General features: G+C 46.8%; 3 protein-coding genes across 5 annotated transcripts in view; all 3 read left to right on the forward strand.

Moving 5' to 3' along the window:
- The first annotated feature begins 6,385 nt into the window (after positions 1-6,385).
- On the forward strand, positions 6,386-34,243 carry SERPINA12 (serpin family A member 12). Of its 3 annotated transcripts, none has more exons than XM_033191468.1 (5): positions 6,386-6,473; positions 22,107-22,773; positions 24,467-24,737; positions 31,216-31,363; positions 33,758-34,243. In XM_033191468.1, exons 2-5 carry the CDS (start codon positions 22,140-22,142, stop codon positions 33,947-33,949), a joined length of 1,245 nt encoding a protein of 414 aa, XP_033047359.1. In that variant the 5' UTR covers positions 6,386-6,473; positions 22,107-22,139; the 3' UTR covers positions 33,950-34,243. The 3 variants fall into 3 exon arrangements, with proteins under 3 accessions (XP_033047359.1, XP_033047360.1, XP_033047358.1); XM_033191469.1 differs by lacking the exon at positions 6,386-6,473 and adding an exon at positions 11,494-11,592; XM_033191467.1 differs by lacking the exon at positions 6,386-6,473 and adding an exon at positions 16,202-16,358.
- Positions 34,244-50,870: 16,627 nt separating this feature from the next.
- Positions 50,871-64,497, forward strand: SERPINA9 (serpin family A member 9). Its single transcript, XM_033191470.1, is given in 6 exon segments — positions 50,871-50,945; positions 57,223-57,522; positions 57,525-57,866; positions 59,684-59,957; positions 62,191-62,338; positions 63,922-64,497. Coding segments are annotated over 5 exon segments (1,251 nt in total). The 5' UTR covers positions 50,871-50,945; positions 57,223-57,239; the 3' UTR covers positions 64,126-64,497.
- Positions 64,498-68,044: 3,547 nt separating this feature from the next.
- The window catches only part of SERPINA11 (serpin family A member 11), a 12,442-nt gene continuing 9,322 nt past the window's right edge, over positions 68,045-71,164 (forward strand). Inside the window, 1 exon segment of the mRNA XM_033191472.1 lies at positions 68,045-68,164. The gene's annotated coding sequence lies outside the window, so the exon portion shown is untranslated.

The following is a 71,164-nucleotide window of genomic DNA, read 5'->3' on the forward strand; positions in this document are numbered from 1 at the left end:
GGCAGTCAGTAAGAACCTGTACATGGAGGAATGAATTAATGAATTGGAGAGGCAGGCCGAGAGAACAGATTACATCTAGAGCAGCCGTCTAGAGCAATTTTCTATTCCCTGTCAGAATGACCTGTTATCTCCTCCTGCTATATCTTTGTCTATCAAAGGTGACCTTCAAAGCCTTTTTTCTCACTCAGGAATAGAATAGACGACCAAGAAGAGTTCAAAGCTGGAAGTCCTGAAGGTTAAAATGTGTTTGAATTTTAAGAGGATGAAAGAGAATACAATAAAGAACTTTCTCTTTGGGGTCACACGAAAACTATGGTTCAAAAAAGAAATAATTTAATAATTATTTAATTATTAATTATTACTTAATATTATTAGGGTAAGGATTTGTTCAGTCTCTGCACCATCATCACAACCACCACCACCATCAACTCCATCATCACCACAACTATTATCACCACTGTCACCACCACCACCTCCATCGTCACCATCACCAGCACCACCATCACCAGCCTCTCCATTGTCACCACTGTCATCACCATAACTATAATCACCACCATCACTACTACCGCCCCAGTTATTATCAACACCGTCACCACCACCACCTCCATCACTGCCACCTCAATCACCACCATCATCTCCATCGTTACCATAACCATCACCACCTCCATCATCACCATCACTAGCACCTCCACACCACCATTACCACCACCTCGATCACCACCATCACTGCCATCTCCATCACCACAGCTATTATCACCATCATCACCACCACCACCACCTCCATCACTACCATCATCTCCATTATCACCACTTCCATCACCACCATCACTTCCATCACCACCATCATCTCCATGATCACCACCTCCAGCTCCATCATCACCATCACCAGCACCATCACCTCCCTCACCATCACAACTATTATCACCACTGTCACCACCACTACCTCCATCACCACCATCATCCTTTCCATCACCACCACTGTAACCACCATAACTATAATCACCACCATCACCACCACCACCACCACCACCACCACTCCCCCATTATTATCACCACCATCACCACCATCACTACCATCACCACCACCTCCATCAACACCACCATCACTATGACAACTATCACCATCATCATCACCACCACCCTTACCACCACCTGCATCACCACCTCCAGCTCCATCATCACATCACCATCACCACCACCATCACCACCACCATCACCACCAACTCCATCAACATCATCATCACCACAACAACTATTACTTCAATCACCATCATCACCTTCATCACCACCTCCACCACCATTCTCACCACCACCATTACCATCACAACTATTATCTCCACCATCACCACTACGAGCAGCACCATCACCACCACCTTCATTACCACCACAGTCAGCACCACCATCACCACCAAAACTATTATCACCATTGCAACTACCACCACTCTCACCACTACCACCACCACCATCACCACCAGAATTAATATCACCGTTATAACCACCACCACTCTCACCACCACCAACACCACCAGAACTAATATCACCTTTACAACCACCACCTCTCTCACTACCCCACACCATCACCACCAGAACTAATATTACCACCACTGCCAGCACCATCACCCTGTCCTCATGGAAAAAGTGACATGTAAACTAGACTTTGAAGCTGGGTCAGAATTTCCCAAGTGGACAAGAAGCAGGTATTACAAACCCAAGGCCCACAATGTGTAAAGACAAGAAGGGCTTGTCTGGGGTGGAAAAGGCTAAGAATGTTGGCCCTTCCCTAATGCAAAGGTAAGAGAGGCTGAACAGGTGGGTGGACTGAGGGTTTGGGGAGTGGTAGACATTCCATTATAATCACAACGTTTTTTCACTGTTGCTGTTTAGCAAACTTGCATTTTCTGTCACAGGCAAAGGAGTTTAGAGAGGGAAATAACACCTCTTCATTCATATGTTTATTTGTTAATTTGTTCAAGAGGCATTTATTGAGTGCCTTTTATGTGCAAGGTTCAAGGTTCAAGGGATATAGCTAAGAACAAAACCACAAAAATCTGTTTAAATGATCTCATTAACCCTCACGATAAACCTAGAATGTCTATTTTGGTATTGTTAGCAAATAAGGCTTCTAAGCCCTAACTTGAAGTTCATATTCTTCATGGTGGTCCCCGGTGGTCTCCGGTGGGGTGTACAAAGTCCATTTTACAGAAAAAAACTGAGGTGTGAAGAGGTTAAACATACTATCCAGACACATCCAACTAATCAGGAATATAGCCAGGATTCAAAGCCAAGCTGCTCTGACATCAAAACTCGTGACCTTTCCCTTTCAAAGTGCTGACTGTGATAAACGCATGAAGCTGTAACTTCAGACATCGGCCACTGGTGAGTTACGAGCATTGGGATATTTTTGACATTTAATTTGATATCCTTGCCAGAGACATGCTTTCATGCTGCTTTCTTTTCCCTCCTGCTTAAATGCAGGGAAAATGACAAAGTTCTCTCTTGCCAGTATTTTTCCATTTCCCTGTGAGAACACCACAGCCTCGCCGGGAAGTTTCCTGAGCACAACTGCCCTTGGCTTTCCCCAGCCAGAGGCCACAGAGGCTTTGAACACGTTCAAAGGGCCATTTCTTCCCCACACATTCCAATGCAGCCTTTCAGCCTGAACTATCTCTGGGAGACTGGAGGTGTCACAAGCTGGGAGGATCACTGGATAATTAGGGAGACTCCCAGGTGCCAGGCAGAGAGTCCTCACTAGCCCCCTGCCGGGTGTCTGGCTGGCATTTGAGGGGACCGAACATGGCAAGAAGCAAAACAGCAGCACCAGAAACCAGTTTCTTCATCTGAAACTGAGCAGGCTCCACTCCAGAACAGAACCCACAGATCCAGGCACCCAGGCCTTCTTCTTAAGTCTGGGAAATCATTCATCCCCAGGAGAAAAAACAGCAAAAGCTTCCAGTACTGGAAAAGGGGATGTGGGGAGAAGTTTTAAACAATATCAGCCCAATATGTGTGAAAGTATGGGGTGCAGGCATCCCCAGGTGTCAAGTGTCCAGATCCGCAGACACCCTGGAACGATGGTGATCAGTGTCACTCTCTCCAACTCCAGTGTCAGTCCTAAGGGAAGAGACCACGCTGGTGCACAGTCGGTGCCAAACCCATGTTTGCAAATGAATAAGGTGAGTGAAGTTATGGAGAGAGCTAACCAGAAATCTAGGAGGTACCTCTTACAGGGAAGAACCCAGGAAAGCCGCCATGCTTGCCTCGGGAGACAGAGGTGAGTAGCGAGAATATGATGCTCGCAAAAAGCCTCCAAAACACACATTTGAAACTCTCCACTGTGCTTCCTGCTGTGACAGGCACTGCCTGGGTGCAAGGCTGTGCTACACATGGTCCCACCCTCTGATACCTGTGATGGAGTGAGGAAGTGACACTCACACACATTTATGCTGAGAGCTGTGGAGTTATGTGTGGTCCTTGGCTTCTGGGACGCAGAGAGCCATGTGCTGTGCCCCCAAAGGGCAATTTCATTGACATTATGGTCAGCAAGTTCATTGCTCTTCCCCCAAGGCTTTTTCCTCCCCCGTGTTATCCCTATTTTACTAGTTTAATGCGTGTGTGTGCAATAGCTACGGTGACACATACAGTTTTTCCTTCCTGCCCTTCCTATAGAAACTGCCCCTCCCTAGGCGCCTGCCTGTGGGAGCTGTCATTTTCTCACCTGTTCTGCCCTGACCCCTGTGTCCTGAAGTGTTTGACCTAAACAGAGGCACCTGAACCAGGTGGGGATGGTCTGAGCCTTGGAATTAGGACCTGGGGTCAGAGAGTGCAAAGGCAATAGGTCTTAGGGACAGAAACTATAAGGTATAAGCTTTGGAAGATGTCGGGGGTGATCATTCCAGCCAGGCGTGTCAGCGTAGCTAAGAATTCTCACCCTCTGTGGTTCCAGATAACAGCTGGCTACAAGAGAAAGGTACTTCTGGTTTGGAAGGCAGAAGTCAAGCAGGAACGCTCTGAGGTTGGTGTGGGGTGCTAGCTGCTGCTCCCCTTCACCTGCTGGTGCACCTGGTGGTTGTGAAGAGCATCCATGCCAAAGGCTCCTCCAGCCCACATCAGGCCTCCTCCTCCAGTTCTCCAGGTCTCAGGTCAGGTGAGGAGCACTGGCTCCTTACTCGGGTCCCTGTGTCAGCCAGGCTGGAGTGAGAGATGTGGATTCAGGCTTTGACCAGGCCTCACTCTGCCCCATCTCATACCCAGGTTTTCTTCTCCCTGCCCACCTGGCTGACCTGCAGAGATTCTGGGCTGACCACCAGACCCAGGATGACAGCCTTCCACAGACCTCTTCCGAGCTCCTACCACTGGGGGACCTAATCCCTGCAGTAACCTCCATCTCCCATCACTCTTTGCAGTGTTGCTGCCCTGGTGGAAGCCCAGCTCATGGCGGAGGAAGCCAGCTTGCAGAGAGAGCGAGAACAGAGCCAGCACACACATTGGAGCAAAGGCAAGGGCAAATGGAAAGTTCTGGCGGCATCACGTCAAGGCTCCCATCCGAGGCCTCCCTGGACCCCACTCTCTCCAGGTGTAACCTGCTTGCTGAGCACCACCTTGGATGCTGCTGGCTGGTACATTCCCCACTTGCAAAACTCTGCGGGGCTGGGTTCATCTCTTTTCTTTCCAAATATCTCAGGAAGTGGATGGTTTTTTCCAAATTTTGCAGATGAGTAAAAAGAGTCTTCGGGAGGTGCAATAGCTTTCCAGGGATGAGGTAACTGGGAGCAGAGCTGGTGTGCAAACCCGGTCTGCTCAACTCAAAATCCACAGCATTTCCCTGCCCTGAAATGACCCACATCTGCACTCCTTGCCCACATCTGCACTGCTGGTCTTTAGCTTTTCGAGTATCAGCTCCCTGAGCACAGAACCTGGCTGTCCCTGCCGTCCCCAGCTCCTGGAGCAGGGCTCAAGTGTAGCAGCATTTGCTGTCTGTGCAGACGCAGACCCTGGGATATGGGAACGTGAACGAGGCTCTGTAAGGCAGGTGTCCCCATCCACAGCGATGCTGAGTGGGTGGCTCCCTGCTCCTTCACTGCCTCTAGACATGAGGGTGGGGGATGGGAGGACACAGGTGGATTTGATTGCCTCTCGCAGGGGAAGGTGATGTAGAAACTCTGGGTTCCTCCCGTTCTATGGCCACCTTCTCCAGGAAGCCTTCCTGACTACCCAGACAGCACTGAGTCTTCCTGACACTCTGACTCTTTTAAATCCTCACCATGCAGCATCCCCTTGTGATTCTGCTTCTCTTTCAGTCTATGGCTTGTCACTCCCAATCATCTGCCTCTCCCACAGAAACATGTCACATAGTTTCAGGATCCCCCAGGCATGTCACCTTCAGCCCAACATTGGTAACCTTGGCTGTGCTGGCCCTTGGGGACCATCACTCCAGCCTTAGCAGACCCTGACCCAGGTGTCCAACTCAGCCACTGAGTCAGGCCCAGCAGCAGGTGTGTGGCTGGTGGCTTTGGCCTTCTTTTCTGGCCAGAGTGCACCATGTCTCCAGCCACAGTGCGTTTCCTCGGTCCGTGGAAGCTGGCCTCTGCCTCGGGGCCCTGATTCATTGCGTGTTCTCCCACTGGGCTGCAATCCTGTCTTGACATCCAGCCTAATCTTTGCCCACATCCACACTCTCCCCAGCTCAACTGCACTCCAACCAGTGGCTGCAGAAGCCCTGAGTCAAATAACTACAGACTCAAAGCCCCACTACCTGCCACTCTGGCCACCAACTGCCACCACCTCAGAATTCCCTTGCCCTGCACTTCCTCTGAGCCCTTAGATCTGGGACATGGCCCAGACCAAGTCCCTGGAATAGAGCCACTGGCTCAGAGAGCATCTAGCCCCAACTGCCGGACACCTGCATGGACCCAATTGCACCCCACCCCCAATGCCCAAAACAAGCCCTTTCAAGCCACCTCCAAGGGCCCACCCAGGTCCCCACCCGACCCCAGCCCTGCTCAGTTTGCCCGCTTCTTGCATTGAGTTCTAAAGTTGTTCTCCCACCTCTGCCAGCCATAATTAGGAGGTGAGTCACAGCCACCAGGGGCTGGCACAGAGTACCCGCCCTGTAGCTGTGGCGTCCAGCTCTGTCACATGCCTGCAGCACACGAGTCCCATCTGGCCTGGCATGCCCAAGGCTGTCAGCGTGTGCCAGGAGGGAGACAGCTGTGGCTGGGAGAGGGGGTGGGTGTGGATATACTTGTGGAAATGCCTTGCCTGCCATGCCTGCAGCCCTTTGGGGTTGCCTCCAAAAACAACCATCTCTGTCATCAGAGCCATCACAAAATAATAATTAAAGTTATATAAGGATAAGAATAATAGTGATTGATGATAATAAAACAAGTCAACCACCACGGAGTGCCTAAGCTGCACAGTCCAGGCACAGTCCCAGAGCTTTGCACGAATTATCTCAGCCTCTCAAGAGTCGGGAGGTGAGTATTATTGCCCTCATTTCATAGGTGAGTAGGCTGAGGCACGGATGTGCTGAGATGTGGTGTGGCCTTGGGAGTCTAGGCCTGCACCATGCTGCCCTGCTCAAACCCATACCCTGTCTCAGGACTGTGAGTCCCCCAGGGAGCCACTGGAGCAACCTCCAGGCTGTTCATTCAAGAAGGGAAAGCATTTTTGGTCTTGAGAAGTAATGCAGAGGGCCTGACCAGGGTTGAAGTCCCACTGGTCAGGTTATTCTGGCATTTGGAAACACCACTGGAAGACAATAGCAGTTGTATGGTGTTTAGGTTTTCATCCCAGCGGCACAGATTTCAAGCTGAGCACCCAGTAATTTTTAAAAAATTCATCCCAGAGTGAGGGCAAATGAAAGCCATTGGTCTAGCCCTTGGGGACCTCTGCAAAATTCCAAAGTCACAGGGCAGCCTGTGCATGGGCGGTTACAGTTTACACCGCACCTTTTACAGTCACTACTTTAGTTTACCTTCCCAGTGGATTTCTCAAACATTTCCTCAGTTTTATGGGTGAGGAAATCAAGATCCTAAGAGATGAAGTAACTTGAGGAGGGTTACACGGCTGGGAAACAGTAGCCATGGAGCCCTGAATCCAGATTTTCTGTCTCTACATAGAATTCTCTATAGTCTTTTCCCGCTCTCAGGTCCTCCCTCCCTGCTTCAGATTCCTGAGTCTCTACTGCTTCTTGGTTTGCACTGCTTAAAGGTATCTGATATCAGCCACTTGCATCTTGGTATTCTCTCTCCGAAAGTAATTGTCCTTCATTTTGTCTTGGATTATAAAGGCAGTTCTCTGTAAGACGACTGTCTGGTATTAGCAAACAAGCTGTGGCAGCTCAGAGCATGCCCTTGCAAATAAGGGTGACCTGCTTACAAGCCCACACTTCGTTTCTATCAGCCTGCTTTCGCTTATCCTGGAAGGAGAGCTGAAAACCTGGATGACTGAAGGGAAACTTCCCTTCTTCCACCTGCATGGGGAGCCGTGGGATGGCTGCTTCCAGAGCTACACTCGGTATCACTCCTCATTCTCATGCTTGTGGCTTGAGCTGGTAATGGAACCCATTTGGGAATGCATGGAACATTCTTGGAGAATACACTTGTGGGCTTGTGTATTTCTTCACTATATCTTCTCTGTGACTTGGCCCTTTCCTCGGTCTTAAGAAGACAACCACTCTGTTTTCCCAAATTTCTGAAAGCTCAGAAACGAGCTTTTCCCATCCTTAACTGTATAAAAGCACACAAAATAGTCAGAAGTTAGATGTGAACAGATAACCCTATTTGGGTAACTACTGACTATCCATCCAAATTCCTTCTGAATTTCAAGGATCTCAGCCATCCTTAACATTTGATTTTTGCTGTCTGATCCATTGTTGATGGCACATGTTTCATCTGAGGGGAAAGAATGGCGCTCCTGGGCTCCATCAGTGTTAGGCCCCCAACACCCTCACTCCTGATGCTGGAGGATGAGAATGGTGAGCAGAGTGTGACTTGGATGAGCAGAATCAGCTCCCTGTCATCATGTTTATCATTAGTAATGATACATTAATAGTAATTAATTACTATCTTATTAACTACTCTTATAACTATCGCTATGATTACTACTAATTGGCTTTAATTGATCCTCTCCACACGGGCCATTACATTTGATAGCACTGCTAACAATCTGATGAAATGAACGAAGCAGGTACTTCGGTAGTCCCATTGGACAGATGGAAATAGTGAGGCACAGAGAAGTGAGGTGACCAGGGTGAGGTGGCCCAGCCTGCTATGGCTGTAGGACCTGTTCTCCACCTCAATGTCACAATGCCTCCCTGAGATGGGACCCAGTGGGGGATGGAGCTGCTGCTTTTTTTGTTTGGAGGCCTTAATTTGATTCAATATCTGCCCCTCATGGGTGCAAGTGATGTTGAACTCACCCCTCCACAGAATTCTTGTTTTGTTTTGTTTTTTTGAGATGGAGTATCACTGTCACCCAGGCTGGAGTGCAGTGGCGCAATCTCAGCTCACCGAAACCTCTGCCTCCTGGGCTCAAGCAATTCTAATGCCTCAGCCTCCCGAGTAGCTGGGACCACAGGTGCGAGCCACCACCCCCAGCTAATTTTTGTATTTTTAATACAGATGGGGTTTTACCATATTGGCCAGGCTGGTCTCAAACTCCTGACCTCAAGTGATCCACCTGCCTTGGCCTCCCAAAGTGCTAGGAGTACAGGCATGACCCTCCAGTGTCTGTCCCTTCCCTGGTCTGTGAGCTTATGAGGACTTGGGTTATTTCTCTCTCCCCTGCACCTGGCTTGCTGCCTGGTATATTATAGACACTCGATCCACTTTTCAACTCACGTTCTGCCTCTTTGGAAGGAAGTAGGAAAGGAGGATGAGGGAAAGGCAGGCGAGAGAGGTGGGTGGGACACCTTTCAAAGGAGAAGTCAAATGACTGAGAGATGGAAAACTGAAGGTGGTGTCGGCCCCTGTTCTGGGCTGCATGAACCATCCCGACAAATGCTAGAGTGAGCCATTCCAGGAGCCAGCATTTAACAGCCACAGCTTTATATAGGGGCATGCAGGCAGCCCCAGAATTTCCTTGATTTCTCCCAAATTTTCTCCACTAGTGGTATCCACATTTTTTTCCTGCTTTTATATTAAGAAATTCTTGTGAAGCTGCACATCCATTTAATAACTATGTGACATTTGACAGATGACACACTATCCCAAACCTCAGCTTTCTAATCTGTATAGTGAGGCAATGATCCCTCACAGACTTGTAAGAATTAAACGTGTGTGTGTGTGTATATATATAAATATATATATGTATATATGTGCATGTGTGTGTGTGTGTACATGAGGTATGCACAGAAGTACGCGTACTGCTGAAATCAAATTGGTGGGCTACCTGAAAGTGCAGAAAAACATTAAATTATGCACTTTTTTGCAGTTTGTGATTTTCCTTCCATAAATATTTTTCTGAAATGCTCTTTTTAAATTTCAATAGTTTTGGGGGTACAAGTGGTTTTTGGTTACACAGGTTAAGTTCTTCAGTGGTGATTTCTGAGTTTTAGTACACCCATCACCTGAGCAGTGTACACTGTACTCAATATGTAGTATTTTATCCCTCACCACTCCCTCCCAACCTCCCCTGAGTCCCCAAAGTCCATTATATCATTCTTATACCTGTGCTCACAGCTTAGCTCCCACTTACAAGCAAGAACATACAATATTTGGTTTTCCATTCCTGAGTTACTTTAGTTAGAATAATGGTCTCTACCTCTATCCAAATTGCTGCAAAGGACATTATTTCATTCCTTTTTATGGCTGAGCAGTATTCCATGGTGTATATATACCACATTTTCTTTATTGACTCATTGTTTGATGGGCACTTAGGTCGGTGTTCCTTATCTTCGGAATTACAAATTGTGCTGCTATAAACATGGGCATGCATGTGTCTTTTCCATAGAATGACTTCTTTTCCTCTGGGTAAATACCCAGTAGTTGGGCCGGGCGCGGTGGCGCAAGCCTGTAATCCCAGCACTTTGGGAGGCCGAGACGGGCGGATCACAAGGTCAGGAGATCGAGACCATCCTGGCTAACATGGTGAAACCCCATTTCTACTAAAAAATACAAAAAACTAGCTGGGCGAGGTGGCGGGCGCCTGTAGTCCCAGCTACTTGGGAGGCTGAGGCAGGAGAATGGCGTGAACCCGGGAGGCGGAGATTGCAGTGAGCTGAGATCTGGCCACTGCACTCCAGCCCGGGCGACAGAGTGAGACTCCGTCTCAAAAAAAAAAAAAAAAAAAAAAAAAATACCTAGTAGTTGGATTGCTGGATCAAATGGTAGCTCTACTTTTAGTTCTTTAAGGAATCTCCATACTGTTTTCCATAGTGGTTGTAGTAATTTACATTCCCATCAGCAGTGTAAAAGTGTTCCCTTTTCACCACATCCACGCCAACATCTTTTTTTTTTTTTTTTGACTTTTTAATTACGGCCATCTTGCAGGAGTAAGGTGGAATCTTACTGTGGTTTTCATTTACATTTCCCTGATGGTTAGTGATGTTGAGCAAATGCTCTTTTGTTTAACATCCTCTGTTGTTCTGCTCTTCTACCAGCATCTAGATCTGGCTAGAATGACATTTAGCACAGACTTGGGTCTATATTATTTTAAGTGAAATTGGTTGACAGCATGACTTCCAACAGTTTGGCTTTCTCAGGCAACCACAGATCCAGTGCAGCCTCCTGTTGCCCATTGTACAGGTGGGTACACTGAGAACCAGAGGAAGGGATGGCTTCTCCAGCCACCAGGTGCATTATGGGTCACCTATGTCTGTTACCCAGACCACAGGCCCAGGCCCTCAGACTTCCCAGAGCTTGGGAGTGGGGTGGGCTTGGATGGATAGGCTGCCTGCTCCCAGGCTGCACCTGGGAGGTGAGACAGGGCCATGTGAACATCTATGCCAGGTGGCTGGTATTCTACCAGCCAGTGGCATACTGCTGGTATTCTACCCAGCAGTGCCAGGGTGCCCACAGCCATTCCTGTCCTGCCCCAGGGAAGGAATCTGGGGTGGAAGATTCTGCTCAAAGATCACAGGGATCAGGGCCTGTGGAGCTTGGAGGGGATGGAGTGTGTCACTCTGGTTTCTGGTGCACTCACCTTTATGAGGTTTACTGGCTGCCAAACACTCAGGTCCTAGAAGGCCAGGCCCTCATCAGTGAATCTACAGAGCACCCTGGGTGTACCTAGCACAATGCCCCTTGCTATTTGGGATGGGAGAGAAAAAGTAGGCCTGAGCTTTCCCAAGGGGCGAGGAAGGGAACTCCCAGACGCTTTGCTCTCTGAGTGAGACACTTGGCAGGGCCAATTAGCCAGGCTGATCCTGGGAAAGGGGTGGAGGTGGCAGAGGCAGGCTCAGCAGGTCGTTGGGCAGAAGTCCACCCAGTTTGTAGACAAGGCTTGAGGGGCTGGGGAGCCTAGAGGAATGCACTTGGAACCTGGAGGCTGCAGGACCAGGATGGAAAGAGGACTAGGAGGTTGGGATCATCAACACCTGGGGAAGGCCAAGGAAGACTAACCTGAGGGGAAAGGAGGAACCGGGGAGGTGAGGTTAGTCCAAGGGGGAGAGTGTGTGTGTGTGTGTGTGTGCGTGTGTGTGTTGTCTGCCTGTTTCTCTGTCTTAGAGAAGAGAACCAAGGGCCAAGGTGATCACTCAGACAGACATTCTTCATCCTTCTCATGCCTAGCTCTAGGGATGAATTACCAGTCTTGCCAAGAGTTCCATGGGTCCGTGCTGGCTGCCAAGATACTGTGGCCGTGCTTTCATTTATCATCTACCAGAAAGCTATCCATGGAACAAGGGATTCAGAACCAGAAGATCTGATTTTTGAGTCCTGAATCTGCTAACTGTCCAGCTATAGGAAACTCAGTTTTCTCATGTGTAAAAATGGGTCTAGCGGCACCTAAACTTACAAAGTTGGTGTGAAAAATACATAATGTCTGTGAATAACCGTATCTATTAATATGTGTATAGAAGTACCCTGTTCTGCAGAGACAAAAACAAAGAAGAAAATAAGATGAGGAAAATCAAAGCTGGCCCCCACCCACAATGATTCAATGCATATTTACCCACATTTTTTTTACCTTTTTGCTAATTGAGAAACACATGTGGTTACTTATTGACATATAAGAACTCTTCATTGTTAAGAACATTAGCTCTCTATCTTGTACACGTGTTCCGATTTGTGATTCCAAATTTTACATATTCTGTAGAGTTTTAACACATTGCGTAAAGATGGTATATTCATATTTGCCATCTTTTCTTTTCTTTTTTTTCTTTCTTTTCTTTTTTTTTTTCTTTTTAGTCTCGCTCTGTCACCCAGGCTGGAGTGCAGTGGCACGATCTTGGCTCTCTGCAAGTTCCTTTTCCTGGGTTCACGCCATTCTCCTGCCTCAGACCTCCGAGTAGCTGGGACTACAGGCGCCCGCCACCACGCCTGGCTAATTTTTTGTATTTTTAGTAGAGACAGGGTTTCACCGGGTTAGCCAGGATGGTCTCGATCTCCTGACTTCAAGATCTGCAGGCCTTGGCCTCCAAAAGTGGTTGTTTCCACTTTAGGTCTGTTACATAAAGCTGCTATGGACATTGCAGTACACATCTTTGTAAACCCGGAAGCACTCATTTCTGTTGGGCATATACCCTGAGGTACAATGAATGGGTCAAAGGGTAAGCATATGTTTACCTTTTATAGATCCTGCCAAGCAATTTTCCAATCAACACGTTGGTGTCGGTTTGCACACCCACCCGCAGTATAAGAGAGTTCCACTTGCTCCACGTCTTGGTGTTGCTAGTCTTTTTAATCTGAGCTGTTCTAGTGAGTCTGTAGTGAGTTCTTCCTGTAGTTTTGTTTTGCATATTTCTGCTGATTAATGATGTTGAGCACCTTTTCAGATGCTTATTGGCCATTTGGATATCTTCTTTTGTGATCTATTTGTTCATGTCTTTGCTTAGTTTTTAAGTTGTTGTCTTTTTTCAGTCGATTTGTAGAAGTGCTTAAAAACAGGCGTGAGCCTTTTATCAGGCACAAGACATTACACATACCACTCCAAGCCTGTGACTTGCCTTTGTACTCTCTTAGGTACTTTTAGAGGAACAAGGCTCTTAATGTTAATGAACTTCCATTTATCAATTTTTAAAAATGGTTAATACTTTCTGCCTATCTCGTGGTCACGAAGATGCTCTACTATCATTTGATACAAATTCTAGAAGAAAATATATTATTATTTGTGGGTTTTGAGGTTGAAAAATATTAAAGACCAATAGTTTCATATAGCTCAATCTAATACCTTTCACATTTAGGTCTGTGACTTCTCAAATTAGTTTTTGTATGTTGAGTAAAATGGTCACTGTTTATTTTTTTCCTGTATAGACATCCACCGGTTTTTTCTTTGTTTTGTTTTGTTTTCACCACTCATTGAAAGGATCATCCTTTCCTTTGGATTGCAGCAATGCCCTTGTCACATATCAGGTGACTTCCTGTGTGGCTCTTTTGGATTCTCTAGTCCATTCCATTGGTCAACTTGTCTGTCTCTGTGCCAATAACTTAATGCTGTAGCTTTATAGCCATCTTGATACCTGGTGGCTGAATGCTTTAAAAGACCTGGGAATCATCAGGTGGGAATCACTTGCTTTGGAGTGGGATTCTCAACCTCTAGTACTTATTAAATTCCCTGGAGAGAAGTTCTTGAAAGTACCCTCACCCAGGATTTATCCCGCCTCAACTAACTCAAAATATCTAGAGGAATGTTCTGAAAATAGGTATTTTAAAAGCTCCTAGATGATTCTAATGCACTCCCAGGATGGAAACAAATGCTTTAGAAATAGGTTATTCTCATTTTACCATTAAAGAATCAGAAACCCAAAGTCACATTTACAATTTCTGAAGGCATTAGATTGTTCACTCACTTTCTCCAGGATGCAAAATCCTTGATATACTTCTCTTGCCCTCAGTTTTCTCCTAGAGAACACCTACTTACCCTTCAAAACCCAGCTTAACAGTGCCCCATCTACGACGCAGTCCAGAGCACCCCAGCTAGGATCAGGTGCCTCCTGCATGTTCTCACCTCCCCAAGTTACCTCTACCTTGGCCCTTACCTAGTGTGACTTGTATCTCTGTGTTCTCCTGTGTTCCCATCAGACCAGAGCTCTTGGAGTTAGAGCATGGCATGGTCATTAACATGTTTCTGGCATCTGGGAGATTCAAAGAGTAAGGGTGAGGACCAGAAATTCCTAGCTCCCCCCTCACCCCTACACAAGGCAATAATGTAAAAAATATTCAGGCCACCCCTCAGCCTCCAGCCAGTGTCTTCGGCCCATTAACTTATAACAATAATCTCCCCAGGCTGGACGATCCCCTTCATCCTCTTAGCCCCCGATGAACACCAGGCATAAATCCATGGGACCTGAATCTTAACTACAGGCAGGCAGGGCAGCCTCAAGTCTAGGCTGAGGTCCCTTAATGGGCGCGTGGAGGGGGCTGCTCCCTCCCATGCCTATCTCCTTCAGTGCTCTCCACAGACATGCACCTCTCCAGGGCTCTTTTTCCCAGGCAGGATGGGCCCACCAAGGTGTAGCGCCTGGCTGGCCTGGGGCCTACCTGTGGCTACCCTCTTCCCATGGCCTACTGGCCTTTGGCACCGTCTGAACTCAGGCATCCCCAGTGCTGCTCGCGTCACTCAGTGGGCATCCCCACATTGGCCTCTCCCTGCATGTCTCCCGTGGGAATTTGCCCTGGAGCAGAGTGTGTCTGGGGCAGGCAGGGAGGCATGGCCCTCAGACTCACACAGGCCTCACCCTGTCATTAGAGGGCAAGGTTTTCCCTCCCAAACCAGGGGTACAGACCTGGATTCTGGGTCAGTGTCCACCTCGCTGGCTCTGATCTTCCACCACTATAGACTCTACAGTAACAATAGGACCATCTGCACTCTTTGGTCTCAACCCGTCCTTCTATCTCCTCTGCAGCCCCTTGGTGACCAGAGCTGGCCAGTGTGAAGTCTCTCGTTTCGCCATTCACATGGTGTCTCTGACCCACGCATCCCAGCAGGCAGGCCTTGCTCCCTGGGCGAGAGAAGGTGGTGGCTCGGGGGCTTCTTCAGGGGTACTTTCTGATCTGGGCAGCTCCGGAACCCACATCCCCATAGCCTTGTTCGTCTAGGCCCTGAGTTCATAGAGTTTGTGGCTGAACCAGGCCTGGGAATGAACTAGTGTTGCCTCTTTCCAAGAAGGTTTCTCTGGGTCGCCTGCTCTGAATAGCGCTGGGAAGGAGAGTCATGTCTTTGCCAAAAGCAGCAACCCAAAGGAAGGAAAAACACCACCCACAGCTCTTCTGAGGCCTCTGAGGTGCTTCGGTCAGATATGACCTACTGTGAAACACCACTCAATGGGGAAGACATACGTGAATGTTTTTTCTGCTCACTGGAGCTCACTAGACAAAGCAGAATTGAAGATAGGCATGTTGAACTTATTGCTCTTCCATCCCAGGATCAGTGTGTTTGGAAGGTTCCCAGGCATCATCAATGCTTTTCTCTCCAAGAGATAAAACTGAAGATAAGAATTTTATTTTATTTTAAGCCTTTGAAAAATTAATCCTAAAGTAGTATCTGTTTTTTAAAGACAATTTGGAAAATATAGAAAAGTAAGGGGGAGGCAGAGACAACAGAGCCCAGCCATAGTCTCATCACTCCAGCACAATAAATATACAATAGGAAAACAATTTGTAATTTCCATGATCATGAACTTTGAGATGAATTTTTAATTCCTGTTCTTCCTAATGGAACTTATGCGTTTAGTTGTCTATTTGTCTCTCCTGGAACTTTTTCCCCAAAGGACTCCATGTGAGCTAAGGTAACAGAGGAGACAATTTGGAACACATGAAAAAATAGCAAAAGAAAATGGTGAGGGATATATGGGAATGACCCCAAGAAACCCAGTTATCAACCTGTTCCTATGGGCAGCAATGACGATATTTGGGTTGAATATTCAGTATTAGGACTCCAGGCTCATCTACTTGTAGACTATTCTGACTTCCATACCCAGAGAGAGATTGGGAAACAGAGTCGTTGCAAAAGGTGTCTACTGGAGTTCATTAGGGAAGCCACAGCCCAGTGGGCGTGGCCGGTACAATATCATGCTGCTGCCTCCATGGGTAAGGAGAACTCCTGGGGAGGTGGTGTGGCCATCCCAAAGCCTCCATCACCTGCCCACTCAAGCCAGCTCATTTTATTGACCTTACTCTTCCAAGAGGCCATGGAAGTATAAATAATAAAGCAAGAAAGGCAGATGCATTTGGCTGGCTCAGTGGACTTCTGAATGTACTGTGAGTATGAGACCTTCCCTTTCAAAAGATCGAGTGCTTCTTGTCTATTCCACGCAAAGCTTTCTTCAGATTGAGGGAGGATATAGCACTATCCATAGGAGGGGGTATGAAAGGAAAATTCTAGAGGATCTCCAAAATCCAGGTAAACCCCTCTTGAGGAATTTGTTGAACGTCTTTGGCAGAGTGTTATGGATGTCTACTGCCTAGTGCTTTTCTAGAGAAAAAAGCTTCACGAATGTGGGGATGGGAGAGGTCTTGGGACATAAGTGGTGCCTCCAACTTGGGTCCACCCCTGCTGCATGATGCTGGCCACAGTCAGCCTTGTATGTGAGCTGTTTGGGAATCTTTCTGTCTCTCTGAGGACAGAAGCTGGATCCATCAACTCACTGATTCATGGAGAAAGTGAGGCCAAGGAGCCTGTTCAATGTATTTCTGCCGAATTGGCTTCACCAGCTGGATTCTCACCACTGATGCACATTGCAACCACGATGTCTTCCTTTGTCCACTCTGAGCCTCATTTCCCCCTTTATGGCACAGATAGTCCTGAAGTCGATGATCTCTCAGCCTTTCCAACCCACATATCCCCTCTTCTTAGAATGCAGTCACAGAAGGGGAGGAGGACCAGGTCAGACAAACAGCTGGAAAGTTCTCGAGGGTTTGGAGAAGGCTGTGGGGCTTGCTGGGCTGAGAGTCAGTCTGCAACATCAATATGGACCATTTCCTGGGCATTGCTGTAGTGTCCCAGTGCCTGACACAGAGTGAGGACTCAAACATATTTCTTAAAGAACGAAGGCAGAAATCTACAGGGCAAATTAAGAAGTGGAATGGGGACATGTGCTCCACTCTTTGTTTTCCCAGAAGGAGGAAAAAGTATATTGCTGTGGTCATCAGAGTTTGTTTACAGGGCTTCTCTTACTTCTAACAGGGGAGAGAAGATATATCTTACCACCACTTAGTTCTAAATGTGCTTTTAAAAATAGTAATTTAATTTCTACTGTATATTGAGTGATTTCTTCTAAAAGCAATATCAGTCCTTTAAAACAGGTGAGCCACAGAGCAGGCCTGGAGTGGCTCTTCAAGATGGGGCTCTGGTGAGGGTCTTTGTTGGTAGGCTAAGGCACATCTTTAGCAAGGATTCCCCAGATTTCTCAGCCCAAGGGAGGGCACCTAGTTTACCCAAGTGCTGCACACTCCAAGGGGCGCTCTGAAAAGGTTCTGAGGAAAGGTATCATCTCAGAGGGCCTGGGGTTCCTGGGGCAGGAAGGGGTTTCTGGAGCAGGAAGGGGTGCCTGGTGCATGCAGCCAAGTGTAGGAAGCATCTCCTCGATGAGCGGGGAACACAGTGGTTGCCTGAAGCTCACTCTGTTGGTTCTCAAGACTTGGGAACTTGTCCAAAGCATTCTAAACATTTTGGTCTCAATGGCTTGAAGAAGGATAGTGCACCAACTCTTTCTAGCCAGTCAGTTTCATCCCAGGGAAGAGAGGGAAGGTGGTCAACTATCAGGAGAGGAGTGACCTGCCCAAGGACAGGGGGAGGTTTCTCTAAAGGAAACTGTGGTTCCAAACCACTGTGCGCGGAGTAGACCTTCTGTAGCCTGTGTGTGTTCTCCCTGTTTAGGTATTGTTTCTTCAAACTGTGGTGATAATAGGGGAAGCACTTTGTAAATTTGGAAATATTATTATTGTTGAGTCTGCTGTCATCGTTCACTGTTGCTTCAGTTGGCTCATAGGGACGGTGTGGGAGGTGGAAGCAGTGCCCTCCCACAGGCAAACACCCTCTCGTGTAGACTTAAGCCACCTGTGCTACCTGTGCAGACGCTTCCCACTTGGTTTGGATCTGTCTTTAAGAAGAATGACTTCCGGGTCAGTGAGGCACTATTTTTTCTAGTCATAAGAGGAGGAAATTATTTTTCCAAATTAATAGGGAGCATGGGAGTAGGATGGTCAGAGACTTGAAATACTGACTATAGCTTTATGTGTCCTATGTGTACCCCATGGGGTTTGGTTTCTATCTTGTTCTCTTTTTTTCTTGGTTTTGTTTTAGCTTTATCTCTTTATTTATTTTGAGTGACAGCCAAACACACACAGATACACACACACGCGCGCGCGCATGCGCGCGCGCACACACACACACTCCAAACTAAAAGCCAACAAACAATTGCTCAACTCAGGAGAGCAACATATCAATTGATTGGGAAATAACCAGTTGCTCAGCTATTTTAATTGATGGAATTAAAAATTAGCCTACTCAGGTATCTAACCCAACTGACAAATTTGGGTCAGTTTAAAGCCTGTGATGATAGATGGAAAGGCCCAGAATTGGGCTGGTGTGGGCTGTTTGGGGGAGAAAGACCAGATGTTGGCACTCAGGGAGCCAGGGCAGGAGAACTGGTGGGGACGGTTGTGACATAGGCATGCAAAGGTGGGAGGGTGCTGAGACCTGGCCAGGCCAGGGTGTGGGCTGTGTCCCTTGGGGGGTGGGTGGTGGCAATGCCACCTGATCACCAGCATCTCATGGGGGAAGAAACCAAATTATCAACACCTTCCCCTCATTTAATAGATGAAGATACTGTAAGCCTGAAGGGTGAGGAGACTTGCCTTCAAACGCCTAACAAACACACAAGTTGGGGAGAACCACTATCCAGACCTGGAATTCCATAATCTGTTCTCGTTTCTGAAACTTGGCAATGTAGAGAAAACTTTAGGGAACAGCAACTGAACATCACTGTAAAGCTGTGTGTGCCACAAAGTGTTCCCGGGATGGCGCTTTCTGCAGGTTCCATCCCTGCTCCGGCCCTGCCCTGCCCGGCCTCCTCCCAAGGCTCCTGCCAGGCTTCTGAACGGCTTCCATGTCAAATGGCTGTGCAACCTGCTGCTGAGAATGTTTTCTCAGCTCCTTGAAGGACATGTCTTAACTTCTCCACTCCTAGGTACTGGGAACTTGCGCCCACTCTGAATAGCAGAAACTTCTGTTTTTAATGCAGGCAGCCTTTGTAAACATTGCAGTCCCCTAAACCCTGAGATGGAATCCTTCCCATTTTCTATTTTCTTTTGTTTATCTGAAGCGTCCTTGGGAATTTTACTAATTTCTCTTCTACAATCTGTTTTCAGACAGCCCATAGAGCCCTTGTTTATCACCAGCTCTTATTAAGTTTTACCAAAAGGTGGTTTTGGGGGGTAGAAGGTGCTTAGAGCACGCCTAGGTTCAGAGAGGGAAAGTGCTTTCTGGAATGTCACACAGCTGTGAAGGCATGAGAGCAGAGCACAGAACTCCTGCTTACTTAGTAGTCCTGGCATTTAAAAAAAAATGTATCTGCCCGTATTTGTGACGATGTTTTTGGCTTCAAGAAATGACCATGTAACTCAATGTCACTGGGGGTCCAGAGGCAGGGTGTGCTCTGGGGCCAGCTTTTTCCATGGCCCCAGCTCCGGTTTCTCCTAAGAGCCCTTGGATGCATCCTCTTTGTGCTCTGGCTTTGCCTTTGAGTCACTTCCCCCATGCCGCAAAGTTGCTGTTAGTCCCTGCCTGCCCTACCTTCCTGCCCAGGATATCCCAGGAAAGAGACAGGGCAGCACCCCAACATCCCAACAAACAGTCTTGAAATCCTCCCTCATTGTACCTCTTAAGCCACATGCCCCTCCCTAAATAAGTATCAGGGCAGAAATTCCCACCTGCAATGATTGGATTAGGCCTGGCTCCTAAAGCAACCAGTAGCAGGAGAGCCGAGATGCCCCTGCACCAATCAGGCCCTCCACTGGAGTAGGGAGGAGCTTCTGTCCCTGAGGCACGTGGGCTGCCTGAGAGAAGAGTATATTACTGAAAGTAAGAAAAAGAAAGAGAAGATGAGGAGGAGAGGGTAAGAGGAGAAGAAGGAAAGGAGGGGGAAGAGGAGGAGAAGGAGGAGGATGATCTATTGGGAAGCTGGGAGAATGGATGCTGAGGGAGCAATGAGCATTATTCACTAGGATTTTCCAATACTATACTACAAACTCCTTGAAGACCTTTGTTGTGATCAAGGCTCTATCCACAGTGCTTGACATAGAAGGATTTGGACATGAAGAATCTGGGAACTGGGGACACTCCCAGGTACAGACCCTGCCTGGTGTTCATTCATCTGCTTATTCAGTCAACCAGAAAGAGCCAGCCATGGGAATTTAACTGCGCAGACCCTGTTGGTGACTGACCCAGTTCCCCTTTGCTGGTACTGCTGTGAGGGTTGGTTGCTGACAGCTCACAGTGACCTTCCCCTCTCCAGAAAATTGTCCTTGGCTGATAAGACCTAATTGACCCAGTTATGCACCATCACCTGCATCCAGAAGACAGATCACAGCCACCAACTGACTGATTCTGTCCAAAAGGCCAGCCTGGAGAGCCCTTCTGCTGTGGACCAGGCCAAGGCTAGATGTCACCTTGGCTCCTTCCCTTTTCCATCCCACTTCCCTCACTTCCTTACAGGCTCCTGCTGAGACAACTGCCTCAATACATAACATGCACCTAAATCCCCATCTCAGGTTCTGTTTCTAGGGAACCCAATCTAAGACAACCATGAATAGCCTTTACTGTGGACAGGCTGAGTCTTACCCATGAATTATAGATATATAAGATATAAATCACAGGAAGAAAGTAGACTAAATGATATAACAGATGACCAAGTAAAGAAATCTGCCTTCATTTTACATATGAATTGGTGTAACCATCACTGACAGTAGTATGTCCAACCAGAGAAATCAATAATTAGGCCAACATGGTTTTGGCATCTCTCTGCATCATTAGGACTGGAGATTAAGGGCAAACAGTAACTAAAAGTCTTGTCTCCCAGAAGCTCACAGTGCCGTTGGAAGATGTCAAAGCTGAGAGGTGGGTGAAAGAAGCAGCAGTCCAGCGCCAGGCAGACCTGGCTGTTCCTCTCCTGTGGCGCCATCCCCTTCCCTCCCTGGGAAGGGCGTAGGGAAGAAGGTTTCCTGGAGACCTAAGTCCTCCTGGAATGAGCATCCACCACCTAGAGAACATATGCACTTAAACAAAGGGCTTGATCTCTGCAAATTAGTCATGATTCTTTTGGCTGAAGGGGAAAAAATTCACCTCAAACCAGCCGACTCTAAAAGGGAAACTTACTGGCTTTTGTAACTTGGAAACATGGAAGTGGGTAGTAAATTGAGGTAAAGCTTAGTCCAGGATCTCCGAAGATGTCATCAGATGTGTCAGTCCATTTCTGTCTTTCCATCTCCCTCTATCGCTCTCCTCTCCTACATGTGGAAACCGTGGCCACATTCAGCTTCAGGGCTACTTCACAAAGCTAGCTGCCTCAAAGTTTAGGGACTTTTACATTCCCTTAGAAAGACACTGACTGGTCTGATTTTGGTCCACATTCTCGTCTTTAACCAGTCAGTGTGGCAAAGCAATGAAGGTAGGTCTGGGTCACACGCCTACACTATGGGGTATCCTCACTGTGGTCCAATGGAGGGGAGGAGAGCTGTTCCTCAAAGGAATTGCGACACTGTTTCCATAAAGAGGGTACAAAAACAAGAGATGTCTTCTACATTCAGTCCTCCTATTTACAAAATGTAGAAAGTCATTTCTAGTCCCCAGGGTGACTACAAAGGTTAAATGCTATGAACGGGTCAAAGCACTCACAAACTGCTATGTACAACACATACTAGTCACTGTATTTCTTCTTTCCTCTGGTCTTCCTCTGGGTAACTTGTGGGCAATGGGGTTATCGCATTCTTTTTCTCTGCTAACCTCAGGTCTACTACTCAACAAGATAGTCTTCAAGGAAAATGAACCCCACGCTGGGCCTGGCCATTTTTCTGGCTGTTCTCCTCACCGTGAAAGGTCTTCTGGAGCCAAGCTTCTCACCAAGGAATTATAAAGCTTTGAGCCAGGCCCAAGGGTGGAAGGAAAGGAAGGCAGCCAAGGAGCTTACAAGGCAGAACATGGATTTTGGCTTTAAGCTTCTCAAGAAGCTGGCCTCCAACAACCCTGGCAGGAACATCATGCTATCCCCCTTGAGCATCTCTACAGCTTTCTCTTTGCTGTGCCTGGGTGCCCAAGACAGCTCCCTGGACGAGATCAAGCAGGGGTTCAACTTCAGAAAGATCCCAGAAAAAGATCTTCATGAGGGCTTCCATTACATCATCCACGAGCTGAACCAGAAGACCCAGGACCTCAAAGTGGGCATCGGGAACACGCTGTTCATTGACCGGAGGCTGAAGCCCCAGCGTATGTTTTTGGAAGATGCCGAGAACTTTTATGGTGCAGAAACCATCCTTACCAACTTTCAGAATTTGAAAATTACTCAGAAGCAGATCAATGACTTTATCAGTAATAAAACCCATGGGAAAATTAACAACCTGATCGAGAATATAGACCCTGGCACTGTGATGCTTCTTACAAATTATATTTTCTTCCGAGGTAAGGCTTTTGGCATGTTGGTGTGGAACGAATAGGATGACCATTAGACTTGGGTTAAAAACCTGGGTTGGCCACTATTTGCTCTTTGACCTTGAATTCATATGTCATTTATCTCTCAGAACCTCGCTTTACCTATCTGTAAAATGGGTACCATAATACATAACTCATCATATGATTATCAAGATTTAAAGTGAAAATGTATGTGAAATGAGCTTTATGAAGTCTGTCATTTTCATAGTTAGTGATTATCCTAACACAACATTGGTTATAGAGATCGGAATTACATTTTATTCCCATCTCTTAGATGAGAAAAAAATTCAGAGAGAGATTAACTGACTTACTCCAAGTTACAAAGCCCATCATTGAGAGTCAGGACTGGAACCCATTTCTCTTGGCCCTAGCACTGTGTGCTTTCCAGCACTTTAAGCAGACACCTGAGATAGTGATTGTGTTGATTATGGTGATGGTGATCACTTGGTGGGTCTTCTTATATATAATATATATGAATTCTCCTTATCAGACTTTATATATTTCCCAGATCTGATGGAAAGAGACAGAAAAAAAAGACGGAAGAATGTTTCCAAATTTCAGCTTTATCCCCCAACACCACACAGAACACATATACACAGACAGGTTGGCCAAAATAGGTGAGAATCAGAGGCCAACACCCATCAGTCCAGATAAAATCACTGCTGGAGTGTCAGGAACATGGTACTAAATATAAAAAATTGAGGGTTCTCAAAATCCACAGGCAGATTGATGGCTAAAGAAGAAAAAAGGTGACCACTGGCAGTCTAAAACCTCGATGTGCCTAAACCAGAGAAGGAAAGGGGAGAATATGGAATTTCCTGAAATTCCTATGTCCCCTAGATAACAACAGGAATAACAGTGAAAATAACGATGCTGATGATGACTAGCACCTACTCAACCTCACTATACACAGGCACTGAGCTGTGCTGCCTTATCCTGCTACATGTCAAGGCATCCCTATGAGGTAGCTGCCAATATCCTCATTCTACAAATAAGAACACTGAAGTCCAGGGAGACTGAGACACTTACCCAAAGTTAACCCTTGATAACCTTTTGGACAGGTAGATAGAACAGTGAGGCCAGGATTTGAACTCAGGGAGTTGGCCCTACAATGAGGACTCTCGAGTAGCAAGTTTGAAAGACCCGGGTCTGAGTTTATGCCCAATAGGTCAAGGTATCTTCAGAGTCCAGGCACCCAGGCTTCAGTGTTCACTGCTCTTTGGCAAGCTCCCAATGGCAGCCTGTTTCATCAGTTTTCTTAGTTCCACATGACAGCAGCTCCTTCAGGACTGACTCAGATTAGAATCAAGCGTTTCTACTCACACCAGACTCAATTAGCCCTCATTAATTGTAATGCAGTCCCCTCTGTTAGGACATACTCAGTGGGCTTTCTCAGGCTTAGGGGAACCTGGGCTTATGGTAGTCTCCTTTCCCCCTCTTAATTTGGCAGTCTAGTCTTGACTTCTTTGGGAACTAATAATTGCACCTGAGCCCATCTCATCAGAAATCTCCAGGATGTGGTATGAGGGCAAGGACTTCCCTGATACCCCAGAATATCCCTTTTCACCTTGAATCTGTGTGGACAGAGACTAGTGGTTAGATGGATTTAGTCACCTTTTCTCCCATGGGATGATCATGTCATTTTGTCTTTCTTCAAACTAAGCCAGGTGGCAGCATGAGTTTGATCCAAATGTGACTAAAGAGGAAGATTTCTTTTCGGAGAAAAACAGATCAGTCAAGGTGCCCATGATGTTCCGTAGTGGCATGTACCAAGTTGGCTATGATGATAAGCTCTCTTGCACCATCCTGGAAATACCCTACCAGAAAAATATTACAGCCATCTTCCTCCTTCCTGATGAGGGCAAGCTGAAGCACTTGGAGAAGGGCTTGCAGGTGGACACTTTCTCCAGATGGAAAACGTTACTGTCACGCAGGTAAAGTGGGTGCCTAGCCCTCGCAGCTTTTTCCTTCTCCTGTCTTCCCTCTTATTTCTTCTCTCTGAGCTCTTACCTCACGGCCAAGTCCTCTTCTGGCCTCTATAATAAACTTATATCATGGTGAGAAGTAGACTGGGGAACAAATCACAAGAATAGAGTGAAGTGCTTGACTCTTTGAGGGAGATTCATCAAGACTGTGAGAGCACAGTAGATGGAGTCTCAGTGGAGGGTGGTGGTCAGGGAGGACTTCACAGAGGATATAGTATTTGAGCCAAGTCTCCAAGGCTGGGTGGCAGTCTGTATGAAAGGTGGACGAGCAAAGGAAACTGCAAGGACACACACGGGCTGTAAAAGAGAGCTGTGAGTTGTGAGGAGAATGATGTTGTCAACTGTGGTGTCACAACAAAACCCATGAAGTGTCCAAAGTAAGTTATACAAATAATAGTTGAAGAACCAAAGAGAGTAAATATTTTTCTTTTAAAACATAAACTGATATTAGATTAATGCTAAGCCTACAGAATTCCTCCCAGGCACTTTCTTACTGATAGATTTTGGGGGAAGAGGTAAGAGTTGGTGTTGGGTTTAAGTCTTAGGGACTTAAGTGTCAGCATGGACATACCTAGTGCCTTGAAAGTGGCTGGGCTAGTGACCTCTAGTGGCCAGAGCAGTGAAGGGGATGTAGCAGAGTGGGCAGCTTCCACTTGGACAGGTGTCAGATGTCCCCTTCTCTGTTCTTCTCTTTCCCTCTTCCACTTTGTCCCTGTCATCATTCCCCATGCATCTCCATAAAGGTATTTACTGAGAACCTCTGCCACACCTAATGTCCTGTCAGGCACCAAGGATGGTTCCAGGAGAGGTGCAGATGATCCTAGGACTGAGCTTAGTAACCCATGGGTGGTAACTGAACTGATGCAACTCTTTTCCTGCAGAACATGACCTTGGAGGCATTGCAGAATGCATCTCTTATATTTAGAGTGAGCCTCAGGCTCAAGAAAGGGAAATTCTGATTCTGAATGCTTCCAATAAAGTCACGGCTCTGGGTTGGGGGAGCCCAGTGGCAGAGCATCCCGAGAGAGTTGCCATCCCTTGAGATCTGCATAGCCTCGCCCGCCCTTCTCACTGGGAACCAGGGAGCTGCAAGGGTTCTGGCCACTGAAACAAAAGGAGGGGTCCAGGTTCCAACCTTTAGCTGAGACCTGATTTTCTCATCTATGGTGTGTGGACATAATATTGCCAACATCACAGTACTCTTGAGAGAATTAAATGTGCCTTAGCAAACATTGCCCCACAGAAAACACATCCAAATGCAAGTTCCTTTCTCCTTCTCCTTCCCATTGGCTAAAGAGGCAGAGCTCCAAGGTTCTCAGCAGAACTTTTGAACTTCTGGTTTATTGAATGACAGGTGTCCTGCAAATCTGACCTTCTTACCCTCAGGTTGAAGCTCTAGGGCGGCTGCTCCTCCACTGAAGAAGATGTTTCCAGTGGGAAGGGCAGGTGAGGCTGTGCAGATCTCGAGGGATGGCAGTGCTCTTGGAATGCCCTGCCACTTAGCTCCCCCCTTCCATAAATGTGACTTTATTGAAAGCATTCAGAACCAGAATTTTCCTTTTTTGAGCCTGCAGCTCACTCTAGATATCACAGATGCATTCTGCAATGCCTCCAAGGCCATGTTCCATGTGAAAGGAGTCACATCAGTTCAGTTCAGTTACCACCCACGGGTTCCCCCATGTTGTCTCAACATGGGGACATCCCGAAGGGACTGACATGTTTCAGCCTGCACTCTACAGAGTTTTAGAGTTCATAGGGATGTCTTGGGAGATCTCCCTAAGGAATTTGGGGCTGTAGAAGGTGAAGAGAAGGTGAGAAATGGGAGGAATGCCAGGTCTTCCACCCCACTTCATCCGGAAGTCCTGACTTTGTGAGACATGGACTCCAGAATATGACGTTTCCTGTAGGACTCAAATTACAGTGGCTTGAGACCCTGCAGTTGATTTGCTGGAACTTGCCGTCCTGACTGCACTCCCGTCCCATCTCCAAGCCATGTCTGACAATTTCCCCATGGGGCTACAGCTCAGGTGCTGCACTGGGGGCTTCACGTTCCCCTCACCAAGGCCCTCTGCAGCCCCCGGTGCTGTGACCACCATCAGGCCCCCACTAACCACACAGAGATGTTCCCTGGGCACTGCCACTATCTCTCTGGCTTCAGGCTTCATCTCCTTTTGCACCTCTACTCAAGAGTGGAGTAGAACCTTCAAGATTTTCTGTAGGCCCGTGCCAGACTTCCTGGAGGTTTGGGAATAACAGAACCAAAGCTCTCACAGGAACCCAGGATAACTTAGAGTGCATAGAAGTGGCGCCTTGTAGAGTCCAAGTGTAGGCTATTCTCAGCGTCTTTTCCAGGGCACCTCCTTCCATTTATCTAGTGCCTGCTCTGCCTCCCCTATCCCTCTGGGACTGCTTCCTGCATCTCCGTGACTTGAGGCCAGGCCTCCTCACCAGGAGGGCCATGGAGAGGAAGGTTCCTCTCACCCCAGGGATGTCTTGCCTACCCAGTCACTTCTGGCCTTGGAATGACAGACAGGGTAATGTCTACCTTCCCAAGAAGAAACCCAAATCCTCTTGCAGGACAGGGGGCTTGCCCACAGTCCCCAAGGAATTACATTTGGTTAGAACATGATAGGCAAATATTCCTACTGTCTGAGCTCATTATTTCTGGGAGATAAGCGGTCAAGTTGCTTTGATCTACTGGTGAGAAGCGTAGTCCGGACATCTCAGTGGTCCGCTATGGGGTGGATGGGCTATCCCCATGTATTCTTCCTGCAGTCCCCTCCAGACGGGAGAAGACCCTGAGCAGAAAAATCACCTTTTCCCTAAAAGGAGTAACCAAGTCAACAGACACACACCAGTTTACATGTGGGTAGAACATGTCAGAATTTAGGCTTCGGATGACTTCCACCCGGCCTCTGTGCAGGAGGCAGACACCTGCTTTGGATTTGCATAATTTGAGGCCAGGTGCTCCTCTAATTTCCCCAGACGAAAAGCTCTATTTCCCAGGGTCCACCTTTAGGAGCAGAAAATTGCTGGTGGTTTTGAAATAGCCATTGTCCTGTTCAGAAGTGTTGAGGGTCCACTCCCAGCCTGGGTGCCCCCCACACATTTCGGTACATATTGGTATATGCACTCACCTGCCAGCAGCAGCTGCATTTAATGCCTTCCCATGTTGGCACAAACTAAAGCAAATCTCCCCATTAACGCACTGGACCTAGGGCCCTTCGCTACTCAGGAACATCACCCTAGAAATCCACTCCTCACTTTCCTACATCAACATATGTTTTTCTCTCTTCTGAATCATTTCCGTCAGATAAAAGATGCTCTTATCTTCCATCTCATCATGAAACCTCGTAGGGGGCCAGGGATAACTTACAGCTCATAGAAGTGGCTTCTATGCAAGAAGACAAAGCAGGTGTCTGCCTTCTGTGCAAGCAGACCTGTACGACTTGTGCTGGCCTGCAGGATATCTCAATGCTCTTATTTTTCCCAACATAAAAGTGTCTTTTGACCTCTGCTTTCCCCCAGTTATTCCCCCATTTCGTCACTCCCCCTTTGCAGGTGAATACCGTGAAGCAGTTGCCTCTGTTCACAGCCCCTAGTTCCTCTCATCCTTTCCTAAATCCACTCCAGTCCAGCTTCTGCACCTACTTCTCACAGACAGCTCCATTCCCAGGGTCCCAAGGGTGTCTGTGTTGCAGAGTGCAGTCAGCCTCAGGCCTCGCTGTTTGGCTGGTTGGTGTCCCCACCTCCTTAAGGTGCTCTTCATTTGGCTTCAAGCTCTCCACTCTCACGGCACCTCCCACCTCTCCCCTCCTCAATCTCCTTTGCTGGAGACCCCTCTCCTCCTCCAGGTCTCAGAGGTGAGTGTCTCAGGGCTCAATTCCCAGCCTTCTTTTCTCTCTCTACTTACTCCTGAGTGAGTGCACAGGCTCAGAGCTTTAAACACCATCTCTATTACCACAACTGCCACGCTTCTAGCCCCAGTCCCTGTTCTCCCCCAAACTCCAGAGTCATGGATCTTTCTGTTTACCCAGAATCTCCCCTGTATGTGTAATTGGAGCTTAGTGTCAACACATCTAGAATGGTGTCCTGATCTGTCCCCAGGGAGCCTCCCCAAGCCTGCCCATCTCAGTCAATGGTGACTCCATCCTTTTTTTTTTTTTTTTTTTTTGAGACGGAGTCTCGCTCTGTCACCCAGGCTGGAGTGCAGTGGCGCGATCTCGGCTCACTGCAAGCTCCGCCTCCCGGGTTTACGCCATTCTCCTGCCTCAGCCTCCGAGTAGCTGGGACTACAGGCGCCCGCCATCTCGCCCGGCTAATTTTTTGTATTTTTTAGTAGAGACGGGGTTTCACCGTGTTAGCCAGGATGGTCTCGATCTCCTGACCTCGTGATCCACCCGTCTCGGCCTCCCAAAGTGCTGGGGTTACAGGCTTGAGCCACCGCGCCCGGCGACTCCATCCTTTTAGTTGCTCAAGCCAACAACCTTGGAGTCACCCTGACCACTCTCAAATGCCTCATTCCATCTGTCAGGAAACCCCTTTAACCTACAGCAAACTACATCTGGAATTTGGTATCTTTCCACTCTCTCTATGGCTCCCAACATCCAACGACCACACTAGCTTCCAAATGGTCTCCCAGCATCAGTTTTGCCCATCCCTACTTCACACACACCACCGCCACCAAGAGTATATTCTTAACAGAGGCGATAGAATGATCTTTTTAAATCCTAAGCAAGACTATGTCACTCCTCTCTTCAAAACCCTACAGTGACTACCCATTTTATTCAGGAAAAAAAAAAAGCCTAATTTGTCGAATTCCCTTGCATGCCTCAAGGTTTTCTCAAACCTTGGACCGATCCCCGATATCTGCAAGTTGACCTATTTATTTTTTTCCATAGCACTTACTGCCTTCTGCATACTACCGGTACGTGTGTGTAGGTTTAGGTGGTACTTTTTGCGATGTTGATTCTATCCCCTGTCTTCCCTGCTAGAACACACAGTCAGGGGCAGGGATCTTTGCCTGTTCTGTTCATAGATGCATCTTCAGCACGTAGAACAGCACCTGGTATACAGTGGGCATTTAATAAATGTTTGTTGAGTGAATGAATTAGTGGAAAGGTAAATTTGGGAGTCGTCAGGTCTGTGGATGATATTCAAAGCTGTGAGACTGAATGCCATTCATGGGGAGGGAGTGAAGGTGGAAAAGAGAAGGGGACCAAGGTCTGAGTCTTGGAGCAGCAGCGTAGCTGGTAGAGACAGGTGGGGTGGAGCCAGACAGGGGCAGGAGTGGTGGGGAAGGAGGAGAAGCCTCAAGGGTGAACCTGGAACGCTTCACCCTGGGGAAAGAGATTACTGGCAGGTGCGGCTCACTGGGAGTTGACTCTGGGATGTGGGGCTGGATGTCAACGGTGACTCTGGAAAGAGTTACTTCCATAGAAAGTTGAAGTCAGAGAGCGGACTGCAGTGACTGAGGCAATCGTGGGAGGGAGTGGAGATAGCTAGCAGAGACAACCTCTGCTACAAAGGGAAGTAAAGAAATGAGCTGGAAGCTGGAAAGGCAATTCAGGGCCAAGACAGATGTCTTGGCGTTAGTTTTTGAGGATCGGGTGCAGCCTTCTCCAGAGGAGGATCAAAGGGGCACTGTTGAAGGATGATGCAGGAGAGAGAGGACACATAGGCAAGAATGAGGTCCTTGGGTAGGTGGGAAAATAGGGTGCAGGGCCAGGTGAACAGGAGTCCAGGGCCTGCAGGTACCTCAGGAGACCCTAGCCCAAGGCTCCGGGCAGGAGGCTGATCGCGGTTCAGCCACAGAGGATGTGAAGTTACTAGCTAGAGGGCAGGAGGATGGACACCTGCTAAGCGCCGACTGTCTGCTGAGCGCCTTGCCTGTATTTGCCTTAGCACCCCTAGTGTCCCGCGGGAGGGATGAGGATCAGCTTCCTTCTCGCGTAAGTGACTTAGAGAGGGAAGGTCATTTGCCCCAAGTCACAGAGCTCATGAGAGGCAGAGTGGATTTGAACTCAGTTCTGTCTAGCTCCAGATTCTGGGTGCCCTGTTCCCTCCAGCGTCAGATATTCTGGGGTGAGGATGGGCTCAGGGCTCAGGCATGGCAGTGACTACAGTGGGGACATTGTCAGGGACTGTGGCTGAAGGGGCTCTGAGACAGGGGGACTTGAGACTTGAGAACACTCGCTGTAGAAGGTTCTGGGGCAGGTGTGCTGGGAGGCAGGGATACTGTTCAGATTACTTACAGTGTTTTGAAACCAGGGTCCCAGGGTTAAGGAATCCCTCCTCATTCTGTGGATGGAGAGAGATTGGAGACCTTTGGGGCTGGGAGGACACATTTCATTGATCATGTATCCTGAGGCCTACTCTGCAACACAACAGGACTTGACCACTCACCCTTGTCGTGTCCATTCCCCAGGGTCGTAGATGTGTCTGTGCCCAGACTCCACATGACAGGCACCTTCGACCTGAAGAAGACTCTCTCCTACATGGGTATCTCCAGAATCTTTGAGGAGCATGGTGAACTCACCAAGATCGCCCCTTGTCGCAACCTGAAAGTCAGCGAGGTAAGCCTGCCTAGCCTGGACTCCACTCCCTGCAGCACAGGAGCCTTCACCCAGTCCCGGGCCAGAGCCAGGGTCACAGTGGCTGTCAGAGCCAGGACTCCACCCACCAGTTGGGGTGGCCATGAATCCAGCTGTGACCCTTACCAATCCCATGATACTGGGCAAACTACATAACCTCCCCCAGCCTCATGCTTCCAGTCTTTAAAACTGCTGCTATTTTGGAAATCTATTCAATGTAGCAAACATTGATCAAGGCCTGGAACAGTTATCAGGCTTAGAAATGGTCTAGATCTAACCCAGACCCTCTCTCAAAGGCAACATGCTTTTCTCTCCCTTCCTTCCTTCCTTCCTTCCTTCCTTCCTTCCTTCCTTCCTTTCTTTCTTTCTTTCTTTCTTTCTTTCTTTCTTTCTTTCTTTCTTGTCTTTCTTCCTTTCTCTCTTTCTTCCTCTCTTTCTCTCTTTCTTTCTTTCTTCTTTCTTTTTTTTTTTTGACAGTCTTGCTCTGTTGCCCAGGCTGGCGTGCAATGGTACATCTTGGCTCACTGCAACCTCCACTTCCCGGGTTCAAGCAATTCTCCTGCCTTAGCCTCCTGAGTAGCTGGGATTACAGGTGCCCGCCCCATGCCCAGCTAATTTTTTGTGTGTTTTTAGTAGAGACGGGGTTTCATCATGTTGGCCAGGCTGGTCTCAAACTCCTGATCTCAGGTCATCCACCCATCTTGGCCTCCCAAAGTGCTGGGATTACAGGCGTGAGCCACCGCGCCCAAGGCCACATGTTTTGTATGAGTTGGCGTGAGCATTTGCTGCATAGGAAGAGATGACCAAGCAAAGGGGCCTGTGGCCTCTGACAAAGGTGAGCACCTGATTGCCTGGGGCCAAAAGAGAGCAGCATATAAGTAGGGTCACCAAATTTAGCAGATTTCATACAGGATACCCAGCTAAATTTGAATTTTAAGCCGGGCACGGTGGCTCAAGCCTGTAATCCCAGCACTTTGGGAGGCCGAGACAGGCGGATCACGAGGTCAGGAGATCGAGACCATCCTGCCTAACACAGTGAAACCCTGTCTCTACTAAAAATACAAAAAACTAGCCGGGCAAGGTGGCGGGCGCCTGTAGTCCCAGTTACTTGGGAGGCTGAGGCAGGAGAATGGCGTAAACCCGGGAGGCAGAGCTTGCAGTGAGCTGAGATCCGGCCACCGCACTCCAGCCTGGGCGACAGAGTGAGACTCCGTCTCAAAAAAAAAAAAAAAAAAATTTGAATTTTAGATAAATGATGAATAATTTTTTTAGTGCCAGTATGTTCTGAATATTGCAGAGGACATACTTACACTAAAACATATTCATTGTTTATCTTGAATTCAAATTTCACTGGATGTCCTATATTTCACCTGGCAACCCTACTTTGGGGTTAAAAAGGCATTGAAGGAGGGGAAAGATTTCAACGAGCAGAGATGGGTGCAGGAATGGGTGCAGCAGTGTGGCCAAGGATGGAGGGTTTTGCATATCATGCAGTAGTGGGTGGTGGGGATTAGGTGCTTAATGGAGATGAAATGGGAGGTTCAAGCCAGTCTGGGAAGGATCCAGCTTGCCAAGCTGAGCCCACTGCTCTGAATCAGATGGCACAGATTCCACTGTATTTTTCACGTTGACATAAGAAACACAGTTACTAGAATTTTCTCACTTTTGAGCTTTCCTGCCACAGATTTCCCACAAACAATCAACACCAGCTCTGAAGGTCTTGTTGAGTTTAATGGCTCTGTAGTTCTGTAGTTAGGCTTGCTGATAGCTGTGATTCTAACACAGGATACTATCCTGTTTTCTGCAAGGAAAATTGTGAGAATTTTGCAGACTAGGAAGAAATGTGCAAGGATTTCACACATACCCATCCGCTTACCAGTACTGATCACCTGTTTACAGATGTTGATGCCTTTGGAGTGGATTTGGGATGCAAGTCATCTCAGAGCTAATCCAGAATCCTCCTCCCTCTTAACCATCCACCAGGTGGATGAAAGGAGGTGCTGGAGGCTTCAGGGTGGGGATACCACCACCTCACTTTCACCCAACTACAGCCCAGTAGACCTTTTCTGCCATGGCTATGGTTGATGCTTCCCTGTAACCCATGAGAAAGAGAAGCAAACCCCACTCCATCTCTCCCCACCGACCCCCGTAAGTGATGCTCCCCCTGCACCATCTTTTCCTTCACGCGGCATCTGCTTGTCGAATATTCTCCAGCATTAATGGCAAAAGAGCCAGAAACCCTGGAGTAAACCAAGTTACTGCTGTGCTGGACAGCTTGGACCAAGTTGTCTCCCTCTCTGATCCTCTCTGGGCCTCCGGCCCACCATGGTCGCTGAGCAGCTTGGCAGTCCCTGACTTTGCCCTTGGCTTTCACAGGCTGTGCACAAGGCTGAGCTGAAGATGGATGAGAGGGGTACGGAGGGGGCCGCTGGCACTGGAGCACAGACTCTGCCCATGGAGACACCACTCGTCGTCAAGATAGACAAACCCTATCTGCTGCTGATTTACAGCGAGAAAATACCTTCCGTGCTCTTCCTGGGAAAGATTGTTAACCCTATTGGAAAATAAAGGAGAATTCCTGCTTGCCGCAGACCCCGAACATGGCTTGGGATTGAACATGTTCCGTCTTCCTGAGATGGAAGTGACAGGCACAGTTCAGCTTAGCCCCTCCCCGTCACCATCTCCCTAGACTGCCTGAAAGAGCAAAATTGCAAGTTCTAGGAAGTCCTGTGCCCCGTTCCCTCCCTGCCCATTCAAATGCTGGGATTCGATGCCCCACCCCCCCCACTTGGTGGCATTCCCCTCTCCCCTCCAGCAGGCAGAGGGACTCTGTGATTTAATAAACAAACGTTTCTCCCCGCAGCCCTGCCCCAGGTTGACTGGCTATTGGTGGATAATCTGGGGAAGGTATGGGCCACCGCAAGTACCTGGAGACTGGAGGGAGAGACTGGGTTCAAATCCTAGAATGAGGTATCTTTGGGAAAGCCACAAACCCTCTTTGGGCCTGTCTTCTTATTTCTGAAGTGAAGGTCTTGCCACTCCCTTTGGGGCTCCGAGGAAGCTAGTTCAGTGCTTTAAAAAAGTTGTTCCCACCTCTGTAAGCCCTCGGCCAATTATCCGCCCCAGTGTGTCCACGTGGGAGCTCTGGGCTCAGCCAGGCATTCAGGTGGATGGGGAAACAGGGACAGGGCCAGTCCAGCCCCTGGGGCAACATTAGAAGGACGAAGTCTAGAGTAGCAGCTAGAATTTGCCGCCAACTTTATCCATTTCAGGCACAAAAAGAACGTCCTGGCACCCTCCCTCCCTGTCCCCTCCTTATCTGGTTGTTAAAGGCAGATCCTGCGGTTTAAACCTGTTAGCAAGTTCAATTGAAGAGTGAGTGGCCCCAGAAAATGCGGCCCTGCAGGGCCTCCTGTGGCCACTAGAGGGCACCAGGTGCTCGCAGGGCCGTCCACAAGTCCCTGGCCTGGTGCCAGCTCATTTCAGGCATCTGGTTCCTTCTTTTCCTGCAGGGAATTCTCTGGGCTTCCGGTGTTTGGAGAGGAGAGGATACTTGCTGGCTTGGCATTGAGAAGCCTCGGCTGTTACTACTTATCATTTCCCGGGCCTATTTAGCAGTTTGCAGCTCAAAGTGTCCTTTGTGTTCTGGTCACAGGTGCTCTCAGAGCAGCCAGAGTGGGCGTCCCTATGACAGACGTGGAAACTGAGGCTCAGAGAGGTGAAGTGGCTTCCTCGTGGCCTCAGGGTTAGCCACATGCAGCAAGCGCCCCATCTTCTGGTTTGGGGCAGGAAGGGAGGAGTAGCCAGAGGCTGGTGGAGAAGGCTGCCTGGTGGGAGGCCGGGGCTATTGGATGGTGGTGAAGGCTGAGCCCGGGATCCCAGAGTGCGCAGCCCCTTTTCCAGAGGGTGGGGGTGAGGGAGAAGGTTGAGACCCCGCACAGGGACACAGACCTGGGAAAAAGGCTGGGAATCTCAGCTGAGCCCTTTGCCGACATCATTTCCCCTGCCCCAGCCTGAAGGGTGGGTATGGAAAGACACAGAAACCCTCAGCTACTGTGTCAGGTGCACAACATATGACACTGGGGACGTGACACAGCCAGGCAAGTCACTGAGTGGCCAGGTGACCTGTGCATGTCACTAAACCTTTCTGAGCCTTAGCTGCTTCATTTATTGAGAGGATCATAATATCTACCTCAGCGGCTAAGCTAGAGTCTAATACCCTCTATCTACCTACTTACCTCTGAGGATCACATGAGGTTGCATGGCCATCGTGCCTGGCATGTGGGCTTGCAGTAGAGAGTCCCTGCTGCGGTCCCCACCAGCCCCCTCCAGTGTCTGCAATGACCAGCTGTTTCCCAAAACTCTGCCCCAGGCATTTGCTTCTGTCATCTCCTCTAATGAGAATTCCCTCCTCTAGCCTAACAAACTCCTACTCACCCTTTAATACCCAGGCCATTAGGACCTCTTTGTGAACTCTTCTCTACCTTTCCAACATCTTCCAAGCAGCCTTCCAAAACCCTCACCTCCATGCATGACGATGGCGAGTGGGTCTGAATGTTCCCTCCAGCCCTCTGTGGGCTGCAGTCAATCCTCCATTAAATGATGACTTCCGGGCTGCAATCTCTGAGCTCATTGTTGATACATGTAGACCGGTTCCTGCCTTCCTGGGGTTAATAATCAGTGAGGGAAGCCATCATGAATACAATAAACACACATTCGTCATGAGCTGCAGTGGGCACAGTGAAGGAGACGTTGCAGAGCTTGCAAAGGATGTCACAGAAGGATTGCATCCAGTCAGACGGTCACGTGTCACAGAAGGATCATGTCCAGTCCGGGGGTCGCATGTCACAGAAGGGTCACATCCAGTCCGGTGGCCCAAGAAAGGCTTCCTCGGGATGTAATATTTAGGGAGAGCTCTAAATGCTGGGAACTCATCTGTTTTTAAACTGTAGTTAGGAATTAAAACTGCATATAGAAGTGTTTTTTCCAGCATGTTAATAATATGTTAAATACTGATTGGTATTTTTTTTGTTTATTTTTTTATTATACTTTAAGTTCTAGGGTACATGTGCATAACGTGCAGGTTTGTTACATATGTATACTTGTGCCATGTTGGTGTGCTGCACCCATCAACTTGTCAGCACCCATCAATTCATCATTTATATCATGTATAACTCCCAATGCAATCCCTCCCCCCGCCCCCCCTCCCCATGATAGGCCCCAGTGTGTGATGTTCCCCTTCCCGAGTCCAAGTGATCTCATTGTTCAGTTCCCACCTATGAGTGAGAACATGCAGTGTTTGGTTTTCTGTTCTTGTGACAGTTTGCTAAGAATGATGGTTTCCAGCTGCATCCATGTCCCTACAAAGGACGCAAACTCATCCTTTTTTATGGCTGCATAGTATTCCATGGTGTATATGTGCCACATTTTCTTAATCCAGTCTGTCACAGATGGACATTTGGGTTGATTCCAAGTCTTTGCTATTGTGAATAGTGCCGCAATAAACACGTATGCATGTGTCTTTGTAGTAGAATAATTTATATCCTTTGGGTATATACCCAGTAGTGGGATGGCTGGGTCATATGGTACATCTAGTTCTAGATCCTTGAGGAATTGCCATACTGTTTTCCATAATGGTTGAACTAGTTTACAATCCCACCAACAGTGTAAAAATGTTCCTATTTCTCCACATCCTCTCCAACACCTGTTGTTCCTGACTTTTTAATGATTGCCGTTCTAACTGGTGTGAGATGGTATCTCATTGTGGTTTTGATTTGCATTTCTCTGATGGCGAGTGATGATGAGCATTTTTTCATGTGTCTGTTGGCTGTATGAATGTCTTCTTTTGAGAAATGTCTGTTCATATCCTTTCCCCACTTTTTGATGGGGTTGTTTGTTTTTTCTTGTATATTTGTTTGAGTTCTTGTAGATTCTGGATATTAGCCCTTTGTCAGATGAGTAGGTTGCAAAAATTTTCTCCCATTCTGTCGGTTGCCTGTTCACTCTGATGGTAGTTTCTTTTGCTGTGCAGAAGCTCTTTAGTTTAATGAGATCCCATTTGTCAATTTTGGCTTTTGCTGCCGTTGCTTTTGGTGTTTTAGACATGAAGTCCTTGCCCATGCCTATGTCCTGATGGTACTACCTAGATTTCTTCTAGGGTTTATGGTATTAGGTCTAACATTTAAGTCTCTAATCCATCTTGAATTAATCTTCGTATAAGGAGTAAGGAAAGGATCCAGTTTCAGCTTTCTACTTATGGCTAGCCAATTTTCCCAGCACCATTTATTAAATAGGGAATCCTTCCCCATTTCTTGTTTTTCTGGGTTTGTCAAAGATCAGAAGGCTGTAGATGTGTGGTATTATTTCTGAGGACTCTGTTCTGTTCCATTGGTCTATATCTCTGTTTTGGTAACAGTACCATGCTGTTTTAGTTACTGTAGCCTTGTAGTATAGTTTGAAGTCAGGTAGCGTGACGCCTCCAGCTTTGTCCTTTTGACTTAGGATTGTCTTGGAATGCGGGCTCTTTTTGGTTCCATATGAACTTTAAAGCAGTTTTTTCCAGTTCTGTGAAGAAACTCATTGGTAGCTTGATGGGGATGGCATGAATCTATAAATAACCTTGGGCAGTATGGCCATTTTCACCATATTGATTCTTCCTATCCATGAGCATGGTATGTTCTTCCATTTGTTTGTGTCCTCTTTATTTCACTGAGCAGTGGTTTGTAGTTCTCCTTGAAGAGGTCCTTTACATCCCTTGTAAGTTGGATTCCTAGGTATTTTTTATCTCTTTGAAGCAATTGTGAATGGAAGTTCATTCATGATTGGCTCTCTGTTTGTCTGTTACTGGTGTATAGCAATGCTTGTGATTTTTGCACATTAATTTTGTATCCTGAGACTTTGCTGAAGTTGCTTATCAGCTTAAGGAGATTTTGGGCTGAGACAATGGGGTTTTCTAAATATACAATCATGTCATCTGCAAACAGGGACAATTTGACTTCTTCTTTTCCTAACTGAATACCCTTGATTTCTTTCTCTTGCCTGATTGCCTAGTCAGAACTTCCAACACTATGTTGAATAGGAGTGGTGAGAGAGGGCATCCCTGTCTTGTGCCAGTTTTCAAAGGGAATTTTCCAGTTTTTGCCCATTCAGTATGATATTAGCTGTGGGTTTGTCATAAATAGCTCTTATTATTTTGAGGTACGTTCCATCAATACCGATTTATTGAGCGTTTTTAGCATGAAGGGCTGTTGAATTTTGTCAAAAGCCTTTTCTGCATCTATTGAGATAATCATGTGGTTCTTGTCTTTGGTTCTGTTTATATGCTGGATTATGTTATTGATTTGCAAATGTTGAACCAGCCTTGCATCCAGGGATGAAGCCCACTTGATCATGGTGGATAAGCTTTTTGATGCTGCTGCTGAATCCAGTTTGCCAGTATTTTATTGAGGATTTTTGCATCGATGTTCATCAGGGATATTGGTCTAAAATTATCTTTTTTTGTTGTGTCTCTGCCAGGCTTTGGTATCAGGATGATGTTGGCCTCGTAAAATGAGTTAGGGAGGATTCCCTCTTTTTCTATTGATTGGAATAGTTTCAGAAGGAGTGGTACCAGCCTCCTTGTACCTCTGGTAGAATTCAGCTGTGAATCCGTCTGGTCCTGGACTTTTTTGGTGGGTAGGCTATTAATTATTGCCTCAATTTCAGAGCCTGCTATGGTCTATTCAGGGATTCAACTTCTTCCTGGTTTAGTCTTGGGAGAGTGTAAGTGTCCAGGAAATTATCCATTTCTTCTAGATTTTCTAGTTGATTTGCAGAGGGTGTTTATAGTATTCTCTGATGGTAGTTTGTATTTCTGTGGGGTCGGTGATGATATCCCCTTTATCATTTTTTATTGCGTCTATTTGACTCCTGTCTCTTTTCTTCTTTATTAGTCTTGCTAGTGGTCTGTCAATTTGTTGATCTTTTCAAAAAACCAACTCCTGGATTCATTGATTTTTTGGAGGGTTTTTGTGTCTCTATCTCCTTCATTTCTGCTCTGATCTTAGTTATTTCTTGCCTTCTGCTAGCTTTTGAATGTGTTTGCTCTTGCCTCTCTAGTTTTTTAATTGTGATGTTAGAGTGTCAATTTTAGATCTTTCCTGCTTCTCTTGTGGGCATTTAGTGCTATAAATTTCCCTCTACACACTGCTTTAAATGTGTCCCAGAGATTCTGGTATGTTGTATCTTTGTTCTCATTGGTTTCAAAGAACATCTTATTTCTGCTTTCATTTCGTTATGTACCCAGTAGTCATTCAGGAGCAGGTTGTTCAGTTTCCATGTAGTTGAGCGGTTTGGATTGAGTTTCTTAGTCCTGAGTTCTAGTTTGATTGCACTGTGGTCTGAGAGACAGTTTGTTATAATTTCTGTTCTTGACATTTGCTGAGGAGTGCTTTACTTCCAAGTATGTGGTCAATTTTGGAATAAGTGCGATGTGGTGCTGAGAAGAATGTATATTCTGTTGATTTGGGGTGGAGAGTTCTATAGATGTCTATTAGGTCCACTTGGTGCAGAGATGAGTTCAATTCCTGGATATCTTGTTAACTTTCTGTCTCGTTGATCTGTCTAATGTTGACAGTGGAGTGTTGAAGTCTCCCATTATTATTGTATGGGAGTCTAAGTCTCTTTGTAAGTCTCTAAGGACTTGCTTTATGAATCTGGGTGCTCCTGTATTGGATGCATATATATTTAGGATAGTTAGCTCTTCCTGTTGAATTGATTCCTTACCATTATGTAATGGCCTTCTTTGTCTCTTTTGATCTTTGATGGTTTAAAGTCTGTTTTATCAGAGACTAGGATTGCAACCTCTGCTTTTTTTTGTTCTCCATTTGCTTGGCAGATCTTCCTCCATCCCCTTATTTTGAGCCTATGTATGTCTCTGCATGTGAGATGGGTCTCCTGAATACAGCAGACTGATGGGTCTTGACTTTTTATCCAGTTTGCCAGTCTGTGTCTTTTAATTGGAGCATTTAGTCCATTTACATTTAAGGTTAATATTGTTATGTGTGAACTTGATCCTGCCATTATGATAATAACTGGTTATTTTGTTCGTTATTTGATGCAGTTTCTTCCTAGCCTCGATGGTCTTTACATTTTGGCATGTTTTGCAATGGCTGGTACCGGTTGTTCCTTTCCATGTTTAGGGCTTCCTTCAGGGTCTCTTGTAAGGCAGGCCTTGTGGTGACAAAATCTCTAAGCATTTGCTTATCTGTAAAGGATTTTATTTCTCCTTCACTGATGAAATTAGTTTGGCTGGATATGAAATGGGGTTTAAAATTCTTTTTTTAAGAACGTTGAATATTGGCCCCTACTCTCTTCTGGCTTGTAGAGTTTCTGCCAAGAGATCTGCTGTTAGTCTGACAGGCTTCCTTTGTGGGTAACCCGACCTTTCTCTCTGGCTGCCCTTAAGATTTTTTCTTCATTTCAACTTTGGTGAATCTGGCAATTATGTGTCTTGGAGTGCTCTTGGAGGAGTATCTTTGTGGCGTTCTCTGTATTTCCTGAATTTGAATGTTGGCCTGCCCTACTAGGTTAGGGAAGTTCTCTGGATGATATCCTGAAGAGTGTTTTCCAACTTGGTTCCATTTTCCCCCTCACTTTCAGGCACCCCAATCAGACAGATTTGGTCTTTTTACATAATCCCATACTTCTTACAGGATTTGTTCATTTCTTTTTCTTTTTTTTCTTTGGTTTCTCTTCTCACTTCATTTCATTCATTTGATCCTCAATCGCTGATACTCTTTCTTCCAGTTGATCGAGTTGGTTACTGAAGCTTGTGCATTTGTCACGTATTCTCGTGTCATGGTTTTCATCTCTGTCATTTCGTTTATGACCTTCTCTGCATTAATTAGTCTAGCTGTCAATTTTCCACTCTTTTTCAAGATTTTTAGTTTCTTTGCGCTGGGTATGTAATTTCTCCTTTAGCTCTGAGAAGTTTGATGGACTGAAGCCTTCTTCTCTCATCTCGTCAAAGTCATTCTCTGACCAGCTTTGATCCGTTGCTGGCGATGAGCTGTGCTCCTTTGCAGGGGGAGATGCGCTCTTGTTTTTTGAATTTCCAGCTTTTCTGCCCTGCTTTTTCCCCATCTTTGTGGTTTGATCTGTCTCTGGTCCTTGATGATGGTGACGTACTGATGGGGTTTTGGTATAGGTGTCCTTCCTGTTTGATAGTTTTCCTTCTGACAGTCAGGACCCTCAGCTGTAGGTCTGTTGGAGATTGCTTGAGGTCCACTCCAGACCCTGTTTGCCTGGGTATCAGCAGCAGAGGTTGCGGAAGATAGAATATTGCTGAACAGCGAGTGTACCTGTCTGATTCTTACTTTGGAAGCTTCCTCTCAGGGGTGTACTCCACCCTGTGAGGTGTGGGGTGTCAGACTGCCCCTAGTGGGGGATGTCTCCCAGTTAGGCTACTCAGGGGTCAGGGACCCACTTGAGCAGGCAGTCTGTCCCTTCTCAGATCTCAACCTCCATGTTGGGAGATCCACTGCTCTCTTCAAAGCTGTCAGACAGAGTCATTTGCGTCTGCAGAGGTTCTGCTGCTTTTTAGTTGTTGTTTATCTGTGCCCTGTCCCCAGAGGTGGAGTCTACAGAGACAGGCAGGTTTCCTTGGGCTGCTGTGAGCTCCATCCAGTTCGAGCTTCCCAGTGGCTTTGTTTACCTACTTAAGCCTCAGCGATGGCGGGCGCCCCTCCCCCAGCCTCACTGCTGCCTTGCAGTTAGATCACAGACTGCTGTGTTAGCAATGAGGGAGGCTCCGTGGGCGTGGGACCCTCCCAGCCAGGTGTGGGATATATTCTCCTGGTGTGCCCGTTTGCTTAAAGCACAGTATTGGGGTGGGAGTTACCCCATTTTCCAGGTGTTGTGTGTCTCAGTTCCCCTGGCTAGCAAAAGGGATTCCCTTCCCCCTTGCACTTCCCAGATGAGGTGATGCCTCGCCCTGCTTCAGCTCTCGCTGGTCGGGCTGCAGCAGCTGACCAGCACCGATTGTCCGGCACTCCCTAGTGAGATAACCCCAGTACCTCAGTTGAAAATGCAGAAATCACCGGTCTTCTGTGTCGCTCGCGCTGGGAGTTGGAGACTGGAGCTGTTTCTATTTGGCCATCTTGCTCCGCCCCCCCGATTGGTATTTCTAAGTAAACCAATAGAAATCAGGCGTAAGCTTGAGTTCTTTATTCATTTTCCTTTTAACTAATTCTGTTTTTAAAATGACAGTTGCATACCTTAAATATTTTTAAATATCATGTTCTGCTTTCATAGCCACATTTGTATAAATAAATTCTGTAAAAATAAATTTACACACTGTAAAAATAAATTCTATTTTGAAAAAGAAAAAAAGAGGAAGAAATGAGGGTGGGAGCCCAGGAAGACCCCACCAAGCAGCGGGAACAGCATGTGCAAAGGCCCTGAGGTCGGGAGTGGCATGGGTGAGGAGCTGAAATGAGATAAGTAAGCAAGAAGGGGTGGGAGCGGGGCTGAGAGGTAGGTGAGAAATCGTGGGCCACAGAGGGATGCTGGTCTTTAATTGAAGAACTATGGTGGGCTGCAGCAGGTGTGCGGTTTGAGAGAGACTCAGGTAAGCCCATGTGTTGTGTGTCCCTCTGCCTGCAGACTAGGCGTCCTTGTATCCCCCATGCCCAGGCTGGTACATGCCACAGAGCACACACCCAACACGTACTTGCTGGAAAGAAAATCTGCCGTGCCAATCACCTTTGTCCAGACACGGTCAGCCCCCTCCAAAGCTCCCCTCTCCTCTGGGAAGGGAGTCACATGCCTTAGCCTGGCAGGTCTGCCCACTGGGATGTGGCCATGCCTGCTCCTTCTTGTAGGTCCGTGTGCCATCTCCCTACATCTTCCAACCTTCCTGGATGGTCTCCTTGCTCCTCATCCTCTCCCACTCCCACCACTTCCCTCCAGCGTGTTACTTGGTCTTTCAGGGAAGGTCAACCACTACTCCTTCTCAGAAGCCTTCCCAGGTCACATATTTGTAGGCTGACCGACCTTGTGAATAAATGAGTGAATGAATTAGTGGATTTTGATTTTGACATAACCAGCACTTCCTAGATGCCTATCAAAGCCTGGCACGACATGAGTGCTTTCCCCATCTCACTGGCCCAAAAGCCTTCCAGTTGGTGTGACCATCCCATTTTACTGATGAGAAAACTGAGGCTCAGGAAGATCACATCACTTGCACAAGGTCCCACAGCGAGACAGCCACGGAGATAGGAGCAAATACAAATCCCCTGAGCACTTGTGGCTTTTATTTGTCCCATTAGTTCATCCATCCATCCATTCAACACATATTCACTGAGTGTCCTCTCTGTGTGGGGACAGAGAGGGGCTTTTAGGGGCTTGTGAATAAAATATAGAAAGATCCTTGCCCTTGCAGAGGTCTCGGGTTACTCGGGAGAGGCAGGCAATTAACAATAGGTGTGATCAAGAAACAAGGACATACAAGCCTGGCCAATATGGGGAAACTCCGTCTTTACTAAAAATACAAAAATTAGCCGGGCATGGTGGCATGCACCTGTAATCCCAGCTACTTGGGAGGCTGAGGCAGGAGAATCACTTGAACCTGGGAGGCTGAGGTTGTAGTGAGCCGAGATGGCAGCACTGCACTCCAGAACAAGACTCTGTTAAAAAGGAAAAGAGAGGAGAGCACAGGAGAGGAGAGGAGAGGAAAGGAGAGGAGAGGAGAGGAGAGGAAAGGAGAGGAGAGCAGAGGAAAGGAGAGGAGAGCAGAGGAAAGGAGAGGAGAAGACATTAAGTGGAGTGGGTAAGGGTGACTAGAGGTGCCAGTGGCCCTGGCAGGGGTCACAGCCAGCCTTCCCGGGAGGCTGAGACAGTGGGTTTTATGGTTCTCCTCTCCAAAATCTCTGCTGCGCAGTCCTCTGGAGCCTTTAGCCTGGGAAATGCCCATGCAAATGAAGGGACCAGCCCCTCCACACCGGTGGGCCTTTCATGTCAGGTGGGACGAGAGACTGAGAAAAAAATAAAACACAGAGACAAAGTATAGAAAAAGAAAACCGGGCCCAGGGGACTGGCACTCAGCATACGAAGGACCCACACCAGTACCGGTCTCTGAGTTCCCTCAGTATTTATTGATTACCATTTTCACTATCTCAGCAAGAGGAATGTGGTGGGAGAGGATGGTGATAGTGGAGAGAAGGTCAGCAAGAAAACATGTGAGCAAAGGAGTCTGTGTCACAGATAAATTCAAGGGAAGGTACTATGCCTGGATGTGCGTGTAGGCCAGATTTATGCTTCTCTCCACCCAAACATCTCAGTGGAGTAAAGAATAATAAAGCAGCATTGCTGCCACCATGTCTCGCCTCCCACCACAGAGCAGTTTTTCTCCTATCTCAGAGTTGAACAAATGTACACGGATTTTATACCGAGACATTCAGTTCCCAAGGGCAGGCAGGAGAAAGAGGCCTTCCTCTTATCTCAACTGCAGGAGGCTTTCCTCTTTTACTAATCCTCCTCAGCACAGACCCTTCATGGGTGTGTCGGTCTGGGGGACGGTCAGTTCTTTCCCATCCCACGAGGCCATATCTCAGGCTATCACATGGGGAGAAACCTTGGACAATACCCAGCTTTCCAGGGCAGAGGTCTCCGCAGATTTCCTCAGTGCATTGTGCCCCTGATTTATCAAGACTGGAGAAGGGTGATGACTTTTACCAAGCATACTGCCTGTAAACATTTTGTTAACAAGGCACATCCTGCACAGCCCTAGATCCCTTAAACCTTGATTCCATACAACACATGTTCTTGTGAGCTCAAGGTTGGGGCGAAGTTACAGATTAACAGCATCTCAGAGCAAAGCAATTGTTCAGGGTACAGGTCAAAATGGAGTTTCTTATGTCTTCCCTTTCTACATAGACACAAACAGTCTGATCTCTCTTTCTTTTCCCTACAGCAAAGGTGGACTTGATGCATAAAAGAGGGATTCACCCTAACCAAGAATGAGGGTGCCCAGTGTCAGAGGACCAGGATAGACAGGCGGCCTTGGTGTGGTCCAGCTTGACCTACACGACATAGAAAGCCTCTGTGCAGCCTCCGAGCAGGGGCTTTTTTGCCTCTTCCAGCATAGGCTGGGTGCCAGGAGTCTGGTTTGCTGTCTGCCTCCACTCTGCCTGCAGCATTGCCTGCCTGGACTGAGGTCATTCATGTGGGCGCATGACAGAAGTGACAGACTGGTGTGTTGGCAAGGATGATCACAGATGGGAAGGCCTAGTTCCTGGCCCTGCTTTTCCCAGACACTGACTGTGGCTGGAGCAAATACCTTCTTCTTGGGCTTCCACTGCCCATTCGTGCAATGATGAGGTTGCCCTGGATGCCCCCAGAAGACTCTTCTATTTCGGGCAATACTTTGATGTTCATATTGGAAATGATAGAACTGGCTCCAACGTTTTATGTATAGTGATTCTGCCATGCATTTGTTTAGTCAATAAATACTTACTGGGAATCTACTATGTGCCAGGCTGTGTTCCAGGGAGGGAGAAGCCAGGATCGACAGGAGAGACAGGGACCTTGTTCAAGCAGAGCTGAGGTCACATGGCCTGCTTCGTCCCCATTTCCTAGTGTCCCCTTCAGAACCAGCCAGGAGCACGTTCCCTGCCCCACTGAGTCACCACGTCGGTGCTCAAGTGTTCCCACAAGGGTGCAAAGCCAAGGTAACCTTTCTCATTGGGAAACCAGCTCTCCATTAGTGCTCAGTTTCTCAAATTTTATTTACTCCCAAACCACGTTCATGATTAGGACTGAATTCCCATCTCTTTTGTACATTATTTGCTCAAGACTTATCCTTAAATCAATTCATGTTAGGAAAAGAAAATTTGTTTAAACAGAAAAATTAATATTGCAGTCATACATAGAAACTAGCACAACTTGCCACAAGTAGAAAGTAAAAATGCACACAACAAAACGAATTCGGTGATTAAATTCTACCAAGACTGTCACAGATCGCAGGCTCCCAGCCTACGGTTTGCTCCGCCTTGTTAGAAAGGAAAGTCAGCAAGTCTAAGATGGTGGTAAAGATGGGCTGGCATCAAGCCAAGACTCACTCCAGGGGGAACTCAGAATGATCAAAAGAGAACTGGAAGAGGGAGGACTTTGCCACTGAGTGATTCCACACCGTGAGCGGAAACCACCTGAGATTGTTTACCTTGTGAACAGAGCAGTTATCTCCCTGATCCCTGGAGACCTTGGCCAAGGTTGGAATGTTTTCCTGATTATGTCCTTGACTGATTGGCTTTTCTTTCTTCTTTTTAAATTTTGGAATAATTTTAGCTTCACAGAAAAGATATGAAGAGAGTCCACTGAATTTCCACGCACCTTCAACAGCTTTACCTACTGCTAACATCTTCCATGACTGTGAGACGTCGGTCACAACTGAGGAGCGAATGTTGGTAGCTTGCTCTTCACCAAACTACAGAATTTATTTGAATTTCATCATCTTTTTAAATGAATACTTTTTTTTTCTGTTCCAGCATCCAATCCAGGATACACGTCACATATGGATCTATCTCCCTTCCCCATCTCCACCCTGAGCTTGGTTCAGATTCCTAAAAGTCAGGGGATCACACTGGGCAGGCTAGGAAGTGAAAAAAGTTGCAGCAGAAAGGGTGGCAGGGACCTGCACTTCCTGAGACAGATCCAAGGTGGGGACTGTGGATCTCAGCTGGGGAGGCTTCTCGACAATCCGAAGGGTACCCTCTAGCTAAGATGGCACTCCAAGAGTAGCCTTGAAGCACCAAATCTGCTCCACTGTCAGGAGAAATATTGAGTGAAATATTTAAACAAGTACTGAAATAGAAAAGTATAAATATGTAGCCAGATTTTTAAAATAGTATGAATGTCTCCAACAAACCAAAAATGGAGCAGAAGCATAAGAATGTGTGAGGCAGGCAAGAGATCCTGTAGCCAGGGTCCTAAGAGGATCTCAGAAAGGCCTGGACATAGCAGGAGACGCTCCATGAAGGAGTATGGACTTGGGACAAGGCTCCATCTGGATGGACCCATGGAGATCTACTCCTGGCTGGTTGCTACTCCAGCAGGCTTGGTTTTATGAATTTGGGGAGAAATGGGTCTTTATTTTCAAGGAGGCTCTGAAGCCCCAGAAACTGAGGACCTCAGAGCTAGAGGAAACCCTGAAGAGCTTCTCTCTGGGGCAAGGACAGAGGGTGGAGTGAGGGGTGGGAAGAGGAAGCATCCAGCCCTCTCCACTCTGAAGTCTTCTCATCTTTCCCTGGAAAATCTGATTAGGTAGTTCTGCATGGGACCTGGGAATCTGCATTTTAATGAGACCCCAATTAAGCTTGGTAAGTTCCATACTTCTTCAGATTGCCTCTCTGTGTTTTATCAACTATGAGTCTTTACAAAAGTCCGTGGGTGTGGGTGAGCCAATAGTGCCTGGCCCTCAGGGTTCCCAACATCCCTCCCACTTGCTTCTTCCCATGTAATCTGCTACTCTCTCTGTATTACTTACCGATCATAGTCCCAACCCTGGAGGATGCCACACAAAGTCCAGACTGTCTAATCAGAGAGACTGACATATGGGAAGGTAAACTGCTCTGGTTTGCTCCAGGTGTTTGTAAAGGGAGGGGCAGACTTCCTGTGGCATTTAGAGAAGACTTTGTGCAGTGGGTGATTTTGAGCTGGAGCTGGCAGGATGGAAAGGAGTGTGTCAGGCAAAGAGAGTGAGATGGATAGTTCAAGCCAACTGAGATATGTGTGTAATCATAGAGAGCACAGGATGAAACAGCAGAGTGGCATTCATTTCAATTTATTGTATTTTGATTTTCATTGAGGTATAGTTCACATAAAGTACACAAATATCACAAATATTTCTGCCCACTATTTCTTCAAAATTTTCTGTTCTCCACTGTCCCTCACTTTTTTTTGCCTAGAACTCCAGTTACACATATGTTAGTCCACTGATGTTGTCCCACAAGTCACTGGGACTCGTTTTTTATTATCATTATTTTCCAGCTTGCTGTCTTCAGTTTGAATAGTTCCTATTGATATATTTTCAAGATCACAGATCTTTTCTTCCTTAGTACTAAATTTGCTGCTAAACCCAGCCAGTGAATTTTTCATTTCAGATGTTAAGTTTTTCATCTCTAGAAGTTTGATTTTTCTCACATTACAGTAAAATTTTTATTATTTAAGCATATTTTAAGCAGCTGTTTTAAAGTCCTTGTCTGCAAATTCCTTAATCTCTATTATGGCTGAGCCTGTTTCTATTGCTTAATTTTTCTTCTGGTCATGGGTCACATTTTCCTAGTCCTAGAATGTCTAGCAATTTTTGATTGGATGCTGGACATCATAACATTACAATTTTGTTGTCTTCCTTTACAGTGTTTGAAATTTAACAGGCAATAAGTTACTTACAGATCTGCTTGAGCTTGTCAAGGCATGTTTTAAAGCTTTGTTAGGGTAGGTCTAGCGCAGCTTTAATTCAAAGTTAGTTTAGCTTTTATGCCAAGATGTGATACTTCTGGGTCTCTACTGAATGCTCCAGGTCTCTCCACTTTGGGTGGTCATAACCTTAATATATCCTCATGCTTTGTGAACTCTGAAAATTATTTTGTTTATACCTTCACAGTAGGTTTATTTTTTCTTCTGTGTGCGTGCGTGTGTTTGCTTGTGTGTGTGTGTGTGTGTGTGTGTGTCTGTGTTGAGCAGCCATGTGGAATTTCACTTTATGTATGCAGAGCTTAGTACTTAGCTTTGGACTTAAAGAGACCCCTATGCACATTTCTAAAGCTCTCCTCTAGTCCTTCACTGCACAAATTGTAGCTTCCTCAGTTTTCTCAAATTCTAATGTCTGTCTCCTAAGCTCAGCAAGCTTCTCATGCCCTCCTTGGGTTTTCTTCCACATGTCCAGAAAGCGTCCTTAGGCAGAAAATTGGGACAATTGTGGAACTTATCTCATTTTTTACCTTCCCTGCCTATTCTCCAATGTCTGAATTGTTTTATATATTTTTTGAGTATCTCTATAGTGTCATAAATTTCGTTCAGTTTTCTGTTTACAACTGTTTGCAACCAATATCAGTTACTTTGTTTTGGCCAAAAGTGTAAGTCAACTCAAACTTTATATATATACCTGTGTAACTTTACCTTAAGTAGCTACAGGACTTTTCATCACCCTGAGTTCTCCTGTCTTCAGTTTGCTGTCTAATCCAGTCAGGATTACTCTTGCTTATTACCTTGCTTATTACCCTTGCTTATTACCAGTCAAGATTATTCTTGCTTATTACCTTGCTTATTACCCTTGCTTATTACCAGTCAGGATTACTCTTCAGAGGTAAACAGATTATTTCATTTTATTTCAATTCATTTATTCTTTTAGCAACCACTTACTGGACCATGAGTATTGGCCAAAGAGTGGGTGTACAAGTAGACAAAATCAAGGTAGACAAGATCCCTGATTCATGAATTGTTCAGTCATACAAATAAATGTGAAACTATGACAGTGATAAGTGTTTCACTGAGAAGTTAATGGTACTATAAAAATAGTTGCTAGGAGAAATTTTTCTTATTTGAGTGATCAAAGAGAGTTTCTTTGAGGAAATGATATGAACTAGGTCCTAAATAATGAATAAAAGTTAATTAGGGGAAAAGTCAGATGAAGAGAGTTGGAAGGATATTCCAGAAGTAGGAAACAACAAATATCACATGTGAGCATAAAAATTAATGGGGAGAAAGGGCTGACGTGGATGTCAAGGGCAAGGGGCTTCATGATCTGCGATGAAGTTAGAGGGGCCAGCAGAGCCCAGGCTGTGCAAGTTAAGACTTCAGTGTTCACTTTGGGAAACAGGAAGCTATTGAGACATTTCAAATAGTAAGTGACACAGTCAGGTTTGAGTTTTAAAAGACTATTCTGCCTGTCACGTGCAGAGTGAATTGGAGGAGTAGGACAGGGTATGCAGAGAGAGCTGTTAGGAAGCTTTGTGGTAGCCCAGGCAAGACACAATGGCAGCACAAATAGCCTGCTAGAGTGAAGGCAGTGAAAAGTGGATGGAGTTGCACAACATTTAGGAGGTAAAGTTGACAAAACTGGGGATAAATTGACATGAAGAAGAAGGAAGTGCAAGGATGCCTCCTAGGCTCAACTAACTAGGTGAATGGTGGACCCAGTGACAGAAATGTTGAAAAGGGGTTTCGGTTGTGGCTGTTGCTGGGAAATGTTTCTTGGGGAAGAGTCTGAGTTCACTGTAGTTCATATTGCATGGAAGGTTTATTTGCAACATCAGGAGGAGATATCAAGTAGGCAGTTAGACATATAGAGATCAAAGGAAAGGATTGAGCTGGAGAATAAAAATAATATATCATTTGCATGTCTAGCTGGAGAATAAAAATAATGTATCATTTGCATGTCTTAGTAATGAAGTCGTGGGTGTCGTGGCATGAGATCAGCTGGAGGGAGAGGAGAGATTAAAGTGAGGAGAGAGCTACAATCAAGTAAGTGAGTGCCAGGGCTCGCCAACCGTGCAAGGACAGGGCAGGAGAAGAGGAACCTGCAAAGGTGGGTAAGGAGGAGGTGCAGAGAGATTGGGAATGTGTTGTCACTGAGCCAGAGGGAAGGACTGGATCAGAGCAAGGTCTTCAGTGTCAAATGCAGCTGGGAAGTCAGGGAAGATGAGAACCTAGACATACTAGTTGGCTTTTAGTAGCATCTGGGTCGCACTTTTGTGAATACAGAAGCCAGGCTGGAATGGACCAGTGAGTGAATAGGAGGTAAGGCCACAGAGGCCATGAATACACAGCTCTTGAAAATTTGGGCCACAAGGGGCGGAGTATGGAAATAGGGCAGCAGTTAGAAGCAAATGAGAGGGTGAAAGGAGTGTTTTTGTTGTTGTGTTGTTGTTGCTTTCTTTGTCTTAACGAGCAAGACTTGAACAGTTTCCAAGCTAACAGCAAGGATCAGGTTGACAGGGAGATTTTAAGTACAGAAAAGAGAGGTGGAAGGGTCCTGAGATGGAGAGAAGAGATACTTTCCAAGGCCCAGGAAGGGAGACTGGACATCAAAGGAGGGCAGATCCTCTGCTTTGTTGGTAGAGTGCAGGTGTAGGGGAGAGAGAGGGGTAACAGGGAAAGTAGGGATAGGCAGAGAAGATGCCCTTTGAGGGAAGGTGAGACAATTCCTTTTCATAGGATCTCTCTTTTATGTGAGATAGGAGGCAAGGCTGTCTGCTGAGTGTGTGTGTGTGTGTGTGTGTGTGTGTGTGTGCACGCACGCGCATGCGCGCGCGCACATGTGGGCACACATGCATATGTAGCAGGTTGGGCATCTACTCCACCCTGGAATAAAAAAGGTTAAGGACATGGAAAAGGTGAAGGTTTCCCCTGAAAATGGGAGAGTGAGCTGATGAGTTGCCTGTTGCCAGGTGGATAAAGGCTGGTGGTTGGGAACCCGCAGTGGACAAGGCTGCCTTGCAGAACCTCTCTTTCAGCAGCATTTGGCAGGGAAGGAACAAACAGGTAGGTTCTACTACACATGGAGCCTTGCCACTGGGCTGGGACATGAAGACAAAGGCCTGGGGGTGAAGCACATTAGATTAAAATGAAGCCCTTGACACCCAAGCTGGATAAAGAGGCAAATGAAGATAGGGGATGGGGTGAAATTTAGGAATGCAAACAGCTGGGTCCTCAAAGGTGAAGCTGGGGTGGTAAGTCAGGGCCCAATAAATAAGGCTCTTGAATGCCAGGGCCTTGAGCATTTTTCCTGAGCTCAATGGGGAGCCACTGAGGAATTCAAGGTGAGGTGAATGATACACCAGATCAGCATCTGGAAAGGTCACCCTGTCTGCAGGGTGGAGTGCTTGGAGATGGGAGTGGGTGAGAGACAATGGAAGGTGGAATGCAGGCTGTGGTATCTGGGAGGGAGAGGCCCAGAAGAGGCAAGCCCTGGGGACAGCAGAGTGTCCCTGTCACCCCAAAGAGCAGAGTCCACTGGTCAAATGCTCACATAAACCCAGGCCACAGCCAAAAGAGGGGCAAGGGCCTTGGCAGGGCTGGGAGAGAGAAGGGATGGCCACAGGAGGACAGGAGTTCAGGGTGGGGAGAAGCAAAGTGGGGAGTGTGGTGGATTTTAAGAGCTGACTGAATGAGCTTTGGCCACGGTTTTCCCCCAACAGAGCAATGACCTGGGGGCCCTCAGACATAGATCCCAGACTCAGAAGAGAGGGAGGGGCCTTTTGAGATCACCTCTTCCTGAAGTCTTGTGAAAAGCAGAGATTTACCTGAAGTCACATGGAGGCCAGTACCATTGATGAGTCAGGACACTTACTAGCCAACTCGCCGACTTCGGGCGGGTCTCCCCTACTCAACCCAAGCCCAGAAGAAACAAGACTTGAGGCATGGAGGTCATGTCTAATAGGCCATCTCTGCGGATGGGGATGGGGAATTCTTTGGGGGGCACAACCCAGTGCCAGGGGAGGCCCCCTGAGAGCCACCTGCCCCATCCCCAGCCTCCACAGAAAGGGGCACAGACCCCTGATGCTTGTGGCATCCTGGCACCTGGCAGCACCCTCTTCCCCTCCATGTGGCGGGTGTCCTCTTCCTTCAACCTGGTCCTCTTTCCCATGGTCATGAATAGCCAGGGGCACTCCTTTCCTTCACCCTGGTTCCAAGGGAGGAACACTAAATCGTAAGAGCCACAAAAGAGATGCAGCTTTGGTCTCCTGCCCACCATGGGCTGAATGCCGTGCTGGGCATTCTGCAGACGTTATCTCGCCCTTCCTCAGAGCTGCCCTCCTTACAGATTGGGGTCGACGCAATTCAGAAGGTGAAGCCATGCAAAGACAATGCTGTTCTCTAAACAGAAAGTGCTGCTCTGAGGTTAGGAGGGGAACCATGATCTTGCTTAGGCTCTGACTTCTGAGTGGCTGTCAAGATCAAGTGCTGCCACTTCATCATTGAGGCTAGAGGGCCTGCAGACCCCAAGTTAACACAGTAGACCCCAGCTTATCACAGGGAAGCCTGCAGATGCCACACTCTTACACGGCTTCCTGAAGAGCCCCAGTATGTCACAGAGCTCGTCAAATACGAGAAACTCGGGGTTTCAGTCCCATATTCCAGGAGGCCTCCTTCGTTTCACCACTCTGGTCTCTTTTTTTTTTTTTTGAGAAGGAGTTTCACTCTTGTTGCCCAGACTGGAGTGCAGTGGCCTGATCTCGACTCACTGCAACCTCCGCTCCTGGGTTCAGGTGATTCTCCTGCCTCAGCCTCCTGAGTAGCTGAGACTACAGGTGCCCACCACCATGCCTGGCTAACTTTTGCATTTTTAGTAGAGATGGGGTTTTGCCATGTTGACCAGGCTGGTCTTGAACTCCTGACCTCAGGTGATCTGCCCACCTCGAAAGTGCTGGGATTATAGGCGTGAGACACCGCGCCCGGCCACCACCCCAGTTCTGAGGCTGGTATAAATGCTTCTCCATCTCAGGGCAGTGCACCAAGTGTCTACTGAGCCCCTACACTGGTCACTTTTAGGTGCTGGCAGGGGAAGCGGGAAGGAGGACAGGAAGCAGGTGTGTAGAGCAATGAGGAACACAGACAGGTGCCAGGATAGTCTTGAGAATTCTCTGCTGCTGAGGTTCTCTGCAGCCATCCCCCAGTGGGTTCCAGGGCCCAGAACCAAGTTTGCACATCCCTGCATGCGGCCCCCTTTCTCTGCAGCCCGTCTCTCCCACTCCCCAGCCCTTCCTGCCAGCTTCTCTGGTGCTGAGATCTGTGTCACAGAACCTTTTCTGTTTCTCAAAGCTGCCTGGCTCTGGGTTCCCTCTGGGCCCTTGCACAGGTGGTCCTCCTCCTAGCCTGAATCTCTCTCTTCTCTGCTTTTCCCCTTTACCTTGCTAACATTTTTCAAGTCTCGATCAGCTGCCACTTCCTCTGGAAGCCTTTCTCATTATGGAATAGGTGCACCCAATGCCTGTACTTACTTATCCCACACACACTTCTTGTGCCTAGTGGTGTTTGCTAATTGCCCGTCTTCTCAGTGGGCTCCTTAAGGACCAGGGCCTGTCTCTCTGTCCCTCACTGTAGCCCCAACACCTGGTGCAGCACCTGCATAATAAATGTACATGTTCAACCCAGTGGACCAAATGCATGAATTACACATTCAAGAACCTAGAGATTATCTAAAGGCATGAGTGTGGTCAGTGGTAATCCACTTGGTAATAGAAGTCGAGTAAATTTCAGAAGTGGCAGAAGAGAGAAGGGTGACAGTGATGAAGTCACAACAGGAAAGGTGGGCCAGAGAGGGCCTCTCAAGCCAGAAATAGCTAAGCAGAGTCTTCCAGAGTGAGAAACAAGGGCTTTTCCATGAGCAAAGGAAGGTGGCATCCAGGAGGGGCATTTATAGGAGAGTATGCTGTGCCTGAGCAAGGTGTGGGTGAGTGAGAGGAGGAGGGAGGGAGGTGGACCCTGGGCTGTTTGCTATTGGTGTTGACTTCAGAGACTGCAGATAAACACACTGGCTGGCAGTGGGGCCGAACAGAGGGGAAGCAGTCAACTCGTAACGCCATGTGTCACAGGGTTCCCAGCGAGCTCTTTAAGAGCCAGGACCCTGGCTATCTGTCCCCCATTGTAGCCCCAACACTTCCATCTCCCAGCGGATCATCTCTGTGCAGAGTCAGATTGGTGAAGTTTCTCAAGAAAAACGTTTTGAGGAAACATGACCAGAGGAAGGAGATGAGTCCAGAAGCCTTCAGGATTGTACAGTGGGAGGAGATAAGGAGGGTTAGGACAAGGGAAGAGCAAAGAGATGGAGAGAAGCTGGGGCTTGCGATGTCTCGGGGAGGAAGAACAGTGTGGGGAAGGAGGGTGGCCGAAGAGTGCAGAGTGACCATCAGTCTCCTGACTTGGAAGACGGCAGCGTGGGTAAAATGGCCTTCTTGGAGAAAGGGAGAGATGGGGCACTCAGGATGGGGGCAGCTCCGGAGGTCAGTTCAGAACATGTTGGCAAAGAGTCCAGTAGGTGGATGGATGGATGTGAGCATAACTTAGAAAGAAAACTCCACTTTAGTCAAACAGGCAAACACAAAACTACAAAAGAGAAATTGTCCAATCACATCAGTGGAAATGGAGAGAAATGAACAGTTTTGCAAAAGAATTACTCATTCAGTAAAAGGGTTCTTTATAAAGTTCCATCTAAGTTAAATTATATCTGGTATAATAAAATGTGATTCGTTTACGTATTTCATTTCCACAGAGAAATTGTTCGGAATGTGGCTGTCACATTATGCTTGGTCTGACATAGATGAGTGACTGTGTGTGGCAGTATTTTTGTCACTTTCGGCAAAGGTTCTCTTGTCTTTTCCTTCTCCATTTCTGGCAAAATAATTGTTCACTTGTTGACTGAATTCTTGCTCCAGTGGGTAAAGTCTTTCCTTCACAATAGGGAGTAACACTTCATGCTGGTGCTCCTAGGAGAAGAGTGGGTGGCAGCCATTCACACCATAGTATAAATGACTAAAGAACAAAGTTTGATGAAGGGCAAGAGGGGTTATGAAGGCACTGTGCTTGTGAAAAGGATGATGGGGGGAAGGACATCCATGTCATGGGGGAGAAATTGTAAAATTGGTGAGGAGAGTAAAGGCTTCAGACAGATGTGACCTATAGGAGCACACACCTGCTTTGCTTTCCCTTGGCTGAGCACAAACCTCACCTAGTCTTGCATTGGATTCATACACCTTCCTTCTCTAAAATGACCATTTGCTGTTGTATCTCAGGGTCAACCCAGAGGGTTGGAGCTCCTTTGTAAAGGTGTGTTAAAGTGAATGAGATCTTTCTGATGAAACTGAACAGGTGAGGGTGCTGTCGGCAGGGCTGCGGAGACCTGTGAGCATTACTTCATAGATTTGCCCAAATCAAATGCTCTCTGACTTCAACAAAACAACAGTAAAAGTAATGTATTGAGCACTCACCATGTGCCGGGTCCTGTGTTGCACAATTTATGTGTCTTATCACACTCAGTCCTCTGAACAACTCTGTAAGGTAACTGTCTCTGTTTTACAAAGGTGAAACAGAAGTCCAGAGAGGTTACTTGTCCACCGTTGAATGTCAGGGTTGGATGCAAGCCCAGCCCTGTTGGGGTTTGAAATTGCTATCAGGTCATTTAGTCTGAAGTCTCCGTGGTGCCAAATTCTTGTCAGCTGAGGCTTGAAGGGGAAGCAGACAGATGTGGCTAGAGCTGCAGTTCATCAGCAACTGACCACCAGTGCTCAGGGCACCTGGAGGACCACAGCAAAAAGGACAGCCTTTTGCTCCAGGTTTCCACTTTTCGAGAGATATGAACACATTAGTAAATGTCTGTTTCTGGCAACAGGCAGCCAGGGTGAGAAAATAATCAGATCTACACAAAATGTATAAAGAATGTGTGGAGGGACCTCCAAAGGGTGAGAAACCACTTCTGGCTGCTAAGAGGGGGACTTTGCAATCTGGTCTCACACTCTCAGTTCTTAAAAAATAAGTCCATGAAGCAGAAAAAAAGCATGGGATTTGGAATTTGAGACCTGACTTTGAAGCCCACACAGAACATAGACAAGTCAACTGTGTGGTTTGGGGTAAGTTACGCAGACTCTCTGTGGCCTGTTTACTCATTTGCAAGTAAAACAGTAATGATAATACCTACATCATGGAACTATTGCGAGGCTCAAAGGAGATAACGTGAGAGAGCTCTGCTAGCCGGCCTATTTGTCTTCATTCTGCTGCTGATGGCGTGGGGTGTTGAACTGTCTCTGATTCAGGGCCTGGCCTGGACCCTCAGTTTACCCTCTCAATGGTTCTTACTTCTCTTGCAGACATATTTGGTTCCAAAATGGCATCTTCCCTTTATGGAGTACTCTTTGCTGTTGGCCTCTGTGCTCCAGTCTACTGTGTGTCCCTGGTCAATGCCCCCAGCGGATACCCCCACCCATCCTCCACAGAGAGTACCCCTGCCTCACTGGTGTATTCCCTCAACACCAACTTTGCCTTCCGCCTGTACCGCAGGCTGGTTCTGGAGACCCCGAGTCAGAATGTCTTCTTCTCCCCCGTGAGTGTCTCCACTTCCCTGGCCATGCTCTCCCTTGGGGCCCACTCAGTCACCAAGACCCAGATTCTCGAGGCCTGGGCTTCAACCTCACACACACACCAGAGTCTGCCATCCACCAAGGCTTCCAGCACTTGGTTCATTCACTGACTGTTCCAAGCAAAGACCTGGCCTTGAAGATGGGAAGTGCCCTCTTCATCAAGAAGGAGCTGCAGCTACAGGCAAATTTCTTGGGCAATGTCAAGAGGCTGTATGAAGCAGAAGTCTTTCCTACAGATTTCTCCAACCCCTCCATTGCCCAGGCGAAGATCAACAGCCACGTGAAAAAGAAGTCCCAAGGGAAGGTTGTAGACATAATCCAAGGCCTTGACCTTCTGACAGCCATGGTGCTGGTGAACCACATTTTCTTTAAAGGCAAGGATTTGGGAAGTTGATTTTTATTTATTTATTTTATGATGATGCTGATGATTTTTGCTTAGTGAAATACACAAGGCAGACAAAGCCTAGACTGCAGGGTGGAGAAATGGGAGGGCCTGAGCTCTGATTAGCTTTGCAGTTAGCTGACTGCAGGATCTGGGACAGCTCATGTTTATCAGTTACAGTGGGGGACTCATTTAGTTCTCTTTGGGTAGACAGATAAAGTGTCTCCAGGTGTGTTTGCATTTGACTCTGTGGGAAACCCATAGGAAAAATCTGGAAACTACTTGAGAGAAAGGATCTCTTGCCACCAGCAGCTGTCCCACTGCCCCTTGAAAGTTTTAAAGAAGGAACATGGAACTCTCTGACAACCCAGTTTAAGAAGCAAATCCAAGAGTGTGAACACTTTCATAGGTGTAGAAATGTAGACAAGTTGATGTGACTGTCATTCATGTCTCATATATATATGAAGTCTACTTCATCTATAACTGCATATATATATATTATATATATATATATATATGTTAGAGATTTACAGTTTTCACTGTGTTGTAGGGAATGCACATCAGCTTTGAAATCAAACAACTTGGATTTGGATTTCACCTCTGCCCCATACTTGCTCTATGATCCTCAGCATGTGCCTCTAAAAGATTTACCATGTGTTGAGTGCCTGACCTGTGCCAGTCTCTGTGCTGACTGGATAGTTTGATCATAAAGCCAACTTTCTAGGGTTGTGCTTGAGATAGAAGTGCCTGGCGTCTCCAGGCAGAGTTTTCACGGATGTCACCGTATCATCCCTCCCTTCCTCCGTCCCTCTCCTCCCCTTCCTTCCTCCCTCCCTTCATCCACCTGCTCCCTGTTACTCATTTATCCATGCACTAGTTTATCTGTCCATCCATCCAGGCATGCACCTAGCCAACCAGCCAGATATCTATCCATTGACGTACTCATCTACCCATCTACCCATTCACAAAGCTATCCATCCACTTGTCCATCCGTCAGTTCATCCATCCATCCACCTAGCTAGCCAACCACCTGTCCATTAATCTATCCATCTATCTACCCACCCTATATCCACCCATTCACCAAACTATCCACCCATTTATCCATATGTCATTCATCCATGAATCCATGCATGCATCCATCTATCCACCCAGACAGCCAAACATGTATCCATTAACCTGTTCATCCCTCTACCCTCCATCTACCCATCCAGCAAACTATCCACCCATTTATCCATCCATCAGTTCATCCATCCATCCATCCATCTATCCATCCATGCATCCATTCATCCACCCAGCTAGCCATCTAGCTAGCCAACTACCTATCCATTAATCTGTTCATCTATCTATCCATCCATCAGTTCATCCATCCATCCATCCATCCATTCATCCATCTATCCACCCAGCCATCCAACCATCTATCCATTAGCTTTTCATCTATCCATCCACCCTCCATCTGCCAAGCTATCCACCCATTTATCCATCCATCCTACAAAGAGGAAAGAGAAGGAAAGAAAACTGGTATGCTTTGAGCCCTTACTAAGTTACCTTCACTCTATGTTGCTCTATTTAACTTAATTCTATTTTTAATTGAAATACAACTCACATATCATAAAATTCACCATTTTATTGATTTTCAGTATATTCACAAGTTTGGACAACTACTCCGCTGTGTAATTCCAGAGCATTTTTTTTTTGTTACCTCAAAAAGAAACCTCATACCCATTAGCAGTAATTCCCTATTTCATTTTGCTGTCTTTGCCTCACTAATTGCACTTTGACATAAAGATCTCATTTCTCTCTTTGTGCTAGCCAAGTGGGAGAAGCCCTTTTACCCTGCATATACAAGAAAGAACTTCCCATTTCTGGTGGGCAAGCAGGTCACTGTGCATGTCCCCATGATGCACCAGAAGGAGCAGTTTGCTTTTGGGATGGATACAGAGCTGAACTGCTTTGTGCTTCAGATGGACTACAAGGGAGATGCCATGGCCTTCTTTGTCCTCCCTAGCAAGGGCAAGATGAGGCAACTGGAACAGGCCTTGTCAGCCAGAACACTGAGAAAGTGGAGCCACTCACTCCAGAAAAGGTGGGTATCTGTGCCAGTCACCTGGGCCCTGAGGCAGGGGACACACACATTCAAAGATGGGGGAGAGATTGTGCTAACCACTGTTGGATAATCACTTCTGAACAATGAGTACCAACTGTATGCAGGACAGAGAGCCTGGGGCTGTCTATACATGTTTACACTTAAAGTTCACTATCACCTGATGAGGAGTCTTAATACCACTCATTTCACAGGTGAGGAAATGGAGGCTCCAAGGTGGTAAGTGAATTGTCCAAGGTCATGTAGCCGTTACATGCTAGCAGAGCTGGCTCTAGAAGCCAATCTGATATTGAAATCTTTGGAATGATCCCATAAAAGCAAGCAAACAAAAGCATTGGTGGTCACATATAAGAAAGAGGATAACAATATTACCAAATCCAAAGGTTGGTGAAAAGATAAAGTAAGCTACTATTTACAAAGTGCTTAGGAGAATTCCTAGAAGATAGTAAGTGTTCAGTAAATGTTAGCTAATAATGTTATTATTCGTCCTATACTTATTATGGTGAGTATAAAAATATGGAGAATATCAAAAAGATTAATCATGAGATAAAAAAGGAATGTCAAAGTTTTGTGTTCTGTCTCTTAGCAATATATTGTTGGCATCATAGAATGATTTCAGCAGCATTCCCTGGTGCTCATAGTCTGGGAAGAGAGAAGGAAGGCTGCAGTGTAACTGGAATTCAAGAAAGAGATTGGGCAATGCCCCAGGGGAGGGCAGGAAAGGTGCTGAGGAGCTTCTGAACAGAGAGAGATCACTTTCAGCTGGGACTGAGGAACAGCTTCAAGGAGATGGTGGGGTTTAGATGCACATACGGGTAGCATATGAGCACACAGAGGCTTGGGAAGGGCAGCTTTGGTAGACAACGCACTGGCAAGAACTCAAAGTCAAGGATGAAGAGATGCTGCAGGGTGTGTCAGCGACTTCTTCTCTTCTCAGGCTGCATCTGGGGCTGCGGATAAGAAGAGGAGGTGGCACAGAAGCTCAGGGAGGAAGGCATGGAGCACAGAGCAGCAGATGGAGCACAGAGAAAACAGGGAAAGGGGATAGTGGCAGGGAAGAGAGAGCTGTCCCTGGCATGAGGGGTCACAAGACACCTGTCAGATGAGGACTGAAATGTGTCCACCCAATATTCTTGTGCTTTCATTGCTGTGAGTCACTAAGTACATAACCTTGAGCAAAGCACTAAAACTAAGCTTTACCATCTTTAAAATGGGGACAGTGTTGTTGAATGTGCCTGGGACAATGTCTGGCATACAATATATGCTCAGGCCAGACTCACGCCGTAATCCTAGCACTTTGGGAGGCTGAGGCAGGTGAATTGCCTGAGCTCAGAAGTTCAAGACCAGCCTGGGCAACACGATGAAACCCTGTCTCTACTAAAATACAAAAAAAATTAGCCAGACATGGCCACGTGTAACTGTAATCCCAGCTACTTGGGAGGCCGAGGCAGGAGAAAAGCTTGAACCCGGGAGGCGGAGGTTGTAGTGAACTAAGACCATGCTGTTGCACTCCAGCCTGAGTGACACAGTGAGACTCCATCTAAAAAAAAATGTTCAATACATGTGGGCTGTTTTCTCTTGGTTCAGAGGGAAAAAAATACTGTGCTAAATTATCAGGTGGTGCTGTTCAATATAGTAGCCACTAAGCCACCTGCAGTTATTTACACTTAAATTATCTGAAATTCAGTAAAATTAAAATTTTAGTTTCTCATTTGCACAAGCCACTGTTCAAGTTGCTCAATAGCCACACATGGCTAGTGGCTACCGTACTGGAGAGCGCAGGTCTAGGATCTTCCCAGCATCACAGGCAGTTCTGCTGGACTTTGCTGCTCTAGGGCATTAGCAGGGCCTGCATCAGGAAGTGCTGGTGAGGAGGTACTCTGGACAGTGAGTGGGTGGTTGATGAGCTTCCATTGCTGCTTGACGTCTCCTGTTGGTTTCTGCCATAGACTCCCTTGCCGACCACCTTCTCACCTCTGCACCCACTTTACTGGGGGCCCGTCTGTCTCCTTGCATGTTTTTAGTGCTGGACCTGCTCAGCTGGGAGACTTACTTCAAGAGCAACCTGGGGTTCTTGGCTAGGATGTGTTGACCTTTTTAGCAGCAATTAGCAATGGCTGGAGGAAGAACGGAGTCTCCCAAAATGGCATCTAGGAGCAGAGATGCAGACACCATGGGCTTGTGACCTCATTGTTTCCTTTTCCCTACTGCACAGGTGGATAGAGGTGTTCATCCCCAAATTTTCCATTTCTGCCTCCTACAATCTGGAAACCATCCTCCCAAAGATGGGCATCCAAAATGCCTTTGACGAAAACGCTGATTTTTCTGGAATTACAAAGAGAGACTCCCTGCAGCTTTCTAAAGTGAGTTGAATGAGAATATTTGCAAAAAAGTCCAAGCAGGAAGCACCTGCAGAATTAATCAAGTGCTCTTATGTCATTGATAAGGAAACAGAGGCCTGAAAGGTGAAATGAGGTTCTTCTGTGGCCAGAAGAACCGAATCTTGCGACCTATGGCCACCATCCCTCCGGCACACAGCATGTGTTATCCCTCTTCACACAAATGTTCCAAAGGCATCCTCAGCAGGCAGCTGCTCCCCCACACCTGCTGCAGGCGAGCAGTGCTCCCCTGGGATCTGACCTCACCTTTTTCCTCCCTGGAGTTTAGGCCCTCACACAGGCATCACAATATGGCTGCCCATAGGCCATTTGCACCCACAGATGTGTTGTCTGGCCTTCAGTGTGTAAGGGGAGAGAGAGAGAGAGAGAGAGAGAGGAGAAGAGAGAGAGAGACAGAGACAGAGACAGAGGAGAGAGAGAGGAGACAGACAGAGAGAGACAGAGAGAGAGGGGAGAGAGAGAGACAGAGAGAGAGAGAGAGAAACAGAAGAGAAAGAGAGACGAGAGAGAGAGAGACAGAGAGAGAGGAGAGAGAGACAGAGACAGAGAGAGAGAGAGGAGAGAGAGAGAGAGGAGTTTTAAAACGTAGTATATTGGATCTAAAAGTCTAGATTTCTGATCCTCTTGAAACAAATCACTGACCCTAATTCCCACATGGCAACAGTGAGTCTATGTGTCCACATGGCAGCCATCACCGGAGTTGAGTTGTGAGTGACCCTTTTAGTCAGACAGGACCCTCCAGGTATTGTGGGCACCCCATGCTCTTACAAGAAGTCTCCTTCAGTTAATTGGGGTTACCTGCCTAACCCCTGCACACATATGGGTTACTGATCCCTGACCTAAACTTTTATTTTGATAATGGATTATAATAGTCAGAAGTGATCTTGGGGCTACTGAAGGGGACCTTTGTCACTGGTCTACAGAAAATGCTGAGAGGCTCCACTGGAATATGATGAGCATAATGGACCTTTTCTCGAGGAAAATGCATCTGAGCCCATGAAAAACAATGCCTGTAGTCACAGGAGCTCAAGTCTCCCTGAAGCTTAGAAACCCAGGAACTCCAGGTTAAGAATCTCTTCCCTAGCAGACAAAGAAGGGATCTAACCTTAGTCATGTCAAACCCATGTCTGCCATGCGAGAACTGCAGCAGTTACTACTGCTGGCAAGTCCACAAGCATTTGCCTTGTATGATCTCCCTTAATTTACACAATAACCTTACGGGACACATGCAATTATTATTACCTTTTATAGATCGGGAAACTGAAGCATGTGGCATCTAAATAATTTGCAACCATAAGTGACAGAGCTGAGACTCACTCCTATCTTCCTGCTCTGTGTTTGTCACCATCTCACTCGCGGTGTAAGGACCAATGGGCCATAGTCAACACCCACTGCAATGTACTGAGCAAACCCAATGCCAGGCATTTGAACCTTGAATCCTTTCAAGGTAGACCTCACCATTCCAGGGCAAAACACTCAGTTTAGTTTACTTAGTTAAGTAAAAGTGTCTCTACTGGGGCCACTGATGTTTGTTTTTCCTTTGGCAGGCAACCCACAAGGCTGTGCTGGATGTCAGTGAAGAGGGCACTGAGGCCGCAGCAGCTACCGCCACCAAGTTCATAGTCCGATCGAAGGATGGTCCCTCTTACCTCACTGTCTCCTTCAATAGGACCTTCTTGATAATGATTACAAATAAAGCCACAGACAGTATTCTCTTTCTAGGGAAAGTGGAAAATCCCACTAAATCCTAGGTGGGAAATGGCCTGTTGACTGATGACACTTTGCTAATGCAAAAGAAATAACAAACCACATCCCTCTTTCTGTTCTGAGGGTGCACATGACCCCAGTGGAGCTGCATTCACTGGCAGGGACGCCACTTCCAAGGCTCAATCACCAAACCATCAACAGGGACCCCAGTCACAAGCCAACGCTCATTAACCCCAGTCAGTGCTCTTTTCCACAAAGTCTCCCAGGTCACCAGCTTCATGGGATGTTGCTGGGTTACCATATCTCCATTCCTTGGGGCTCCTGGGAATGGAAATATGCCAGTGCAGGTCAGGCACTTCTATTGCAGAATTACAATAACACATTCAATAAAACTAAAATATGAATTCAGCTGTCAACAGGGTCCTAATCTGAAAATGATTTACTGGCGAACTCGCAGTGGCTGGGCTGCCGTCCCACGACATCTCAGAGGCTGCATGATTTTTTTCCTTCATTTATTCAGCAAAAACTTACTGCGCACTTAATATATGCTAGGAGTCAATCAGGCAAGATTCCTGGCATGTTAGGCCTAAATGGGGGAGACACCCCCTACAGCAACAACGAAACCAAGCCTATAAACGTGGTCATAACAGCTTATAAGTACCATGAAGGCATTGAATAGGATGACTGAGAGTGAGGGGAGGACAAGAGAGGGGTGTGAGCATAAAGGCTGTGAGTCAGGAATGAGCGGCATGTTGGAGGGACAGAGCAAGGACCTTGTAGCATCATGTGGGTCAGATGGAAGAAATGAAGATACAGAGGCCCAAGGAGGTCAGCTGGTGGAGGCCGTTGTTGGCCAAGGAGAGAGCCTGCGTTTGTGGGGAGCACCAGGACATGGGGTGACGAGGGCTAATGCGTGGGCTGTGAAGGTCTCCCTGGGTGCTGTGGAACAGTTTTCCATCTCCTCGAGGCTGGCTGTCTCCCTGACTCTGATGATGTCCTGTATGCACATGCAGCCTTCTGGGTGCTCAGCCCCTTCCCTGCGGGTCTGTAACAGCAATGGTCCTGCTCCCATACTCTGAGTCCTGAGAGCAGCACGATGAGCAATGGGCCACGGTGGCACCACAGCAAAGGCAGCTCATGTCCTTTGAGTCAGACTCACCATCCCTCCCTCCCTCATTGCCTGACAGGCTATGCTGGCACCTCTGTATCACCCTCATTACCAAGGGCATCTCTGGCGGCCTCCATGGAGCCCTTGCTCCAGTCAGATCCAAAGGCTCCTCTTCTAGGGACCCCAGTGCCCCACCCACCTTGGAGGTGCCAGGGGCCTCATGTTGGCTTTCTCATGCTGTTTTATAAGGAAAGAAAGAAAACAGAAAGGAGTTACGCTGGAAAGCTGGCAGAAGTCCCCGGGGAACCTAACGCCCAGTCCTCACGCTCCCACTTTATTTCACAAACAGAACAAGCTGCCACTGCACTCCAGCCTGGGCAACACAGCAAGAGCCTGTCTCAAAACAACAAAAACAAACAAACAAAAAACAAAAACAGAATAGCTGAGACTCAAAGAGTAAAAACAGCTAACCTAGGCCATAGGGCCCTCCTGTGTTGACTTAGAACAAGGACCAATGGCCAGTTATGAAGAGCTCCCGCAACACCCCCTGGAGCAAACTTTGTTTTATACACAGTGCTCTTCCCTCAGGCTCTCCATTGTAAAGGTCACAGTGGAGAAGCCAGGCATCCTTCCCAGGAAGGAGCATACCTGGCTCCAGACTCCTGCAGAGTAGGCAAGAAGATGTCCCACAGTAGCACAAAGGAGATAGTAGGCGTGAAGAAGTGACTAACAACACCTGTTGTTCACAACTAGTTCTTTCTAGAAACTATAGGGAACCCCAAGTAGTCAGCAGTGGATGAGAGCTGTAAGTATCCTTCTGACAGCCTTGCTTCCGGTGGCACTTTACAGTGAAAGCAAGCTTAGGTGGCATCCTGGTGCCCACTCAGACTTGCTTTTGCAAGCAGATATAAGAACAGCCATGGAGCATTTTCTGTCAACTTGCTGAGGTCCCAGCTCTGTTTTTTGAAATGCCAATCCTTTGCATTTGTTTTTAAAGGTACCTCACATTTTGTTTTGAAATCATTTCCATTGTGTATAGTAAGGTGACAGACAAAGACACCTGCATTTGTGAAAATGACCATATCACAAAAGGCAATCTACCAATTCAGAACCAATTCCAATCAAAATCCCACCATCATTCTTCACAGAACTGGAAAAAAAATACTAAAATTTATATGGATCCAAAAAAGAACCTGCATAGCCAAAGCCAGACTAAAATGAGGCTTCACATTACCTAACTTCACACTATACTGTAAGGCCATAGTCACCAAAACAGCATGGTACTAGTATAAACATAGACACATAGACCAGTGGAACAGAATAGAGAACCCAGAAATAAACCCAAATATTTACAGCCAAGTGATTGTAGGCAAAGCAAACAAAAACATAAAGTGAGGAAAAGACACCCCATTCAACAAATGGTGCTGAGATAATTGGCAAACCACATGTAGGAGAATGAAACTGGATTCTCATCTCTCACCTTATACAAAAACCAACTCAAGATGGATCGAGGACTTTAAGACCTGAAACTATAAAAATTCTAGAAGATAACATTGGAAAACCCCATCTAGACATTGGCTTAGACAAGGATTTCATGACCAAGAACCCAAAAGCAAATGGAAGAAAAACAAAGCTAAACAGGTGGGACTTAATTAAACTAAAGAGATTTGTTACAGCAAAGGGAACAGTCAGCAGAGTAATCAGATAACTCACATAGTGGGAGAAAATCTTCACAATCTATACATCTAACAAAAGACTAATATCCAGAATCTACAAAGACTTCCAACAAATTAGCAAGAAAAAACAAACGATCCCATCAAAAAGTGGGCTAAGGATATGAATAGACAATTTTCAAAAGAAGATATACAAATGGCCAACAAACATATGAAAAAGCGTTCAACATCGCTAATGATCAGGGAAACGCACATCGAAACCACCAGGTGATATCACCTTACTCCTGCAAGAATGGCCATAATCAAAAAATAATAGACGTTGGCGTGGATGTGGTGAAAAGGGAACATTTCGGCACTGCTGGTGGGAATGTAAACTGGAACAACCCCTCTGGAAAACAGTGTGGAGATACCTTAAATAACTAAAAGTAGAACTACCATTTCATCCAGCGATCCCAGTACTAGGTATCTACCCAGAGGAAAAGAAGTCATTTTACGAAAAAGATACTTGCACACACGTTTATAGCAGCACAATCTGCAATTGCAAGATTGTGGAACCAACCCAAATACCCATCAATCAATGAGTGGATAAAAAAACTGTGATGTATATATATACAATGGAATACTACTCAGCCATAAAAAGGAATGAATTCATCACATTCACAGCAGCCTGGGTGGAACTTGAGACTATTATTCTAAGTGAAGTAACTCAGGAATGGAAAACCAAGCATCGTATGTTCTCACTCATAAGTGGAGCTAAGCTACGAGGATTGGAAGACATGAGAATGACACAATGGACTTCAGGGACTCAGGAAAAAGGGTAGGAAGGGGGTAAGGGATAAAAGACTACGTATTGGGTTCAGTGTGTATTGCTTGGGTGATGGGTGCGTCAAAATCTCACAAATCACCACTAAAGAACTGACTCATGTAACCAAATACCACCTGTTCTCCCAAAACCTATGGAAATAAAAAAGTTAGGAAAAAAAGAATAGAGCCTGGATCACACAACCACGGACACAGGCACCAGCCGCAACTACACCACCACCTCCTGCTGGGATCAGAATATTCTCAAATTGAGCCTGGGCTTAAGTCACAATCCACCATTTGTTTGTGGGACAGGCAGTCAGGGCAGATACTTTGGAAAAAAAGAGCCCTTCCTGTTTGCTGTGCGTTATCTTCATACCACTTCCCAGAAATGACCTGACAAATATTGACCAGGTCGCTGCGATCTTCAAACACCATTTTCCTGTGGGTAGAGGTGATGCAGTGCTGAAGACCCGGGCCCCCACTCAGTGCCTTCGCTCTGTGAGTACTTTGCCTGTGCCCAAAATGAGGGCAGGGGCAGCAACTGCCTCACTCCCTTTTTCTCTCTCTGTGTGTGTGTGTGTGTGTGTGTGTGTGTGTGTGTGTTCCTGGCTTTGGAGGTAAGGATAGGAGAAGTAAGTCCCTGAAGAAGAAATGCAACCATGTACTCCCTCTGAGTCTTAAAGGAGGGACTTCAGGTTTTCAATCGCCTTTTATGGAAAACTTGGCCCTCAAGAATTTTGAGAGAACCCCAAATATTCCTGGCAGTTAGGCAAGAAAATGAAACAATACAACCCAAAGCACAATGACAATGATGCTGTAGCAATTTCACTAGAAGCTGTCCTCTGAAAAGGGTGCTTAGGAGCTCTGGTCTGGAGTCTGCGCCTTGCTCCTGCTCTCACCAGGTGGTTTGTCCTAACACTGCATCTGTTGCCCCCTGTGTACAGTAGAGCTGATAATCCCTGTGCTTTGAGGTTCTCATAAGGATTAAATTAAATAAGACGGAACAAGTGTTTCTCAACAAGGGCACTACCAGTACCTGGGCAGGACCACTCTTCATTGAATGTGACTCTTCTGAGTGTTTCAAGAGCTTTCAGGAGCCCGGCTGTTCCCCAACTAAACTCCAGCAGCACTCCTCCACCAGGCATTAAGCTGATCCAAAATGTCACCCCTACCTTCTTTACACACACCCCTCCCCATGCCTTTGTCAGGAGCCAGTGTTACAATGCATATAATATTCTATCACTTCATAAACCTTTACTAAGTGAGAATACTATACTTTTTGAATATAGTTCTTAATTTTCCTCTGGTATCTTTTTGGAAGAGGAATTAAGACATGAACTGGGCCTCATTACCCCCAGGCTTGATAGAAAGGGAAAAAAACTGCTATTGAGTACTTTTGCCATGCCTAGAGCTTTGTACATTGACTGTCATATAATCCTGAAATGGCCCCACACCCAGGAGGTGGCAATACCATTTGTATTTTGCAAAGGGAGACACTGAGTTTCAGGGAGCTGCTTTTGCACACTATCAGGCAGTGAGTTACTGCACAGTCTTGATTCCAAGGCCCCTTCATTTACAATTCAATCCCCTTTGGGAAATAGGTCCTTTGCAAGTCAGGGGGTCCTTGGGGTACAGTGGGGTAGAAAATGGTGCTGAGTTCAATGGGATAAAAATAATAAACCAGAAATAGTTTCATCACAGTCGCTTTATTTTACCCAGGGGTACAACAATTTTTAAATTGATTTGCATCTTCCAAATTTTCAATCAAAAGAAAATCTGAAGTGTATGGGAGCTGTCATTAAGTGAACCCACACTGTGCTGCAGAAAGGGAGGACGTAGACTTGGGGATGTGCCCACAGGACTTTGACCAGCAAATGCATTTCAACATAGCGGATAATGAGACAACATTTGTCCCTCCTGACAGCTGGCCTTTGTGGTTTGGCAGACTATTCAGGGCACCAGGGGCTACAAACCATTTGCAAAAATATAACCTCTCGTGCACTGCCACAGCATTTGCAATTGATCCAGAAGTCATTGGTTTGGGAAAAAAAAATATGAAAGTGCCAGTTAAGACACAAATGTTATCAGGACAAATTAATGAGGAGTGATAGAGGTGGTCAGCAGTGCACAGCTGCTGTGCAATGAATGGAGCAGTGGAAGAGTTGGATTTGAAGGGAGAAGAGAAGGCTGCCTTCCTTACTGAGGACATCAAGGTTTGGGAGCGTCCCAGTAGCAATGTGGTCATGAGTCTTCTGCAGGAACCTGAGGATGTGTGTAGGGTGGGTGGGGGGATGGGACTGAAAGGGAAAGGAGAGCATGGAACATTGGGCAGGGTAAGTAGAGACAACACTGTTTGTACTGCAGTTTCCCCTCCATCTCAGGCTGCACTGCCGGCCCTAAAACAAGGGGTCTTCCTGCTCCTGTACCACTTTGATCCCCTGGAATTGGACTAAAGGCTCTTCTGGCACATTCTATAACTTAAAGCACAAGAGATTTCACATTAGTTTGCAACGGCTATCTTAATAAATACTACATGCCAGGCACCTTAAACAACAGATATTTTTGGCTCACAGTTCTGGAGGTCCAAGATCAAGGGGTTGGCAGGGTTGGTACCTTCTGAGGCTGTGAGGGAGAATCTGCTCCAGGCCCCTTTCCTAGCTTTGCCTCACTCCTAGTTTGCTGGCCATCTTTCACGTTCCTTGGCTTGTAGAAGCATCACCCTGATCTCTGCCTTCATCTTCACACGGCATTCTCCCTGTGTGCTGTCTGTGTCCAAATTTCTCCTTCTTGTAAGGACCTCAGTCCTATTGGATTAGGAGCCTGCTCTAATGACCTCATCTTAACCGATTACATCTCCAATGATCCTATTTCCAAACAAGATCATATCTGGAGATACTAGGTGTCTAGACTTCAGCATATGAATTTTGGGCAGATACAATTCAGCCCATAACAGATATCATCCCCACAGCCCTGCAGCAATAAAAAAAAATAGAGGTTTCAGCCTCTGCATGTGACAAGAGGCATCCCAGATATTAGAGGCTGGACAGAGACATGGAGACAGAGTTCCTGTCTCTCGTCACTCCTCTAGGCTCCATCAATCCTACTACTTTGCTACCCACTCCTGGGCTGTCCTCATCCACACGTCCAGATGGTCGATCCTCACATCCCCACTCCAGCTAATGAATGACTGGAAAGGGGGAGGGCACTCTTCTTTCTCTTGAGGCCTGACCGAAGCTTTGCACATCATCCTTTCCTTTCCAATTGGCAGGATCATAGTCAATAGCCATGCTGGATGTGAGGGAGGCCTAACATCACTGGCAGCGTGGCCAGGACATTTGCTCCAAGCATGTTCTTCTCAATTTGTCATCACATATATATTTGCTTATTTAGCTATTGAGTGTCACCTAAGCTAGTGTCAATTAAACCCTAAACTCTAGGAAATCTGAAATTTTGTTTACTTCTTTCCCCCACTAAATAATGAGGACCTAGTGCACTTCT

This window comes from Trachypithecus francoisi, unplaced genomic scaffold, assembly GCF_009764315.1.
Source record: "Trachypithecus francoisi isolate TF-2019V2 unplaced genomic scaffold, Tfra_2.0 Lachesis_group3, whole genome shotgun sequence".
Lineage (NCBI taxonomy): Eukaryota > Metazoa > Chordata > Mammalia > Primates > Cercopithecidae > Trachypithecus > Trachypithecus francoisi.

Excerpts from the sequence above, each read along its gene's own strand:
- SERPINA12 (XM_033191468.1), top strand. The coding sequence starts at position 22,140 with ATGAACCCCACGCTGGGCCTGGCCATTTTTCTGGCTGTTCTCCTCACC. Across the intron at positions 22,774-24,466 it reads AAATTATATTTTCTTCCGAG|CCAGGTGGCAGCATGAGTTT; the intron begins GTAAGGCTTTTG and ends CTTCAAACTAAG. Across the intron at positions 31,364-33,757 it reads GCAACCTGAAAGTCAGCGAG|GCTGTGCACAAGGCTGAGCT; the intron begins GTAAGCCTGCCT and ends TGGCTTTCACAG.